Below are 72089 nucleotides of genomic sequence, written 5' to 3'. Positions count from 1 at the left end.
GTTGCAGCTATTTGAGTTGGGTGGCCATACAAATCTCATAAATAAATAAATAGATAAATCTCCCTCTTGTGTATATTGTAGTTTTCTCATCCATCTTCATTATTTCAGTTGAGCTTCTATTTATATGATAGGAGGGTAAGAGCTTCTTTGAGTTGACTACAAGTTCACGAACATGTCCACATAGTTATCATGGCAACAGTACGGGTTTGCCCCTGATATCTTGGATATTTTTAATTTCTAAGTCTTGCCTCCATTCCCCCCACCCCCAAAGACTTCCTGGTATGATCCTGTTTAGCTTTCTCAAGATCATCCAAGGTTGGTAAGATTCTCTTTGCATCAGATGTGATGAATGTTGAGATGCTATAACAGGTGTTTGTCAAAGGATGAAGCCATCTGCTCCATCCTTCACATGTGATCCTCTTTAATATATAAAGGATATCCTAGAATGTGAGATCTGCAGAATCTTAGCATCTCCTGTTCTTATGTTGTAAAGAGATGGAGAGAGGAATGGATTCAGTGTGCCTTGTGCAATTGTCTTGTGCTAGCTAACTGATGTTCTTAATCCTACAACCAGTGCAATTTAAATATAAGTGTCTGGCAATTTAAGAGAAAGAACCTGGGGGACTGGGAGTTCTAGTCCTACCTTAGGCACAAAACCAACTGAGTGACCTTAGGCCAGTCACTCTCTCTCAGCCCTAGGAAGCAGGCAAGAGTAAACCACTTCTGAAAAACCTTGCCAAGAAAACTGCAGGGACTTGTCCAGGCAGTTGCCAGGAGTCAAAGGCACCACAAGGGGAAAAAATTGGTTTGGAGTGCCTAAGTAGGTATTAACAAGTAACCAACCCTGGATGATCTTAGAAGCCAGGAAGTGTTGACCTGGCTTAGTTCTAGGGCTGCAGGCTAGACAGGAAAGTTGAAAAACCTTCCTGGAAGACAAAGGCAAACCCTCTGTATCAGGTCATTTCTGTGACTCATAGCAGGGTGTTGTCTTTGCCTTCTTATCAGTTGCAAAATCTTGCTTGCAAGGGGTGTGTTTGTCTTATCATTCCTTGGCTACTATTTACCATAAGGATTTTCTTAGGTCAGTTGTTTCTCCAATGAAATGGAATAAACCCAATAATCTGAACTGTTGTAAGCTATCAGTGACATTTCTGTGGCATCTACCTAGACAAGCAGGTTTTGCCCTTCCTTAGTTTTACTCTGATTTTGAAAATTACATTAGGTGTTTATTGTGGAGATTATTCAATTCACAAGCAATTTTTGAATGCTTTAAAAATCTTGTTTGCCATTTGAATTTTCTATCAGGTTTTGAGTGCTGGAAAGAAGACCATCCCTAGCTAGTCTGTCCTGTTAAAATTTCCTTATATGACGCCTGGGAGTCCTGCCACATTCTCTGAAGGGGTATACTAAAAGCCCTACATGGCATGGGTCCAGGCTACCTAAGGGACTGTCTCATCCCTATCACATCAATCTGTCCCACCCCGTCATGCAGAGAAGGCATGCTACGGACCCCGTCTGTAAGAGAACTCCATCTGGCGGTGTCCAGGAGGCGGGCCTTCTCGGCAACAGCTCCCGTCCTTTGGAATATCCTTCCCCTGGAAGTGAGATTGGCTCCCTCCCTCCTGGACTTTAGGAAACAACTAAAGACCTGGTTCTGTCATCATGCCTGGGGCGGGAGGGAGAATAGGCATTTTTGGGGATGGCTAGTCTCTTAGAAGGACCCTGGTCTGCTTACGAATTATAGAGAACTTTTAGCCATCGGGTTCCCACCATATTTATTTTTACTATGTATTATTTTATAGTTTTATATTCCTCTTATTTATGTTTTATTGTAGACCGCCCAGAGTCCCTTTTGTGGGAGATGGGCGGTGATAAATTTGATTAATAAATAAATACATACATACATACTTTAGGCCCTCAGGTGTCAGTGCTGAGATACACAACCCAAAATGGATTGGCCACATCCTTGCGAATTCTCATCTCCTCAAGGTAAACCCTGGCAGTCATTCTCTTGTCCTAATCTGTTGTCCATTAGCCAGCTACAGGGGCAGCTGATGATCACAGCCATTTCAACTAAAGATCATACAGCTTGACCCTAAGCCATTGGTTCTTCGTCCTTAGTTTTATTCTTCCCTGTTATTGCATATTCCAGACTGATCGACCTGTCCATCTTGCACCAACAGGTGGCAGATGGCTAAAAAAGGAACCTGGATATAAGGTGTAATCTAGGAAAGCTTAGATCAGTAAGACCTGTATGGGATATGCTGGTGCAACTTACTGTTTTCTGAACCTGCACGATCTTGTGATTATTTTGTTTAACTGTAATTATATTTTGATATCAGGCTGGTGTTCATTCCTCTGAAGAAGGGTCCATGCCTGTACACCCAATTCATGCCTAAATCAGAATTTTCTATTAGCACCTTACTATGGAGATATGCATAATTTGATGGGAGCAGAGGTCATTTGTCCTTTATGTTCAGGGCAGGGATGTCCTCCAAAACATGGAGGGTGGAGAACAGGACAAAGTAGTGGCAAAGTGGGAGAAGATTTAATAAATAATTATTGACTTTTTATCACATTAAAAAAATTATAATGCAACAGCTTTGGGGGAAAGATCGAGGGGCTGCACCCAAAGGTCCATGGGGCCCATCAAGAAAGCAAAGAGTATAAGGCAAACTAGAAACTTGCTGAGCTGTCCTCCTCCCACTAGAAAAACAACATTTTAAATTGGAAAGAAACCTTACTTGCTTTCCGATTAGGAGCATGGATGGTGGCAGAAAAGAGGCTGCCACATGACAAAGGCTGTGAAATGATAGCTGCTTTTCATAACAGGAATTGGGGTACATTATAATCAATTCTTGGCTACCTGCCTCGGCTATCCCAGCAGCTTTTCACCACTGGAAGAATACTTTTCAATGTTCTGTTTTTCATCTGGGGGTTTCTCCAAGGGTGTGGTGTTGTTTGTACGTATTTTATAGCTCCAGACTTTTGGCACACTCTGTCCAACAACTTTGGATTGCTGCACTTCCTCTTTCTCTGTATCTTTTCATCACAGACAGGTTTTTAACTGAACTTGCTTCTCGGCAGTGTCTTCCTGCTCTGCTGCATACTAGGAATTCAAAATAGAGAGGCAGCTGGTGGTTACACGCAATTCACCAGAACGTGGTCCCAGAGTATCCCAAGAAATAGGCAGCATACAGTCTGGGCACCCACATTACTCCAGCTCTTCTGAATGTAAAAGGGGAGATCTAGAGCAGCACTTCAGTAGTAACTGGTGCAATGAGTATAAAACTCTGTTTCCAGTTACAAGGTTCCCTTACAGAATAGATATCAAAGACGAAACCTGGAAATCCTCTAGAAGATTACTTTCCTCAGTAAGAAGAAGACAAGGGAATTTTCATTCTTCCAAATAGCAACTGAATCTCATGTGATAGCCATACATGCAGGGAAAAAGCAGAAGCAAGGATGAAATGGTGCAAACAAGGGAAATGTGCCTGGCGCTCCATTTACAGTTACTGATTGTCCTTCCAGCCAAGGCTTTTATGGTGTGACTTACTGTCTTCACGAGTGGGATCAGAATCGTGGTCTAATTTCTCTTCATAAACTAGAAAAGGAGTTGGGGAGTCTCATACAAATCGATGTTCATTGGAAAATTTACTCGGACTGTGTGTAAAAGGAGAAGCCTTGGCTTTTTTACTCCAAATATAGTTTTATTAGAGTTTATGACTCCTCTTGTGTGAAATTTAAACATAATTTTTTCTGCAAAAGCATAGGGGCAAGTTCATTCATTCATTCATTCATTCATTCAATTTATATAGCTGCCCATCTAATTTTGTGTGACTCTGGGTGGAGTGTAGAGTCTACATTGTGGAGAGTCTCTGCATAGGTAGCTGAAGTACCGTACATATTGTAGCAATACATGCTGTGCACTTTATTTGAAAACAGGGAATCACAGTACAATTTCTTGAGTCCCAGGAAGATATATCTGTTCACAACCCTGCCACCCTTAAGTCCAGAAAGGAACTCCCAGCTAAATAAAAATGAGCCAGAGTACTTGCTTGTCAGAGAACATCAACGACAGAAGACAGCACAGGTGTCAGGGCAGCCACGCTTCAAATAAAACACAGACTCACTTAGAGGGTCTAAGGATTTCTGGCTTTATTGAAACGGAATGCATGCAGAGCGAAAGATGGAAATCCTTATGGGGTGACAGGTTGCCCTGTTTATACTTTGTTGGCAGACATTGTGCTTCTCCACCCTCGAGCCAGGACCAGATGGGTGCTTGAGGCTGTGATGGGTTAGTTGATGGGCGATTGCGCCGATCTTCTTTGTTTCTCTGCCTTCGTCCGGACCAGATGCGTCCCCTGGGGAAACGGGAAGATGTTTCCTCGATCTTTCATTAGGTGTTAAATTCTGTCTAATGGGCGCTCCTATTGTGTGGGATGTGTGAATGTATCCCTGGGAGAATGGTGCGTTGGTTTTTCTGTCTCTCGATGGGTGTCTGAGGTGCTTACCTATTGTATAGTGGATTTCCTTCTAAACGTGGGTGCTTAGAGATACAAGGTGCTGATTGTTTTGCAACCATGTATTTTTCTCGAGGGCTTGAGTGAGTCTTTGTTGCCAGTCTGGTGAAATTGACCTGCGCCTCCCCCCGTTCCCCGGTGGTTGCGCTGAGGTGCGTTTTTTTGACTGGCTGCATGTAGCAGCAGGGCAGCCCAGCTGTGTGTTTGTCCACACAGTCCCCACAATGTTCAGTGCCTGGCCCTCATCTTGAGGGCGTCAGGAAAGGGCATCCGCCAAGAAGTTCTTTTTCCCCGGGATAAACTTAAGTTTGAAGTTGAATCTGCTAAAGAATTGCACCCAGCGTACTTGCTTTGGGCTGAGGCGTTTCGGGGTGCTGAAAGCCTCCAGGTTTTTGTGATCCATCCAGACCTCGAAAGGGCAGGAGGCCCCTTCCAGAAGGTGTCTCCAAGTTTCCAGGGCTGCCTTGACCGCAAACGCCTCCTTCTCCCACACGTGCCATCTCCTTTCTGTTACAGAAAACTTTCGGGAGAGGTACGCGCAGAGCTTCAGCTGATTGTCAAAATTGCGCTGAAGGAGGAGCGCTCCTATAGAAAAGTCTGAGGCGTCTGCTTGCACGACAAAGGGTCTGGTGGGCTCAGGGTGCTGTAACACCCCGTGAAGAGGCTTTTTAGGCGCTCAAAAGCCGTTTGACAATCAGCTGTCCATTTTAACAGCGCCCCCGGGTTTCGTGATTTTCGGTTGTCCCCCAGGCCCTTTGTCCGGAGAAGGTTAGTCAGTGGCAGCACCATTTCCGCTAGCCCCTGGATGAAACCCCTGTAGAAATTCGTGAATCCGAGGAAACTTTGGAGTTGTCTCCTCGTGCGTGGGCGTTCCCATGCTAGAATAGCCTGGATTTTGTTTGGGTCCATTTCTATCCCCCTTGTCGAGATGCGGTAGCCAAGGTAGTCGATTTGCTCCTTGTGAAACTCACACTTGGAGAGCTTGGCGTATAGCTCTGCCTTGCAGAGTTTCGTGAGCACGGATCTTACAAGGAGTTCGTGCTCAGCTTCATTTTCAGAGTAGATTAACACATCATCCAAGTAAACAAGCACCCCCTTATACAAGTGGTCGTGCAAGACCTCATTGATTAGCTGCATGAACACACCTGGTGCCCCAGCCAACCCAAAAGGTAGGACCCGGTATTGAAACGACCCCAGCGTGCATTTGAAAGCTGTCTTCCATTCATCCTCCTTTTTTATTCGAACCCGGAAGTAGGCTTCCCTGAGGTCTAGTTTCGTGAATATTTTGCCCTTTGTGAGGTGGGCTAGGAAGTCTTTTATTATGGGGATGGGATATTTATTTGATATGGATGCGGCATTGAGCCCACGGTAATCTGTGCAGAGTCGGAGGGACCCGTCCTTCTTTTCCCTAAAGAGGACTGGGGCTCCGACTGGCGAGTTAGCCGGTTCGATAAACCCCCGTGCCAAGTTCTTATCAATAAAGTCCCTTAATGTTGCCAACTCCCTCTGAGTCATTGCATAGACTTTCGACTTTGGTAAGGTTGCCCCCGGGATCATGTTGATGGTGCAGTCCGTTTTCCTATGGGGGGCGGAGTTTGTCAGCTTCCTTTTCACCGAAAACGTCGGCAAAGTCTGCATATCTGGCTGGCAGGCCCTCCGGGATTGCTGCCTCCAGGGTTGCTGCCTCCATGTGCATTGAGGTTGTTGTTGCCCTCCCCATAGCAGCGCGGGGAACCCGATCACCTGTGGGTGCTTTGTAATGCCCGTCCAAAAAGGTGATCTCTCTTGTTTTCCAATTTATTTGGGGGTTGTGGTGCACCAGCCACGGGATCCCTAAGATGAGTAGAGGTTGCCCCACCGGTGCCACGATGAAAGGGAGGCTTTCCTCGTGGTCGCCAAGCCTCATCGCGACTTTCTCTGTGTGTTGGGTGACCGGGCCCCCTCCCGCTGCTGATCCATCCAACTGCGTGAACACCAAATGGTGCTGAAGTGGATAGCAGCAGAGGTTAAGCACGGCTACCAGGTCCGGGTGCATGAGGCATTTAGAGCAACCCGAGTCGATTAGTGCCCAAACCTTCTCTGTTTTCCCCCCGTGGGTCAGGGTGACTCTCGCATATAGGGTAGGACAGTTCTCACTCACCCCACAGCCGTCGCGCTCTTTGTTGTTCTCCACCTGCCTTTTGGCGCTCACTACGGCAGGTGGCTGGCGTTTCCCGCCGGTTCTTCGCTTCTGCTATTCTTGTCATCCGTGATGTCATGGAATTCCCTTGTCGAGGTTTCCCCTTTCGTGGCTGGTCGTTTCTTTGGCATTTGGTGGGGTTTGTTTGAGACTTTTCCCGGGCTGTCTCTTGCCTTTGGTCCCGGGCACATTGCTGCTTTGTGGTTCGCCTCTCCACACTTGAAGCACTGTCCCTGGGTGAACCTGCGCTCTCGTTCTTCCCCCCGGGGCCGGGACGCTGGTGTCGCTGGAGCGCCACCGGATCGGGGTCCCCTTGCGGTTGCTGTTGTTTGTAGGGACCTCTGGACATGCCGAAATGTTTCTTGGGCGTTCTCCGCCTTCCCGGCAAGATGAATCCATCCGCGCAGGTTGGTGGGGTCATCCCGGTTTAGTGCCCACCGTAAGATGATCAAATTAAGTCCCTCCTTGAATTTTTCCGTGAGGATGGATTGTGACCAGTCCCGCACTTTGCCTGCGAGCGCTTGGAACTCACTGGACTAATCGGCCATGGAGCGCTGACCTTGCCTGAGTTCTCGTAGTGCTCTTTTTGCCGTCTCCATCTCGAGGGGGTCTCGGAAGTGGGAGTCAAGGGCGTCGAGGAACGCGTCTGCGTACTTGAGTTCTGGGGCATCTGCCTGGCATAGATGTACGTACCAGTCAGCTGCCCTCCCCCTGAGTTTGTTCGTGATGGCGTTGATTTTTCCCTGTTCCGTCCGGAAGCAGGGTCCGTATTCAGCCATATAGTTCTTTGCGTTGATTAGGAAAAACGACAGTGTGGTTGGGTTTCTGTCGAATCTTGCCGCGAGGTCTCTCACTCCCATCGCGGGTGGGCTCCAAGGCACCTCCGGACTCGTGGCTGTTCCCCCTTCCGGTAGAAGGCTGGAGTTCTGACGTGGGGATTCCCTCGACCGGGCTCCTGTTAGTGCCGGCTCCGCCTCCACTCGTCTCCCGCTTCTCTCCAACTGACTCCCTGCAGGGGAGGGAGGGGGAGACCCTCTCCCAGGCGACCCTGTGTGGTATGCTCCCGCGTGGTCAGCATCCTCCTCCCGTGTCGAGTCCTGTCGTTGCAGCCGCCCGGCTTCGGGGCCAAACGGGGTCGAGGACGAGTTCCAGCCACTCCGTTCACGCTCACACCGTTCGCGGTCTTTTCGCTCCAGCACTAGTTCTGCGAGTAGCCGCTCGATCCTTTCCAGGCGCGCTTCCGTGGTTCCGCGGCATGCGTTCTCCGGGGTGCCTCCCGTGGCTTGCTCGCTCCGCCGGTGACCTCTCCCTCTCGCTATGGGTGTGAGCCATTTCCCCCCCGACACACTGACCATCACGGGTAGGGATTCCCCCGTTGCGTCGAGGGTGACCCATCCCGCTGGCGACTCACCGGTGATTCCCCAGGTAACGTTGCGGCTTGGATCTTCTCCCGCCGGGCCTCCGCTGGCTCCTTCCGAGAGGTTGAGGGTGCTGTTACCGGCTCCTGGGTCACTGGTGTGTTGCGCCGAGTGTTGCTTCATCGCTGCGTTGTTCCTTCACAGAAAAGGAGTCTGGAAAGGTGCTAGCGAAAAAAATTGGGGGGGGGGATTCCCGACTTTATGTCAGGGCAGCCATGCTTCAAATAAAACACAGACTCACTTAGAGGGTCTAAGGATTTCTGGCTTTATTGAAACGGAATGCATGCAGAGCGAAAGACGGGAATCCTTATGGGGTGACAGGTTGCCCTGTTTATACTTTGTTGGTGGACATTGTGCTTCTCCACCCTCGAGCCAGGACCAGATGGGTGCTTGAGGCTGTGATGGCTTAGTTGATGGGCGATTGCGCCGATCTTCTTTGTCTCTCTGCCTTCGTCCGGACCAGATGCGTCCCCTGGGGAAATGGGAAGATGTTTCCTCAATCTTTTATTAGGTGTTAAATTCTGTCTGATGGGCGCTCCTATTGTGTGGGATGTGTGAATGTATCCCTGGGAGAATGGTGCATTGGTTTTCCTGTCTCTCGATGGGTGTCTGAGGTGCTTACCTATTGTATAGTGGATTTCCTTCTAAACGTGAGTGCTTAGTGGATGCCCGGGTGATTTAGGGATTATAGTTATCCCTTCCTTTTACCTAATGTGCATGTTCCCCGTTGTGATGTCCATAGGCCTTGCAACAGGGGACATGACAACAGGGCTGCATTACAGATGCACTCCAAGTGTAAGAAGGAAGGGAAGGGAAGGGAAGGGAAGGGAAGGGAAGGGAAGGGAAGGGAAGGGAAGGGAGGATTTTGCCTTAAATTTTAGTTTTGATTCACGTCATCTATATATTTAATGTAGATGATAAATATTTTGGATGACACTAAAAATAATGTCTGTAAACCAAAACAAAATCCTATTCAACTTTATGAAGAAGGAAGAGAAATTAGACCATGACTATGCCTTTGATCAGGAGCTAATGTATGTGTACAGTATATGTATGTTGTATGTGCATTTTCAACTTTCCCCAGCCTTCCACACTGCAGTATGGTGGGACAGCAATTCTCTGCATCCTGACTGAGAATTCTGAGAACTGCCATCTCAATGCATCTGGGCAGAGGAGCCTCGGGTTGGGAAAAAGCTGTGTAATCCAATGCTTGCCTTACCCAGTCCTCTTTCATTTATAAAATCCATGCAGGACAAATAGCCAGATATCTGTCTCCCACAATTGTTGAATCATTACTTTCATTCAGGGTTGCTAATCAGTCTGCATGCTTTCACACCCTGTTGTACCAACATACAGAATAATTCACTAAGCTAACGCTGATGCAAACTTTTGAGTCCTGGCTTTTGTGTGTCTTGATTGATATGACTGTGTATGGCCTTAAAGCTGAGTCAATCAGTATAATGCAGAATGTCATCTCAGCATGAGGGCAAGATAATTTCATTTCATATTTTTGCTTATCTAGGGTTCCCCAACTAAGAAATCTTACAGGATGCAATAGGTCCAGCTGGTTCTAATTCTTTCCCTTTGCTTTACTTTTCTCTGTTGACCCTGAGTGATAAATACTGGTGAATGAGGTTTAGACAGTTATTTCTTTATATGGGGAAATTTGCTGTGATAGGAAACTGAAAATGACTAAAACATAACTCATTCAATTCATTTTTCCTACAGCATCCTTGGAAATAATAATAGTAATAGTAGTAATAATAATTGATTAAACTTGTGTGCCACCAGACTCAACATCTCTGGGCAGCTCACAACAATCAAAGAAAGACAGTCCAATCTTTGTATTAATAAAAATTGGGTGACTGAACATACTACTAATCTGGGAAAGCTCTGTTAGTATTATAATGTTCCCAAGTAATCTTCCACTTTTTGAAATGCAGCCAATGGGGTTTAGAAAAGTTTATAGTCTGAGTAGAATAGTGTATTTCCACCAGAAATTCATACTTCTGGATGGATCGCTGTGGCTGAATCTCCAGATTATAGACATAAAAAGACTTCTCTGGTCAGATTAATGTAATCACTAGATTGTGGTTTCCAAAACGCTGCCTTATACTTACCACTAGTGGCATTTAATATTTTTGAAATGTTTTAGTATGCTTTTAATGATATTTTTTTCTTTTTACATTTTAGTTGTACAGTACCTTGGGAGCATTTATCACAACATGCAAATAATAATACAGCTCTCTCTTGTTCTGTGTGTGTGTGTGTGGTGTGTATATATAATGTTGTTATAGATAGCAGAAAAATGATAAAGATATTAGTAAATAAAGTTGGATAATAAGTTTAGCTGGTATACTGAACACTTAAAAATGCTAATAGTTTCACAATAAGACAAGCAGAGAAAGAATATGATGGTAAAAATCCATATATTCAAAACAGTCAACATTCCATGAGTTTTCCAAATCTCACAAGATTTTGGAACTCTTGCCCCAAACCTTGTAAGACTTCAAGTGGGAATACCAAAGTTTTGTGATCATGGATGCCATTGAATTTAACAAACATCAGTGAAAACGTAGTCCTCAAAAAGGGAAAGGTTGGGAATTGCTGTCATAAAAATGACTTCTACATGGGCCAAATCAGTGTTGCTATTTTTAGATTTAATTCTTGCTATTCTGCTGCTCCAGACCATTGGTTCTCCTATCGCTAGATCAGCATGTGAATGCTGGCAGAGTTAATAGGTTTGTTCTTGGTTAGGCAGGGTTTTTTTGTTCAAGGTCACAATAGTCTTCTCTGTTGCTGGCCCTCAGCAAAATAAGGGCCTTTGTGGTACACAAGTCTACTCCATTCAGAAGCAGGAAAACTGTTGGGACTGCAATTCCTGGAATTCAGAGCAGGCATGGTTTGGCCAATGCATCTGGAAAGCACCAGGTAATGGGTGTGCAAAGAAAACATGGTGTTTTGGGGTTTAAAAGCAGTAATGTTTCCAGATACATTCTGAGTATGAGCCCTTTGGGAACAAGTTAAATGAATGGAGAAAAAGGTATACAGAAAATTCATTTTAGGACTATCATATGGCACTGCTTCCAACATTTTGTAGTGTATAAGGGGCATCTTTGGTTAAGAGCAATTCAGGGCTGATTTTGCCCTTTAAAAAAGATTTATTTTCAGATAGCAAGGTAACTATTGACTTCCAGAGGAACCGATTTCATGTGAATCTGCTTCCAGATTTAGAAACGGTCAAGGTATGGAAGCAAACCTCTGCAGAATATCAACCTCCTCCAAGTTGCTCTGATGAATTTTCACATCAATATCTGTGTGTAGAGACCCGACAAAATATTGACCAGTGGAGATGGGAGGATACAAGATTACAACAATTTATCATACAGAGATACATTGGGTAGAATTTTTGATTTGTAGGAAACATTGATTAAAGTACAAGGCATTCTACCCATCCTCTCTTAGTGGAGCAATGTGGCCCAGCATATTTTTCAAACGTTAATTTCATTTAGTTTCCTTTAAGTTTTTTAAAGCTGGGTGGAAAGAAACCCATGTACTGTGGAGTAGCAGACTGAAATGTGTAAGACAAAGCGGGTTCATCAATCTCTCTCCCTGGCAAGTTCTGATGTCTGCAGGGGGAAAAAAACCATTAACCCATCCCAGTGAAAGTGAATGGTCAGGTAAGATGATACATCCTCTAGTCTAATATTGAGAGAGTTATCTGACACCAACACAAGCCATCCAGCAGATGATTCCACTAATGTCCTTTAGTTGAATAATTAGCAAGCAGTTTCCATAATAAACTAATTAGGCTGCCCAGATTTGGGAAAATGGAATATGACCATTCTATCTAGTATCCAGTCTCCTGTTACGATCCTTTAATTAGCCCAGATTGCTTGTGATTAGCATGGAGTTCCCTAGAAAACATACTTTTTATGAGAATCGGATGTTATGCTTCAGAGTGCCTATTGGCCTGACAGTGCCCTACTTCACTGCAGGTAACCAACTGTAAAATATTTAAAAGTCTGCCTTAGAGTATCTTTGTGAGTTTAGCAAGAGAGCAAGGAGGCCAGAATAATTGACTCTTCCCCCCTTCTTATTATAAACACTTTAGTTTTCTAGGTAAACAAACCCAATGGGAAATAAACAGAACTTCAAGTCAGAAAGCAGAATTGATTTGGGGTTATCCAGTGCATTGCATGAATGTCACATGGATTTGACAGCTGGACAAGGTTTGGGTACAAGTTTGCTCCTTAACATGGAAAAACTGAGAGGGCAGAAATGTTGGTGACACAACTTTTAAGTGCTTGAGACTGACTAGAAGTCCCAGCATGACAGTTGCTCTTCTCCCATAGAGAATGGGAAGAGAAAGAATCCCTAAGATCCCCTTGCTCTTGCAGAAGATGCCTTTGCAGAGCTGGAGGACTCACAATAGTTCTTTAGAGACATAATTAGACTCCATGACCATCTGCAAACATACATATCTCACATCCTCTAAATCAGGAAGGGGCAAAGCATGTCTCAGTACCCCAGCATCCCAATATCAAGTTGTATATTTTGGATACTACCATTTCCACTCTTAATTCCCTCCCCCCAAAACCAAAAATTGAGCCAAAAAACATTGGACCTTTTCCTGGTATAGCCTTCTTGCAGCTCTCCATTGCAATCCCCAATCCAATTGCAATCCCCAATCCAATTCCTGATCTAAATGGACTAATGCTGGGGGAAGGCAGGAGTTGATTTGTGTGTTGGCAGCAAAGAGACAGAGAGACTTAGCTATGAATTAAATGGCTGAGTAGGAGATTAAAGGCTTCCAAGAAACCTTTCCCACTCCATGTCAGACAAACAGATAGACAAAACAGGAGATCTGTAAGCATGGATCAACTGTGACCTAGGAAGGAGGCATTTACAGTTTATTTTATTTTATTTATTTATTTATTTATTTATCACATTTCTTCACCGCCCATCTCGGCAAGCAACTCTGGGTGGTTTACAATCAAATTAAGATAATAAAAGATTAAAATATCATAAAAACAGATTCATTATAAAAATATAAATATAAAATCCAAGATGGTGAAACAACAGCCTCAATAAAATTTCCCAGGGCCTCATCAAGGTGCCAACCACTCCCATGATTGACTATCCCCACTCCCACCCCAAGCAAGGTGGCACAGTGAGGTCTTGCCTTCCTTTCGGAAGACCAGGAGAGTGGTGGCCTGCCTCACCTCTGGGGGTAACTTATTCCATGGGGCAGGGGCCACAGCAGAGAAGGCCCTCTTCCTGGACCCTGCCAATTGACAATCTTTCATGGAAAGGACCTGTAATATGCCCTCTCTGCCTGACTGGGTGGGACAGATCGATGTAATGGTGGTGAGGCAGACCCTCAGGTAACCTGGACCCATGCCATACAGGTCTTTAAAGGTGATGACCAACACCTTGAATTGGACCTGAAAGCAAACTGGCACCCAATGCAGCTCACACAGCAAAGGCGTTATATGTGCCATCTTTGGGGCTTCTAAAACTGTGTGGCTGCATTCTGAACCAGCTGTAGCTTCCGGATGCTCAAGGATAACCCCATGTACAGCACGTTGCAATAGTCTATACAGGAGATGACTAGGGCATGAGTGACTGACCAGAGGGCGTCCTGATCCGGGAAGGGGCCTAGCTGCCGCACAACATGAAGTTGGGCAAAGGCTCCCCTGGCCATGGCTGCCACCTGCTCTTCAAGCAGGAGCTGTGAGTCCAGGAGAAGCCCCAGGTTATGCACCAGGTCTGTCTGGAGCAGTGCAACCCCATACAGAACCAAACATGGTAAATTCCTGGATGCCGAGGAGCCCCCAACCCACAGCCACTCCATCTTACCACCCCTCCAGCCTCCAGGCACCGAGAAAGGGTGCTCACAGTGTCACTTAAGTCACCCGGGATGGAGATGTATAATTGGGTATCATCAGAATATTGATGATACCGAATCCTGTGGCAACGGATGATCTCACCTAGTGGTTTCATGTAGATGTTAAAAAGGAGCAGAGAGAGTACCGAATCCTGTGGCACCCCACAGAGAGGCCGTGGGCAGGATCTCTCATTCCCTATCAACACCAATTGGGACCGGCCCTGGAGGAAGGAGGTGAACCAGCGCAATACTACACTACCCACCCTGCAACTCCCTGAGCCAACCCATAAGGATACCATGGTCAATGGTATTGAAAGCCTCTGAGAGGTCAAGAAGAGCAAGGATGGATGCACTGCCCCCATCCCGCTCCCACCAGAGATCATCCAAAAGTGTGACCAAAGCTGTTTCCATCCCATATCTGGGCCTGAAACCCGACTGAAAAGGGTCCAGATAATCCATTTCATCCAGGATCCCCTGGAGCTGCAATGTCACCACTTTCTCAACCACCTTCCCTAAAAAGGGGAGCTGGGAGACTGGATGAAAATTGTCCAGCACTGTGGGATCCAGTGACGGTTTCTTGAGGATGGGTGCACCAGCGCCCCTTTAAAGGTGCCAGAAACACTCCCTACCCCAAGGATGAATTCATAATTGCCTGGACTCACCCACATGTCACCTCCTGAGCTGCCTTCACCAGCCAGGAGGGGCATGGATTTAATTGACAAGGGGTGGCGTTTACATTCTGGAGAACCCTATCCACTTCCTTGGGCCCAACCAGGTCAAACTGTTCCCAGACAACCGGATAAGTATGCTCCCCAGGCATCTCCACAGGCCATGTTGCATGCTTGGCATCCAACTTGGAACAGATCCAAGCGATTTTATCCTCCAGATGCTCAGGAAACTCCTCTGCATGGCCCTGTAGATGAGTCACTGGACCCACCTTCCCCAGAAGGGATCAGGTGATCTTAAACAGGGCTGTTGGACGGCATTCTGTGCATGCAATAAGAGTGGAGAAATATTGACGTTTCGCTGCTCTTGCCACCACAAGGTAGGCCTTAATAGCAGCTCTAGCTTGTGTTCGGTTGGGTTAGGTCCTTGTCTTTCTCCAGCAGTGCTCTTAATCCTCTTCAGAACCCTCAACTCCTCTGTAAACCATGGGGAGTGTCAGGTTCGATGGGACAAAAGAGGGTGCATAGGCACAAGTGGTGTCAGGGGCCTGTCCAAGGCCCCTGACACCTCCCTATTCCAGGCAGCAGCCAGGGCCTCCACTGGACTGTGAAGCAGATCCTCGGGTATAACCCCCAGCTCCCTCTGAAACCCCATCAGGTCCATCAGTTGCTGGGGGCAGACCAATCAAATGGGTCCTGCCTTCCTGTGGTGGGGGGTGGCATAGGAGAATCTCAAGGTCACCAGGGCGTGATCTGACCATGACAAAGGGGACAGATGTAATACCCCTTTCAGATCACATTGTCACTGCTCTGACAAGAAAACCAAGTCCAGTGTGAGGCCACTGTCTTGAGTCAGGTCCCGAATAATCTGGAACAGGCCCATGGCTGCCATGGTGGCCATGAACTCCCAAGCCACCTCCGAGGCAAACCCCAGGGACAGCAGGTTGAAGTCCCCCAGAACCATGGGTCTGGGGAACTCCACCGCCAATCCTGAGACGGCCTCTAGCTGCTCAGGCAGGGAGGTTGCTACATGGCAGGGAGGCTGGTACAGTAGCAACAATCCCAACTCTTCTCAGGAGCCCAACTTCAGGAACATGGTCCCCCAACTGGCCAATTGTGGAGCAGCACCCCTGAAGGCCACTAGAGATTCCTGGATGACAACAGCCACCCCTCCTCCCCTGCCCTGGGGTCTCAGCTGGTGCCATACCATACACCCAGCTGGGCACATTTCTGAGAGAGCTACCCCCTCTTCAGGGCCCAGCCAGGTCTCAGTAGTACACGCCAGGTCTGCCCCCTCCCTGATGATCAAATCACGTATAAAGGGGGCCTTGCTGTTAACTGACCTGGTATTCAGAAGCAGCAGCCAAAAGCCAGGGCCTCCATGGGTCTGCTGTCCAGGGCCTGGGTCTGAGTGTAGAGGGCCAGAACACGCTACTGGTACCAAATATTGGGGGCATATTCCCCAAAGATGGCCTGCCCTCTGACTCCCGCCATGACACCCCTGCCTTGTCACCACCTGAATAGCGTAACCTGCCCTAAATCCCCAAGAGCTCCTATTTTCATTTTCCCCCAATCCCAGCCCTCCAGGTTCCCTCCAGGTCCCTCCATCCAACCATACATCAACAGACATACTCCAAGTAACCACGGGGTGGTGGTGAGTTCCTCAGCACTTCAGATCTTGCTCTCAGCACTGTGGGAACCCAACCATCACCCCTATATCTACTGCGCCCCCTTCGCCAGCCTCTCTCACTAGCTGGCAGGGGGCACCCACTTGCTTCTCCTCCCCCCTGACTCTCACCCAAGGGGGGAGGATCCCCACACACAAACCTCATCTACTCTTGGGCTCCCTCCCCATCTCTCACACCAGGGAGGGAGTACCCACTGATCACAGTGGAGGGACCCCAGCAGATTTACAGTTGTTAGTTTGAGGGATCTGGACATATGCCAGGGCCTTCTGCAAAAGGGACAAATTCAGTAATGGATCAGAATGAAAGCTGACTACTGTCATTTAACAACAACAAAAATGGCTGCTCGTTAGGATGAATGCCACCAAGAGTATCAATTTCCACTTGAAGCAGAAATAGGAAATGAGCTTGAATTTATTTTTGACAATAATAAATACATAGTAAAAATACATAGCTTGGTATAGTAGTTAAGGCAACAGGCTAGAAACTGGGAGACCATGAGTTCTAGTCCCACCTTAGGCACAAAGCCAGCTGGGTGACCTTGGGCCAGTCACTCTCTCTCAGCCCTAGGAAGGAGCAGCCAACGGCAAACCACTTTTGAAAAACTTTGCCAAGAAAACTGCAGGGACTTATCCAGGCAGTCTCCAGGAGTCAAGACTGACTTGAAGGTGGCTTTTGGTGGAGACATGGCCGACTGAACAGCTGTGTTCATGAATTGACAAAGTGGTGTTTTTGGGGGGCTCGTGCAAGCTTTTTTCTGAAGTCCAGAGCACTTTCATGGACAAAGAAAACACTTGGAATCATCCCATCTGACCTCCAGAATGGCGACTTACAGCCACAGAATTGTAAGCAGCATCTGCGACAATCTGGTAAGAACCGCCAGGAGACCGGGATGTCCCATTTCCAAGCCACGCTAAAGCCATAAAGAGACACTAAGTCAAGCCATCCCATTTGTTAATCACCCAATTTCTATATTTTTTAAAGTTATGTACCCTAAGAGAGGTTTTTTACAGCAAGGAGAAGAGTTCTTTCTTGGTGTTTATTGTTATTTCTGGGATTAATTCTTACCAAAAAAAATATTTTTAAGTTTTGACTTGTTTCCCTTTTAAATACTAAGGAGGATTGAGAATAAATAATCATCTTCTTGCTATTATTTTTGTATTGAATTTGAAGAATTTAATATTTTCCTACATGTTGAATCTGCTGTTCTGAATCTTCAGCTTTCTGTTTCCACTTTCCCTGGGAGCTGCTTATTAGCATACTTTCTCTTGTGTCAACAACTTTTGGAAATTTTCCATTAACTTATTCACTCCTATTCTTGCTAGTCAAGTATCTAGGGGGCACCATAATCTACTGCCTGAAACATGGAGGATTTCAAGGAGACTTTCTCAGAGTTTCATTGTGAGCTTAAACAGTCCTTTAAACAGATTTTTTTCCCATTCCTGTCAAGCTATTTTGCAAGATATTTGGGACACTGCAGAAAATATCAGCCTTAAAATATGTCATCTGGCTGGGGAAGTTGTGGAAGAAGTTGAGGAATTCAACAACAATGATAGAAATATCTCTACTGATAGTGAGATTGAGATTGCTGATAAAGACCATTTTGTGGAACTGAAGGAGTTAAATGAACAGATTGAATTGCAAATTATAAATGGAATTGTCTTTCTGATGGAAAGTTATGGGGAAAAAGAGGTTTTTTTCTATGGGAGGTTTTTTTTGCTGAGAAGTTTGATTTTTTAAAGGGGGCAGTTGGGCTTTTTGGTCTCTGTGAAGAATGCCCTGTATTTATTGGGGAGATAAGTGAATGCATTGGTTTATTATGAAGTGGGGTAAGGATTTGAGAATGTTTATCTGGATTGCTTTTAAGGCTTGTTTGACTTCATACTTTTTTTCAACAATTTGGATTAAGATTAATAAGGTGTAAACAATGAATGCTGGTTTTAGGTTTAAAAGAATTAAGACTGTTATAATTGCAGTATTATTAATTTTAAGAGTAGACAATTTATACATCTTTTAGTTTGATTTTTATTATAGTGGACAGAAATGTATAGAAAGAGTGGTAGGAAGGAAGTAATTAAATAAATGTTGTTGGGGGGGAGTTGATTAAGAGCAATATATATATTTCTTTTTCTTTTAATATAAGGGGAAAGAACAATTGCATTTAGTGACTTTTATAATGTGCTAATAGAATGATTTATAGAAATAATGTGATTTTGGTTTGATATAGAGTAAGGGATTGATTATGGAAATTGCTGTATATTCTTTTTGTTAAAGTCAAAAGTCACTTCTATGTAATTTCTAAATTCTTTTTTCTTGTGTTTTCATACCTTTTAATTTTTTTTCTTTTGTAGTTTTTTTTTGTTTTTTGTAGTTTTTATCTTTGCTTTAAATCTAATAAAATTCTTATATATATAAATATATATATACACACACACACACACACAGAGTACATACATACATACATATATATATATGACTGACTCAGAGGCATTCCCCCCTGCCATATGAGAGGACAAAAGGAAGATGAAAACAAAATTTGAAAGACATCTGGAGAATATTCTATATAAGCATTTCTATGCACTCCTAGAAGCTGCAAGCCCAGATGAGAGAATTAGAAGTAGAATTTAGTATTAGAATTTAGAATAAGAATTAGAATTCTTAGTTTTAAAGGAAAACATCACTATATGGCACATAAGAGAAATCAGTGGGATTTGTTCATCTCTGGATATAAATTATGAAGAAAAAGGAAGGGCAAACTGTGAGTGAATGATAAAACAAGCTCAAAAGGGAATGATTTTAGCAAAGAAATCACTCTTGGTGAGAAAACCCTGAAATCATGCTTTGTTCCCTCTGACCAAAAAGTGTTCTTGAGGTAGAGTATAAAATTAAAGAGTGGCACAAAGCAGAATGTTTTATACCAAGGGGTCACTTCAGTTATCTTCACATAATCTGATGTCATACAAGCAAAGAGATAATAAACAGTTTAGATACCCCAAGTAATGGTGCCCTAGCTCACGAAATCAGCTTAGGGGAGATAAATCTGGGCTAAATGCTAAGTACAGATATGTGCTGGATTGGGTAGAAACTCAGATCCTGAGATGGAGCAGGGCAGTTGAGAAAGCGTTTTCACTGGCCTAAAACAAAGTGGATGGGCCAATATAAGCTCGGGTCTGATCCTCAATGAAACTCTGCTTTTGCAAATAGCAGTACTGTGGCAAATGGATGACTGGAAAGAAAAGGCTTTTTGACAAACCCAGGGGTGGGGAAGTGGGTGGCAAGGGGGCTAGAGAAAGGACACACTGGATTTCAGTTACCAACATAACAGCTTGCAATCAGGCCACCATTAGTCACCTAAACCACAGTATCTTAGGAAATTGAGAAATAATCCTTAGTTTTGTGGCTTGGTTCTCATTATTATCTCTGTCTCTCTCTCTCTCTCTGCCACATTAGCCAACTAGTCCACCCTAGCAATTTATTTATTCTTTATTTTACTTGATCTGTCCTCTCTTTTGTTATCTCTTCCTTCCTTCCTTCCTTCCTTCCTTCCTTCCTTCCTTCCTTCCTTCCTTCCTTCCTTCCTTCCTTCCTTCCTTCCATTCTCCAGCCTTTCTGGTTCTAAAACATACTCATTTATTTATTATCCTACAGTTCTCCTCAAGTGGGGTACTCACCAAATAAAGTCAATCCTTATTTATCCTTCCCAAATAATTATTTAGCAATCATCACACTATTCTGCATCTCAATTTGTCCTTTCTTTACTGTCCTATTTACATTTTAGTCAACTGCCTTGTTTCCCCATATTATTTCCCCAGGACTTGTCACCTTCTATCCCTGCTATTTTTCATCTACTATTAAAGGAATGTGTTTTCAGCAGGCAGTACCAGTCAAATTGACTTTGTGAAATACAAGCAGGGTAGGACCTGCTTAGCACTTGTATGGGTGCCAACCCTTCAAGGTAGTCCAAGTCAGGAAGCTGACTCTACTAGTCTGAATGGAACTGTACATTATTGTTATTACAGTAACAGAATCTTGAAAACTTGACTGTGTTTTGCTTTCCCTCCTCCTTATACCCCAGTGACTTAGGGTGGAGCCAGACTGAGTTCTTCCTAATGTTTTCTTTGTTTCCCAGGCTCAACATATGTTTTTGTAACCGTCTCTGCATAGTTTCTCCAAAGTCTTCTCTGCGGCCTTCTTTAGTGAGACACCTTGTTAGTGCTTGGAAATCTCAGGGCTGTGGGATAGAATGGGAACTCAGATTATCCTGAAAGAAATCAGTGGCAGACCACTTCCATGTTGTTGCCCAGAGCCTTCCATGAACATAAGTATGGAGTCACCAAGAGTCAAACTCAACTCAAGGGCATCTTTACTTTTATTAAAGGCATGTAGGCTAACATTTGTTGCACTGATGTTTCTGTGAAATTTGACACAACTTGCCTCCTAAAACTCTAGTTTGCAAATTCTATTGAAAGACAAACAGAAATTGTCTCTCTTGGCTAAATTATGGAAAAATGTAGTCCACTTCTCCAACCCCTCTCCAGATCCAGGAATCAGGTGAGATCTTACTGTCTGTGAAGTAACTAATGTTGTTAGACTAGTTCCAAACATCCAGATTGGGCTACTGAGCCATCCTAGTCCCTGCAGAACTAATTCTAAGCTGCACTCTAAATCTAGTGTGAGAGACATATGTTCCTGAACCAAGATATGAAAATGGAAAACAGCCAAAGATGTTCAACACAATCACATTAAATTATTAAATAAGAAACTATTAAAACATGACCATAAACAGGAAGTTGGAACAAAAATTAAAGAAGGTCAAATCTCTCTGGAACACCAGAGGAGGGGAGTTCTCAGACATAGAGTAATAAAAGGTCAAGCTGAATATTACCTTGGACTAGAAAATATACTATCAACTTTAAGAAGAGAGACATGTGGTAAATGAGCAGTGCCATGTTAAAAGAAAAAAACTACTTTCTTTAGAACATGAAATGCCCAAATGAGGAAATTATTATTATTTTGTGCCTTTGAGTCAGGTAGATTCCTGGAGACTGCCTGGACAAGTCCCTGCAGGTTTCTTGGCAAGATTTGTGGAAGTGGTTTGCCATTGCCTCTTTCCTAGAGCTGAGAGAGAGAATGACTGGCCCAAAGTCACTAATTTGGCTTTGTGCTTAAAGCAAGACTAGAACTCACAAATTTCCCAATTTCTAGCCTGAGGCCTTAACCACTAAACCAAACTGGCTCTCCAAATAAGGAAAGTAAACTTGCAAATAAGTCTAAGACAGTTTCAACAACCTTTTGAGGAACATATCATTAAAGCCCACCATATCCATTGAGGAATGCATCATTAAAGGCCAACATTTTAAAGAGCATTTCATTAAAGACCAACAAAAAAAAAAAAAAAAAACTGACTGGACTGACAATTGGATAAAGTGTATAAAGAGACTGCACAGACACTGAAAGACCATGGAATACCTTCTGACAAGGGCATTCTCTGACACATCTGGCCATAGGATCCAGTCTGTAGCTTTCCCTCCTCAGTAATAAATACAGTAGGGCACTATAATTCCTTACAAGAACCAGTTTGATGTCGTGGTTAAGGCATCAGGCCAGAAACCAGGAGACCAGGAGTTCTAGTCCCAAACAGACATTGAATAGGTCTGTTCACAATAGGTCATCGAAATGTCTGGCCAAGAATAAACTGTCCTTTCAAATAGAAAAATACCTGACAATGGGTCTGACTCAATACCATAGGATAGCTCTTACTAGAGCAAGATTTGAGCAATTAGATTCTATGGTCAAATACGGACGATTCCAAGTGCCTTACCTTAAGAGGACATGTGTTTGTGGAGCATCCGAAGTAGAAGACATTGCACATGTCCTATTTAACTGCCAACTATATGTCCCAGCAAGGGCTCAGTACCTTCAGACATTAATTGATAAAACCATGTACTGGGACTGTAACAAAAGACTATGTTACTTCCTGCAGGTCACAAATGTATATGTGGTCAATAGAACTGTTAAGTTTATAGTTAGGGCTGTTCAACTGAGAACGCAATTTATAGAACACATTGGGGTGGCATGTAAAGGTGATGAATTCATTTAAACTCACATTGTTTCTGTATTTTATTATGTTTTATTATATCTTGCATTTTTATCTTACAATTTTATCTCTATTTTACCCTACTGTATTTTATTGTATTTTTATCTTACCATAGTATATTTTATCTTATGGTAGTGTATTTTATCTGTTTTATGGTATCATATTTTATATTTTACAACTTATAGTGGCTGATGCCCAACTTCTTGATATGGTTGTTTGACTAATCAATAAAGTTACTCATAGTAGTCCCACCTTGGGCACAAAGCCAGCTGGGTGACCTTGGGCCAGTCACTCTCTCAGCCCTAGAAAGGAGGCAAGGGCAAACCACTCCCCCCAACCCCCCCTCCAAAAAAAACCTTGCCAAGAAAAACTACAGGGACTAGTCCAGCCAGTTGCCAGGGGCCAAGACTGACTTGAAGGCACCAAAAAAAAAATGGCTTGGAGTGCCTAAGTAGGTATTAACAAGTAACCAACCCTGGATGATCTTAGAAGCCAGGAAGTGTTGACCTGGCTTAGTTCTAGGGCTGCAGGCTAGATGGGAAAATTGAAAAACCTTCCTGGAAGACAAAGGCAAACCCTCTCTGTATCAGGTCATTTCTGTGACTCATAGCAGGGTGTTGTCTTTGCCTTCTTATCAGTTGCAAAATCTTGCTTGCAAGGGCTATGGTTTTCATAGGCACTTCTGCTGCTCCAGCCTTCACTACTGACTAATTCTATTGCTATCAAGTTATTGGTCATTCTACCTCTTCTACTTATTGCAGTAAAGAAATATTTCCAGGTTCTTTGTTTACACAAGTCATCAGTTTAATCTGGATTCGTTATATTCGGAATTAACACAAGCATTTTGATTAGTCTCCGAATGTAGATACATTCAGTAAAACTTTTATCTTTGGGGGAAAGACTGAATTTTGTCTTGATTGTTTTTTCATCTTGCATTTTAAAATTGAGAAGTCAGGCAAAGCACCTGCACAGTTGTAATAAAAATATAGATAATTCTACTGGATTTTCACATTTCAATCTACAGCAATGGACTTCAGCAGCTGTATCAGATATATCTCAGTTTTTCAGCCAGATTGGGAAAAACAATCTACCAAAAAGAAAATCAAGGTTGCCTTTTTATAGTTCCAGGTAGTTCAGTTGTAACTAGTGTTACAAGGATTACATCAGAAAGTGGGCCATAGGACAGATAAGGCACATCCCTGTCACTTGGGAAATAGAACCAGTCATAAAACTGGTGCATACAGTATCTTTTTCTTCTTATTGCTTTCAATGGGAAATATAAACAGAGAAAATCAAAAGTGCCCTCAGCTTCCTGATGCTCTTCTCTCTCATTCTGCTCTGTTGGTACAAACCCAGCAGGAACTGGAAGACTGCAGTTCCTCTAGAAGGATTCTTCTATTCTCAGGTATTGAAAGAATTGCAGCCTTTGGAGAAATGAAGAAAAAGGAGAGAAGATGAAGTCACTTTTAAAAAACAAACATTCAACCACAGAACTCTCTGCTTGGAGCAATATGTTCCCTATGCATTAGCCAAGTATTAATCTTCCCCAAAGGAGAACTGTGGAAAAACCTACAAACAACCTCTAAGATTCACTCATATATTATGGCATTGCTTCATCCCTCAAATACTGTTGCTTTTGTATTATTAAGGCATAAACCTTAACAATAAAATATTGGGAAACTGTTATTTGGCAAAGACTCTAGGAATCTCCTTTTTTTTCTCAGAAAAAAGCATGTACTAATTGTGCATCAATACAGAACAATTATAATATGGAGTGATCAAATACGTGTTTTATTTTTTTAAAAAATCATATCCTAACTGGGATTCTCTGACTTAGATTTGCTACTATATTCCTATATTCCAATAGATTAAAAACTCAACACAAGAAAAGGCTGATGGACCAGCAGTTTATATTAAACAGATCAAGGCAGCCCTCTCAGTAAAATTTAGGAAATTCTTAGTTATTTTATTACCATAATGTTGCATTTTAACTGCCAAGAGGAGAGAGAGGAATTTGTGGGATTTTAAAGTCCCCCAATTGATTGACCAGCCTTACATGTGTTAGTCTAGCCTTGATTTGGGAAAGGCACTGTTTTCTGCCCTTCTTCCTGCCACAAATCTCTTGGGCCAGCCCTTTCTCTCACAGGGGTAAATCTACTACCAGTTTCTATATCACACATAAAAGAATTAAGAACATAGCTGGGAAGGAGGAAATGTTAGCTGGAATTTTCTAGAACATTGGTTCATTCCCCCCAAAAAACTGAATATGAGAGATCTGAAACAAGTTTTAAAAAAGCCCAGGGTGAGGGAAACTTTCTGACAAGAACAGTTTGACAGTGGAACAAATAGTCTGGGCAGATGGTGGGTTCCCTTCACTGGAGGTTATCAGGCTGAAGTTGGACATCCATCTCCCATGGAGATTTTAACATTGCAAGGAACAGGAGACTGGATTTCATGGCCCAAAGCAGTGTTTCTCAACCTTGGCAATTTTAAGATGTGTGGACTTCAACTCCCAGAATTCCTCAGCCAGCTGGTAGTTGAAGTCCACACATCTTAAAATTGCCAAGTTTGAAAAACACTGGCCTAAATGGATCGTTTGTACTCTGATCCTTTTTTACTGAGCACAAAGTTAAATTGTGGAATGTACTGCTACCAGATGGTTATAGCTATTACCTTGAAAAAGGAAAAGCCAAAAAAGTCTTCCTTAAATTAAATTTGACCCCTGATGCATTTATTTATTTATATTCGTTTAATAAATTTATATGGCCGCCCATCTCATTGAACATGCCTCTGGATGCCGTACAACCAACAATTAAAACAATGTCACAGCTGTTAATGTAGTTTTCACAGCAGCATCTGGAAATCTGGTTTGCATTTGCTGTCTTCTGAGGAATTTTTTTCATCTTCTCAGGCTAGCTTATAGCCCTGTGATTTCCTAGTGATCTCCCATCCAAGTGCTTACCAGGTTTAATCCTGCTCAGCTAAGGTCAGGAAGTCTTTTTTAAAATGAATGAGAGAAACATACGGAGGATATCCTGCTTATGGCCACTAGTGAAGATAACTAAGATATTTCATAACCAGTATCCTCATGTCCAGTTGCTCAGAAACATGAGTAGGAGGCCTTGCTGGGTGGTTTCTCAAAGACTTTTGGTTGGCTGCTGGGAAATCAGAATGTGGAATAAATTGGCTTTTGGTCTGGAACATCATGGTTCATTTTCTATTTCTTACTTTACCAGGCATTACTCCTACTACTATCAGCAGTGGCATATCATAGTTGCAATCATTCTCTCTGGAGTGCTTGAAAGGCTAGACTCTCTTTCCAGCCCACCTTCTACTGTATCACCTAGGCTTGAGCCACAAGTGAAGAAATCAAGATGGAACTCTAACCGACAGATAGATAGGTAGATAGATGATTGATTGATAGATAGATAAGCCCTGCTACTGAAACACAGTTCATTATTGTTTTTGTTGTTTATTCGTTTAGTCGCTTCCGACTCTTCATGACTTCATGGACCAGCCCACGCCAGAGCTTCCTGTCAGTCGTCAACACCCCCAACTCCCCCAGGGACGGGTCCGTCACCTCTAGAATATCATCCATCCACCTTGCCCTTGGTCGGCCCCTCTTCCTTTTGCCCTCCACTCTCCCTAGCATCAGCATCTTCTCCAGGGTGTCCTGTCTTCTCATTGTGTGGCCAAAGTATTTCAGTTTTGCCTTGAATATCATTCCCTCAAGTGAGCAGTCTGGCTTTATTTCCTGGAGGATGGACTGGTTTGATCTTCTGGCAGTCCAAGGCACTCTCAGAATTTTCCTCCAACACCACAGTTCCAAAGCATCGATCTTTCTTCTCTCTGCCTTCCTTATGGTCCAGCTCTCGCAGCCATATGTTACTACGGGGAACACCATTGCTTTAACTATGCGGGCCTTTGTTGTCAATGTGATGTCTGACATTATTGTATAGTAGCAATAAGGTAATACTGTATATATATGTATGTATGTACATATAATTATTATGTAAAATAATAACAATAATAGACAAAGCTAGACCTTTTGTAAATGCAATCTGAATGCTTAATTTCTACAATTAAATAGCAGCCCTGCAGGATAAGTTATGGAGGTAGTTTGATAAGATCAGGCATGAGCTATTACAGAAGAGAAAAGAGTAATGTTTCCTTCCAATTAATATGCTTCTGATATCCTCCATTCTCCAGTTGGTTTTGGCTCTGAAGAGCCTTCCATTGCCATTGGCCTTTCCCCATACAAATTAAAAATTAAACAGAAACATATGTGGAAGTGCTCCCCCTCCTGGAGAGGAACCGGGACTATTTTTCGAGAACCGAAAATATACGTCATGCTTTCACTTAGATAGCTACATAGAAATGTTGATTTTTGCAGCTCTTTCTCTTTTTATTCAAAGATTTGGGTTAAGAATAGCGAAGTTTTGAGTAATTCTGTCGGATTGGGCTTCAAAAACCCGGACGACTCCTAGATGGCAGCAGTTTGGACTTCCTAAATTCCTTTGCTGCCGTCTAGCGGATGTCCGGATTTTTTCAGATCAGATCTGATACCTAGTCTTGAAACATTGTAATTTTTTATTATTATTATACCGTAATATTTCATGGAATATATTTATTTTTTCCCTGAGGAATATTTATACAGAAAAGAAGCCGGGCAACCATTTGAAGACTACGGGATGAGCGCCCAGCGATAGTTTTAATTAAGGTATACGAATAAACTACGTTTCCCATCATACATATGGAAAGCAAAGTCACTCCGCCTTTTCCGGTCGACTGTGCCGTTAGTTGAAGAATAAACTTTTTTGTCTCTCTAAAGAAAGTACTGTAACTCCCACGTGTTTTTTTTCCAATTTCAAATTAAATGGGGGACTATAGTTCTTTCCAACTGAAGACTTTAGTTTATGAGTGGAAAAGTGAATAATTCGAACCAGTATTTAAATAACTGAGTTTCGGATCCCATAATGCCTTTCGCCAAAATCTCCGCGCATCGAACCCCGCCCCCAGCCTTCTCTTCATTGATTGGCGGTTACTTCGGAAAGTTCGCTCTAGTAGAGCAAAATATGCGCGATTTTATTGGTCGCTGGTGCAATAACTAAAAGACGTCGGGGGCGGGGAGGAAGAAGATCGGCCGTGCGGCTTGGCGGGAAAAAGGGTCAGATTTTCGCGCCAAGTAGAGTTGGAGGAGCGAGCTGGGTTGCTTCTTTATGCGCGGAAGCAAAAGCAGCGGAGGAAGGAACTGGGCTCGATCCAGAGATGGCAGCGCCCGCGCCAGCTACCCTGGATGATGCGGAATTGCGAGAAGCTCAGCGAGACTACTTGGATTTTTTGGATGATGAGGTGAGCAGGGGTCGGAGAGTTTGTGCTTACCCAGGCGACAGTCTTGCTGTTAAGTCATAACAATGGTGTTTATTGGCAAGACCTGGTCGTGGGAGGAATTGAGTAGTAATTCAGAGAAGCATTTTTCTTCAAAATAATGGGTAGAGTCTACGTGAGGAGTTAAACTGGGCTTAGATAACTTCATTTTCTTACGGGAGGGTATAGTCTCCGTTTTAGTCTTTACCTTCCTGATGCCCTCCGATCGGATAAGTTGCATTACAGCTTCTGAGGGAGAACAGGACTAGCACTTAACTAGAGCTGATGAGTTTCAATCTCTCGTTCTGGGTATGTAAGTATGTTCCACAGCCCCAAATAATTTGCTAAGGATGACAATTTAAGCATGTTTTAACCCTTTTTCATGCAATTTCTATTGTCTTTCATAGTAGCTCAGTCCCTTGGAAGGGGGCAGTCAGAAGAGGCTAACCTTGATGGAATGGACAAGAAATACTTGTGCTGTAGGCTAGCATTTAAGTTTATCCATAAAATCACCAGGGGCTGAGCTTCACTGGAAAGAGGCTACCTTTTTTTTTCTTATATGGTTTTAGCTAAAACTCCCATGATCCTTTGCTATTGCCCATGCTAACTAGAACTAATGGGAGTTAAAATCCGAAACGTCTGAAAGGTGCCCGCTCTCATCTGAAACAACAGGATACACAAGGGAAAAGGACAGGAGACCTCTGAATTCCTTAAGGCCAAAACAACCTGAACTGCTATTTATATCCAGTTCAAGACCCTAATGTGGGACCCTAACTGACTAGAATAATGTCAGCTAGAAAGACAAAAAAACTATTCCTTACCTTAAAAAAGAACAAGATCTGGACAGGGATAACTGAAGTAACAGAGAATATACCCTCCTTTTGTTTGTTTGTTTTGCATCAGATGGACACTTCCTGCTTTTCACTGTGAGGGAACAAGCAAACACAGGAATTTTCCATGATTAAGGAGCTTGCAGCTGCTCATGGTTTATTCAGTGGTCTTCTGTAAGTGGAAGTAGAATTGTGACTCTTCTCACTGTCTTCAGTAATACAAGTTGAAGTTGTTGAAAGTTCATTATTACTTATTGTTCCAGACAAGCAGAGAGTCCTTATTTTATTTAGAATTATAAAGGCTGCCTTAAAAAAATCTAAAGAGTTGCTTAGTAGTAGAATGTTTCATTTGTTAGGTAAAATGGGAAAAAGTGTGCAGTTATATTAGAAAGCTCTCCTCTGACCTTTGTGGAATGGGATATTTATTCTTGATAAGTTTTCAGGTTCACTTCTATACGTCGCTTGTATTTTTTTGTACATACCCTGAATTACATTACCTTCCTTTCCAGTGAATGCAGAGACAGTTTTCTCTCTACATTTTTTTTTTGATTGAGTGAACATTTCTGATTTTTGACAGATTAGATGAATTTTTTAAAAATTTTGTATTTAAACCAAATTAAAAACTGTGAGGAAATAACCTTGGCTTCTCATGAGGATATAGTTTTGCACTTATATTAATGGTACAGTTCAAATACTACTTTTGCAAAAGTGAACAGAATACTATGTTAAATTCGTTAGTTTAAACTTGTACTGTAAGTGGATCCTGTATCATTACAATATTACCTTAACAATTCCTTTTCTGTAAAAGCAGTGAGCAGTCAATGACTGTAGGTTTTGAAAACTCAACTTCTTCTTGCTATTATTAGCTGATGTAATATTGTAAAGAAAAAAAATCTTAAAACACCGTCTACTCTGGGATGTATGTTAAACCAGATTAGGAGCTAAACTGATAAACATTACACCCAGCTTCACAGAATTTTGCATATAAAAACAGACATATCTACTGCATTTAAATCTACCAGTATAGAACCATGTTATACAAGTTCTTCATTTGTAGAGCAACAGTAAAGTTATTCAGTTAGAGGATGCATAGTGTTTGAAGCATGCAGGAACACAAATCAAGCACCTGTTTGCCATTCCATAAAACAGCTGCCTCTTTTCATAGGATTGTGTGGCTGCTGTGTGCAGCTGCTGTATGATGCTGGGAAAAAGTATTTGGTTTAAGGAATCACAGACACGTGCTATGCTGCATAGCCCTATTAAAGCAATTTTCAGATGGGCTGCAGAAAAGAAAAGTACTTAGTTATTTTAATAAACTGTCATATTAATTTGGGCATGACTCAATTTCATTAAAATAAATTCGATGCAAAACTTTCAGCATCATGATAGTTATTCTCCATCCAGTTCAACTTGTATCACGGAGGACAATGAGAAGAAACACAATCTAACTTCCACTTACAGAAGAGCATTGAATAAACCATGAGGAGCTGGAAGGTCTCTTGGCCATCAACCATGGAACCAAACAAAATAAATTATTGTCTCACTAAACAGTTATTCACCTTACCTGCCCTTCTTGCAGGAAGATCAGGGAATTTACCAGAGTAAAGTCCGGGACATGATTAGTGACAACGGGTACCGTCTGATTGTGAATATCAATGACCTCAGAAGAAAGAATGAAAAAAGAGCCAGCCGGTAAGAATAAAAATGTTAGCAAAATCCTTGTGCTTTCTTCATTTCCCCATACAGAAAAGGAGCCTGGGGTAGCCTATGTACATCTTCCACATTACGTTTCAGTCAGGAATTTTTCTGGGCCAAAATTGCTTTGGTGGAGCAGAACATTATGTTTTGTGTTTGGAACCACTCTGGACCATTCTCTCTGGGAACTTTCCAAGGGCCTTGTTTGATTCACAGTGATTATGGCCTGCACACACATACACCCCTCTCTCTTTCCCTGATAATTAGGGTATGATCGAATCCTTACAGAATGTTTTTCTAGGTTGTGCTTTTTATTCTGATTTAAGACAATGGCTAGCCCAGCTCTTGTTAAAAAATATTCCCGGTCATACTAAAGAATGTTATGTAAGTTACTTTAAATCTAACATAAATCCTTAAGTCGCTTATTCCATGGCAAAATGTTATTTAATGTTGGAGTTTTGCTGCAAGAAGGTCACTATCACGGGACAGAATGACTATTTGCACAGGTAACTTTGCTTACATATGAAGATTGTTGAATTTTTTGCCATGTATCAGGTCTTATTTATAATACTGGATTTCTGGTCAGTGACTGTAATAGAGTTTTGATTTGAAGAGTCTCCTGGAGATTCTGGCTTTTAAAAATGAGAAGGCAGAAGAGTCCATCACACATTACCTATGAAACATTTAAAAGCCAGAAGTAGGCCATTTGGATTATGTTAACAAATTGGGAGATATAAGCCGCTTCTGTGATGGCAAAATAAAAAGGTGAAGTTGCTCTTCAGGTAAGTTTGACTCCTGGGGTCTATGTTACATACCCAAGTAGTTTTCTTGGCAACAGTATGGAAGTAGTTTTCCCTTGTCATCTTCTGGGACTTTTTTGTATGTAAAAAACTGCCCTAGGATTTGCTGGTGATGTACTAGTCCATGTACTAACAGGGCCAACTCAGTTTTGAATCCAAACAAGATTGGGCAGTTTCTGTCAGTAGGGTATCCTAATTGCCCCATTTCATTGATGTGGGTAGAATAATATGGATCACTAAAAGAGTATCCAGAACTCTTACTATAATTCATGACACCATTCCAAAAACAGCAATAACGATTCCCCAATATATGTTAGTCCACCTGGGCAATAATCTTTACAATCCTTTAGTTGCACAGTTAGGAACATGTTGTAATACAAATACTCTAAAGTACTGGTTGTATTGAAAACGACAAATCCCAGTGGCCAATAATAAAAATACCCTATGCCTTTCTAAAATTAGTGTTGCCATGGCTAGGCTTTCTCTGGTGCTTGTCATTGAGCTAGTGGGGGCCTAATTTCAGATCCTCAACTGTAAGTCATGGTGATAGCGAAAGTCCTAAGTAAGTACAATATAAGAGTTTATGTCCTAACAACCAGGAAACACACTGAGACAAGGAACTGGTCTCTAATGTTTATTGCTAGTACATAACAGGAATCCTAACAAACTGAAGAAGCGTGGGAAACCCAGACATATAACCCCCAAGGGTTAAGGCGGTCCCGATCTGTGTCTCTTTGAATGGCTGACCAATTCCTCAGTGCTACGCATGCGCTTGACAGTCTGGATGGGAGCCCCCTGCTCGCCATCCTTACTCATGACAGTTTAATTTAAAAGTGGTTAGCATGACAGAGACTGATGCAATTTTATTTTGAAAGGAACGCTGGAAATTAACAACTGCCCACATTGTTAATTCTTGATAGGCTGATGAGAATGGTTTTCCTCTTGTTCATCTTTGCTGCAGTTTGCTAAACAGTGCCTTTGAGGAGTTGGTGGCTTTCCAGCGTGCCCTGAAAGACTTTGTTGCTTCTGTGGATGCTACATATTCAAAGCAGTATGAAGATTTTTATATTGGGTTAGAGGGCAGCTTTGGATCTAAACACGTGACACCTCGGACGTTGACATCCCAGTTTCTCAGCTGTATTGTCTGTGTGGAGGGTATTGTTACAAAATGTGAGTGAAACAGTCTGTGCGTTAATGAGAAGTACAAAGCAGCTTTTGATTCAAATGGGTGGAGTATGATAGGTAAATGGTTCTGCTTAAAAAGCACTAAATTCACGTTCATAACTCCTCCAGTTTTAGAAATCTTTGGTGGAGGGACGAAGGAACATAGAAATACCTGCTTTCCTGCTAACAACATGTAATCCAATGCACCCCATGGAAACAGGCTTTTTCTCCAGTGTTTTGTTTCCTGCATTTTGCAAATAAGAGTGAAGTAGACACTTAAGTGAGAGTGTCGTTGTAAAGCTAGAATATTATGTATTCAGGATCATGATGCTGTTCAGAATGTTATTATTCAAGAGCAAGTACTTGTGCTAAATAATTTTTCTGTTTTTCAAGAGCTTGGAGCAGTCTGCAATACATTGAAAAAGATCCTGAGCTGTGATCTTTAAAATCCTACTCTAGGAATAGATTAAAACAAATTTAATGGGATTGAATGTGGAATTGATATAAATAGAACTGGTATGTTACATCAGCTTAAACTCTCAACACTTTGCAATCTAGCATGGGAACACCTGGACCGAGTACTCTTACGTTGGCTAGCCCTTTATTTCCAGACACTTTTTGTTTTTCTCCCTACGTAGGCTCTTTGGTGCGCCCAAAGGTCGTTCGAAGTGTGCATTACTGCCCTGCCACCAAGAAAACCACTGAGCGGCGATACACAGATTTGACTTCCCTGGAAGCTTTCCCATCCTCTGCTGTGTACCCCACCAAGGTGAGCTGTTGGGTTCAGAAGCCTTTCAAAGCTCCTAGAAAAGTGTTCCCTTCTACTATGAAAGAACATTTGAGTGACTTTGGGTCTATGGTATCTCTCAGGCCAGGGTTCTTGCTCAGGAAAAATGGAGCAAGGAATTTATTTGTTCAATTTATATAGCTACCCATTTCAAACCAGTGACTCTGGGCGGCTAACGGTCATAAAAAGAGTTAAAACAGTACAAAAGAAATTAAATACAAATAGCAGCCAAGTGATATTAAAATCCGTTGGGGTTAGCACAACCAAGAAACGGGGCCCTTCACACACTCTGTGTGAACTCAATACCAAGTTATCTTTAGCTCTAGGCGGAAGGGTAAGGTCTAAATCAAATGAATACAAATGTGTTATATTTTTTAAATCTCTAATAACTTTTGCTTTCTAGGCAGAGTGCACATAATTTAAAACATTCAAGCAGTAGAAACATGCTGTCATAAGATGGTACCAATTTCAGTGAAAAAGGGTTTGATCTTTGTTTAAGTGGGGCGAGAGGTTTATGGAAAAGGCTTCCCACACATGAAAATGTGAGGGCATTAGGTGCGTTCTGCCGTGGCCATGATGTTTTATGAATTTTTATTATAATTTTTATGAGTTTTTTTAAATGGATTGGAATGTTTTATTTATTTTCTATCCCGCCTTTATTATTTTTATAAATAACTCAAGGCGGCGAACAGACCTAAGACTCCTTCCTCCTCCTCTTTTCCCCACAACAGCCACCCTGTGAGGTGGGTTGGGCTGAGCGAGAGGGACTGGCCCAAGGCCACCCAGCCGGCTTTCATGCCTAAGGTGGGACTAGAACTCACAGCTTCCTGGTTTCTAGCCAGTTGCCTTAACCACTAGACCAAATTGGCTCCTGCAGCCTAAAATACTCCAATGATTACTGATGGTTTTATTAAGCCTGTAGAATCTAATAGACTTGATTAAAAGTTGCAGAAGGGAAATGCAGAGTCAGAGTTCGGTATGATCAATTTCAAAGAACTAGGTGGAATGGCTTTTGAAAAGAATCTGCCCTAAGTTGTAGGGAGCTCATGCTAAACTTACTATCTCAAGCCTCAGCACAGCTGCCTGATCGGTCCGTGCTAAGAACTCTGCCGCGTGCTCAATAGTCCTGTATAAAATGCATGCCTCAGAGGTGCATTATTATGATACAATAGTTAGATTTTTAGTTTAACTGAAATAACTTGGTGGAATGTTCCACCTAATGGGAAAAGGTGATGCTTATTAAATTGTCTGATAGACCCGTGCTTAGGAAATAGCTGAAGATGTAAGCTAGCTGGTTCATAACGTCATTAAAACTGCTGTTGCCCCCATAATTTGCTTATCTTGTAAAATAGCTTTGCGTGATATACTGTAGAAAGAGTATAGTGTCAGTGGAAATATTTGTGTTATCTCATCTTAGTCCCACGCAAATCCTTTGAAAGAGCTGCTTTGGAGTGCAGCGAAGTGGATCTGACGGACCTCATTTCTAATGATTAAAGCATCTAAGTCGTTTTCTAGGTTTGTGAAGGTTCTTCCTAACTACTCTTAGCTGCCTCCACATCTGGGTGCATGCACAGCGGCTTAGCTTGGATCGGTGAAAACAGCTGGGAGTGGTTTCCAGAAGATGTGGCTACTTTTAACAATTCCAAAAAAGAGAGCTTCATGTCTACTCCCATGTGTAAAGAAGAATAGTATTGCTTGCACTTATTCAAACTTGATTAAGATGGATCATTCCTTCTAAACGATATTAGAAGGATAAAAATATGATATAGTTAAATATTCTTTCGCACCAAATTCAGTGCTCAGTATTTAATGCTATGTTTGCTTACCACTTCAGAATATAAATAATACTGGTGGCACAGCATGTACCAGGGATTCGAGTAATGAAGTATCTGCATAGCATATTTATATGTGGCATATACAGTAAATTCAAATCTCTCTCAGCAAGTAAACCAAGAAACCTCTTAAAAAAAACAGTCAGAAACAAAGTATGTTCTTGTAGGATGAAGAGAACAATCCTCTTGAGACAGAATTTGGCCTGTCAACCTACAAAGATCACCAAACCATCACAATCCAGGAGATGCCAGAGAAAGCACCAGCTGGACAACTTCCTCGCTCTGTAGACATCATTTTAGATGATGACTTGGTGGACAGAGTAAAGCCAGGCGACCGAGTACAGATCATTGGGACTTTCCGTTGTCTGCCAAGCAAGAGGGGTGGCTACACTTCAGGGACGTTTCGGTTAGTAGTATAAGCTGCTTATTGGCTTTTGATGGGCTTAACAAAGCCTTGAGATCCATGTTGCATCAAGCTCTCCCATGAGAAACCCATTTTCCAGAATAATTCCATTGCTTTTGTTTTATTGCCCTTCTAAAAATCTGGCTTTTTAGAATCTGCTTTCCCAGGGATTTACATCCAACCCTTGTATTCATAAAAATAATTTGGTCTGTCAGTGAACATGCCATGTATATCAAATGGTTAATGCTAAAGAAGGCAGAAAGGATAGTCACAGAAATACAGTGATTATTAGAATGAGGTGGAAGCTGTGCTCCTGAGGCATTTTCTTTAATTCTAAATTAAGTTAAACATTAATAATTGTGTTTGGAAGATCGCTATCTCTTGAATAATTGCCTTACCTTTGGCACATCTATATGCTCTTCACCTAGGAATGTCTGTTCGACCTCAGAATCTGCCAGAGGTCCCCCACACAATGCTCAATCTTAAAACTCAGTGCAGTAGAAGTATTAAATACTGTAATTATTTAGCTAACAACATACTACTGGTATTAGTCTTCCCATGAAGCTGCAGGGAAATATTTAAACATAAAACGAAAAGGAGTGATTGTCTTGATTTATTTCTTTCCAGGACCATCCTGATTGCTTGCCAAGTAAAGCAAATGAGCAAGGAGGTTCAGCCTGAATATTCATCTAGAGATGTTAGCAAGATTAAAAAATTTAGCAAACACCACTCAAAGGTAAACTGGATGCTGGCATTAGAATCATGTACACATTGTGTTCATAGAAATTCAGGTCTGGCATGGTTAGTGTGTTGTTTCGCCTTAAACTACAAATATGATTAATTTGGAAAATACTTGAAAATTATGGATGTTTGTATACTTTTATTTATTTAAAACAAAGCTAAAGTTTTGGAAGATAATATAATATGGACAAAGTGGACAAAAAATTACTGAGGTCATACAATTAGTGCTCAGTATAACATTAATAAAGGTTGACTATGCTAGGCAAATAATAATTTATTATATTTATATGCCGCCTGATTCCCAATGACTCAAAGTGCATTGAGTTATATGATATGGAAAAGTATAAATCTATACTGTATGATTTATAAGTAAGAAGGAAAAAAGGGAAAAAAAGCTAAAAATAGTATAGATAAGTATTTGATTTCTGACTTCCCCCTTCTTTGTAGTCCAACCAATTTTCAGTATTTATAAACATAAACTTTAGAAACTGTACTCTGAGTGTTTGTATTTGCCTTGCTGGGTGACATGCAGTATATATGGGGGCCATCCTTGCTTAAATTTAGTTATACTTCTATTATGCACAGATACCTGGTTCTCTTTGGATTGAATAAATCTTTCACTTTGTATTCTTCTAGTCTTAGTGTCCCCCTCCCCGGCCCTTTAAAAACTTTATACCACTGAAATAGTTTACATATTGTAGCAAGATGACCTGAGTGTGATGTTAAACTGTGAGATGAACATAGCCTCCTACCTCTACGTTTCAGTGATATAGCAAACTGTTAAGCGTAATGAGAAAGGAATTTGTCCTTCTATCCAAAGTTTACATTATTTGATCTAGCATGTAATATTTTAGTTTTTCGCTAAGTTAAAAACTTTCTGTGTAGTAATAGGCTAACCCCCCTTTTCCGCAAACAGTTTTTTTGAATTTACTCATACGTGGATATTCTAGTTCAATTTTGTCCCATCGGTTTCCTGCACCTAGGATGTTTTTGAGCAGCTTTCAAGATCTCTGGCTCCGAGCATCCACGGGCACGAGTACGTCAAGAAGGCAATTCTGTGTATGCTCTTGGGAGGAGTGGAAAAGGTGTTGGAGAATGGAAGCCGACTCAGAGGGGACATTAATATCCTACTGATCGGTATGTCCTGGAGGCCTTGTATTTCAAATGTTCAGGAAATGCCGCTCATATCCTGTACCAGGAGAGCATAGCTGGCAATTTGCATTTGATAAACAGCCTGCATTTCTCTTGTTTTCAGGTGACCCTTCTGTTGCGAAATCTCAGTTGCTACGTTATGTGTTGTGTACAGCTCCTCGGGCCATTCCCACTACTGGCAGGGGTTCTTCTGGAGTAGGTTTGACTGCTGCAGTCACAACAGATCAGGAAACTGGTGAGAACTTAGAAGCAAATGATGTGCAAAGAGAACAGTCGTTACAGTCGGGGAAAAAGCAGCTGACAGCGCCTCTGCAGCCAAGAAGATCGACTGACTGACTGACTGATTGATTCAGTTTATGCCTGCCACTGTTGAGGAGATTCCTTATGTCTGTTTTGGAAACTTGCATGGCAGTGACTGAAGAGCTTGAGGTGTAAATGAGACAATGGCCTAGGAGTACAGTATTATGCTAAGGAACTAAGTCTCTGGCTAGGGTGAAGTGGGCTATATTCACAGTATTTGCAATGGGCAGGCAAGACACTTCCCTCTTACTCATCTTTTGGACTGTTGCTGGCACGATGATTAGAATATTATTTAACATAACTGGGTGGATATTCAAATCCTTCATAATTACATGTGCTGTATTTTATACATGAAATAACTCAAAAGCCTGTTACACCTGGCTGACTTTGTCTGGGCTGAAAGCTAGGTAGGGTCAGTCCTAGTTAGGATTTGGATGGAAAACTACCAGGAACTCCAGGGCTTTAGGTCAGACTGGAAAATAAAACTCACCTCAGTAGGAGGCAATAGCAAGCCACCTCCATTTTGTTGCAAAGAAAACAACAGAATGACCAGGGATTGTCACCTTTTTAAGGCACCTACCTCCAATTGTGTGATGGTCCAGGACCTTCTCATAACACCTGAAATTTTGCTAGAATTGGTTAATATTGAAAGCAATGAAATCTTTTTAAAAAATGATCTTTTAAATTAAAAAAAATCATTTTACTTTGGAAGGACTGTGGGTGCTGTTTTGAGGAGTGATTGATATCTTTGCACACACAGAGTGTTGTCAATTTTTGAGTTAGATTACCTTGGCTTTTCTGTAGGAGATGGAATAATATTGCTACTTTTTCTTACAGAGAATGGAGCAGCAGTAGAAACACGGTGCTTAACATAGATTGAGAATTTTAGTATTCCAGCTCCTGACTTAGAAATGCATGAGTGCATTCCGTTCAACCTATATATGCTTTCTCTCCCTTGCTTTGTTTCCCCATCCTCAGGAGAACGTTGCTTGGAAGCCGGTGCCATGGTCTTGGCTGACCGTGGAGTAGTGTGCATTGATGAATTTGATAAGATGTCTGATATTGATCGTACTGCTATCCATGAAGTGATGGAGCAAGGCCGTGTCACTATTGCCAAAGCAGGCATTCAGGCCCAGCTCAATGCCCGTTGTAGTGTTCTAGCAGCTGCGAATCCGGTCTATGGAAGGGTAAGTGTGGAAGGGATCTTGTTCAGATAAGCTAGGTGGCAACACAGGGAGCAAGGCAAACTTTTCTGCTTCTACTTTTATGTTTTTATTTGGTGCCATAATGGTTTAGTTGCCCATCTTATCTAAAAATTGAGGACATTTTTAAGCAAGGATGATTTTTCAGCTGGTCATATGTCTCCGTCCCTGCTTTTGTGGAACACAGCAATACTTCATTGAATCTCCAGGCAGAGTTAGTCTATATGTTACTGTTTCCCTGCACCTGGAACTGGAAATGTAGTTCAGATTTACGATGATTGGCATCCTACTGGAGTATTGTCTGCCCGTTTTTTAATACTGTTTTTCTTGTTTTGCTTGTACATACTGCATTGTTACTGAACAGTTATTTTCTATTCTCAGCTCTACAAATCACATAGTTTGATAAGTAAATTAGTCTGTGTAATGTAACAAACTGAAAAAAAGGTAAACTACACAGCATATACAAAAATCATTTCCTATGTAGCATGCAGGAGTGGACAAAGGAAATGCGATAAACTTGAATTATGTGACTGTTTTGCAAAAGAACAAACTTTGATTGACCTTCCCTTACATCTTCTGTGCTCAGAACAATGGCACAATATTGAAGCAGCACAAGATTTGAATGTCTGTGTCTGTGTGTGTGTTTGTAGAGGTAATGGTGAATCTCCTCAACATTCCAGCAGGGCTATTTCTCCTGTTTAGCGATAAGAGCTGCTAACTCACTAACCTTTCCTTGCGTTTTTGCAGTATGACCAATACAAAACTCCCATGGAGAATATTGGCCTCCAGGATTCTTTGCTGTCCCGATTTGATTTGCTCTTCATTGTTTTGGATCAAATGGATCCAGAACAAGATCGGGAAATCTCAGATCATGTCTTGCGAATGCATCGTTACAGAGCAGCTGGTGAACAGGATGGAGATGGTGAGTCTCTCACCCCTATATCCTTCCCTGAAATTTGTTGACGTATTCTTTATGACGATTAGTATTTTTTTCTCTTCATAGATATTTAAGAAATGGGAGAGATCAGAGTATTCTCTATGCCGCAATGGACAAAGTATTCTCTAATGTATTGATTAAATTGATGTATCCTAGACAACTCTCTAAGACATTTTTCCCTTATTTTTCTAGCCATGCCTTTAGGTAGTACAGTTGAATTACTAGCAACTGAGGACCCTTCCTTTACCGAGCAGGAGGATCAGGAGCTGCAAGTGTATGAAAGACACGATGACCTGCTGCATGGACCTAAGAGGCGGAAGTAAGTATTTCCTTCACTCACTGTCTTGTCAAATAGAGCATGGACACAAAGAATAGAGATTCTGAGTTCAGGAGCTGCTTTACAGTTATATCTTATAATTCCACTCTCAGGGTAATAAGACTGGTACCCAAGGAGCATAATTGTAGTAGCCACATTCTCTTAGACCAAGGGACGTTCAACCTGTTGGTTTCAAATTCATCTTTAGCTCTGCTTCTCAGTATATGCCCTCAGCATGATGTTTCAATTTAACTGCAAATCAGTGATTCCCAGTCAAGAATCCCCATTTGCGGCAATTAAACTCCTATTATCCTCTAATTAGTGGAAGTTTATGGATTTTGTTTGATCAAACTCAGAGAGAAGATTGTAAGCATGGAGTTCATGAGGAAGTACATTCATTTTGCCAAGATGCTGAAGCCAGTCTTGACTGAGGAAGCAGCAGCCCTCATAGCCCAGGAATATTCTTCTCTTCGCAGTCAGGATCAGATCAGCCCTGACAATGCCAGGGTGAGTCACAAGCTCTCTTTTTTCCTAATGGGAGGGACAGCTGGATAATTGTGAGACGAGAAGGAGGCCTGGACTGGGTTAATGTTGTGCTGGACCTGCAAAGTTGACAGAAGCATACAAGTTAAATTATTATTAGTTATTATTATTATTATTATTGATAAAATTGAATGTTGTATTAGTATTTATTGGTAGAATATGATGGCTGGTTTCTGCTGAACTATGAAGGTTAGTGAATGGGAATAGCAACAGTTTTTTTCAATTTAATTTAATTTAATTTGCTAAGCTATTGAGATATGTTCTTCTTTAATGCCATGGAAGAAGAGGTGGCATCTCAAGAATACTTAAATATCTGCAACAACTCAAACATTGCCTTGACTATGACAGCAGTTTACACATGTAAGCTTACTGCTTTGAGAATTGTAATTCTGTCTAGAATTTTTTTTTTTTTTTTAGCTTTTTGCTCCCTGGCAAATGCCTGATTAAATTTTGAGAGGAAATCTCCTTCCATGTGGAAAAAGGGAAGCAAAAATGCTGCTGATTTCATGATCTATGCACTGGAAAGGCCTATAAAATAGGTCTTCTAGCATGGTGTTAAGTACAAGGCCAGGATTTTTGGGCCATGCTCCCATTTTTATACACAGTAGTCTCCTTGAATTCCCATCTAGTCTAATACCTGTAAGAATGGTGGAGTCTGTAGTCCATGAACAGAATCCAGTCCTAAAGGATTGTTGTACTGCACCAAACATGCTTGTGTCTATAAAGGTGGACAACACTTTTTAATATTTATCATCTTCTGCTTATCCCTCAAAAGTTTTAAGACTTTACCTGCTCTTTTCAGACTTCCCCTATCACAGCCCGAGCTCTAGAGACATTGATCCGGCTCTCAACTGCACATGCTAAAGCCAGGATGAGTAAAATAATTGAGAAGCAGGATGCCAATGCTGCTGTAGAGCTGGTGCAATTTGCTTATTTCAAAAAGGTGAGTAGACAAGAGTTGTAAGAAAAATTTAAATTGAAGTTGGGCAGACACTTACTAGCCATTGGTTTGCATCTTTGAATGTACTAGTTTCATTCAGTATTCAGCTGATGTTACTGAAGTATTCAAACAATCTGATAAGCTAGCTTGGTGTAGTAGTTTAAGGCACCAGGCTAGAAACCGAAAGAAAGTTCTAGTCCCACCTTAGGCCTGAAGTTAGCTGAGCCTGAAGATAGCTGGGAACTTTGGGCCAGTCACTCTCTTTCAGGCCCAGGAAGAAAGCAATGACAAACCACTTCTGAAAATGTTCCCAAGAAAACTGCAAGGACTTGTCCTGGAAGTTGTCAAGAGTCAAGATTGCCTTGGAAGCACACATAAACACAAAAATGTCCTGCATGGAAACTAGCAGGTTTTTTTCCTCTCCCCAAATTTATGGTATCTTCACTTGTCATGTATGATACTTCAACATACATCAGCGATCAGTAGATAAAATTACTGAAGCAAAAGGATATGAGCAGAAGAGATGGCATGAGCTGTCCCACACAACATGTACAGGAATGGATGCCAATGTAGGTCATTGGTTTCATTCTTAGTCATTGCCAGCAGCTAAGACTTGCAGAGACTATAGAAGCTACACCCATAATGAATGACTAATTACTTCTCTGTTGTGTGTCTGGAGTGCTTATGAAAGAGATGGAGGTTGAACTATAGAAGTAAATCACTTAGTGCACCATTCTATCCTGGTGCTTAGCTTGGCTTAGGGAATTATATGAAATTACGGTATAATAATTCTCCCTTTGTAGGTGGGCATCTGTATCAGTCTGGAAGCACTTTACGTTTCCAGTAATTGTTTGCTTGAGGCTTTTCTTTGTAGCATTAATCCTATCATGGGAGATGCCATGCTTTTATGGCAGTTATGTCCCTTGAAACTAAAATACTGGATGGTTTTATTTCTTTGGAGGCTGAAATTAGTATCTAAACCTATCAGGAATTCCCATCCCTGGGGGAAGTAACCTTCAGTTCCTGGCTTCTTTTGGGGAACTCAGACTGTCCTTGGCTTTTGAGCAACAACTGATTGGCCCAGTTATGGATTCTTTGGTTTCTCTACTTTCAAAGGTTCTGGAAAAAGAAAAGAAGCGGAAAAAGCAGGCTGAAGATGATCCAGAAGAAGAAACAGATGGCGAAATGTCCCAAGAAAGTGAAAAAAGACAGAAAAAGAGGTAGATAAGAAAAGTGGTATTAGGGGAACTAACAAGATTTTAATATAAAGCCTTGATGGCAGAGATGGCAAACACACTGTTCCGGTTAACGTGGAACTGAATAATTGGCCTTTTTCATCTGCCTGTCCAGCCGGGATAAACTTGAGGAGTTGTTTCCCAGAAGCTGCATGCTTCTAAGCTTGGAATCTGGTGATGCTGTTGAGACCCGTTTTGTCTTGCATACACTGACCTGTTCGGGTTTGCACACTAACACCAAATACTATTGAACTATATGGCACTTGAGAATCCTACGATTAGCAACTATTTCCAGCTACCAAAACATGTGGAGACTTCATTGCCTTTTTACTAATGGATGGTGGTGTTCCAAAAGGCCACCAGAATGGCCTCTGTAGAAGAAATAGGGTGTATTTTCTTCAGCCCAGAGGAATAATACTTAGCAGGAAAGCTTTAAAATTTTGGGTTTTCCCCCAGATGTTGGGTTAAGACAATAGATGAGCCCATCATCTGGGAGACAGAGTGTATGATTGGTGAGCCCTGGCTTCATATTGTAGATACGTTGGCTTCTGGATTTTGCCTTTTGTTGATATTGTCTGGTACTTACTACAATATTTTCGGAGAGTTTTGTATTTGGTGTATGTTGCTCTGAGTCGCAATTATGGAAGTCGAATGGCTATGTAAATCTTCTAGATGAATAATTTTGAAGACTATTAATTAAAACTTCTGCTATTAACTTAATGTCCTTCTGCAGAAGGAAGACACATTCCAGCGACCAGTCACTCACAGAAGGAGAAACGTATGATCCTTATGACTTCAGTGACACAGAAGCAGAAATGCCTGAATGTAAGCCATTTCTCTCAGACTGATAAATGAATGGGTTCAGGCAAACTAAGACAGTTCTGCTATGAGTTTTAATGCACAGTGCAGTCCTCCTGGAATTTGGAAAGGATTCATTTATATTTGAATGTCTTCATCTGTTCAAGCACATCTGTCAAGAGACTTGACAAATTAGCTATCTCCATTCTTTCTGATGTTTTAGTGTTTCTAGGTTTTAACCAGTACAGGTAGTCCTTGTTTAACTACCACAATTAGGACCAGCAACTTGGTCGTTAAGAGAAGCAGTTGCTAAGTGAAACCACACTGTACTTACAATCCTACTTCAGCTTTCCTTTGCTTTACAGACCTGTGAAGGTCGTACACGTGAGGATTGGTCACAGTTACTTTTTCATCACTGTTGTAACTGCAAATGGTCACTAAACAGGGCAGTTGCTAAACAAGGACCATCTGTATCTTGTATGATGGTATCTGTCCAGCTTGTTCTTTGCCAGCCTTCCTTTCTAATATCTCCAACCCTTACTAGAATAACTGATTTTTTTTCCTAAAGAATTAGAGTGCATCACACCACCAAACTGAAACAGTTTTAGCTTGGCAATCTTAGATTCCAGTGATGTATCTGGTTTGATGCAGTCTAAACTCTCCTTGTTCATTATTTTTGTTGTCCAGAGAAAGTGTAGTAGCTTCTTCCAAGCCCTTAATTCAAATATATAGTAGAATACCAAGCCAGCTTCATATCTGGCAAGTCAACCTTTATTGCAGCCTTCCCCATGAGATTTTCTAGATTCTGAAAGATTAGTTTCCTGAAACCAGAGGAGGAATTTTCAGTCTGGTCCATTTTGAAATTTATTCAGAAGCCAGTTGCATCATGATCAAGACAAAGAGAAATAATCCTATGCATTTCTTAGCAATACATTCTTCTGTGATCAGTGGGTCTTATTCCAAGGTAAATTGGTATGGTACTGCTCCCAAGTGCATGGAGCCTATGAGTACTTTAAAATGTTAAATAGCTATAAGGAAGTGGACCTGGCAAGCTTAAGAATGCCAGACTTGATAAATGCTTGTTATTTTATCTTCTCACCAATTTTACTAGGTGTATCCTGGTGCTATTTTTGTGTTTTCTGCTTAAAAATAAACTGAACATGACATCATACTCTGATTTGTTTAACAGTGTTGTATGGAACAATATAGAATTCATGCTGTGTTTGTGAAGCTCCCTAAGCTATAACCTATACTTTACAAGTAACAAAGGATATGTTCGTGCCTCATGTAAGCTGCAGACTACATTATGATTTTGTATGTCTGAATCTGTTCAGTAAGTGAAAGTCAAATATGTTTGGCTCAAGCTCCGCTTTAGCAATAACTTAATAACCTTGTTTTAATATCTTTCCCAGTAGTCCACACTGTCTGCTTCTTTTACAGATTCTCTAAATCAGGGAAGGCCAGATATTTATTAATTTCATTTTCCTGCTTTTGTATTTTCTAGTTCAGGCACACACGCCCAAGGTTCCTGAAGCTTCAGGCACCGATGAGGTTGCCTCAAAGTTGTCTGAGTCCAGGTAGGAAACATGCAAAGACTCTTACATGACAGAGTTTAATGAAATTGGGGTTTGGGATATGAAATAGTGATGTGCAAAACTCATTTAATCCAAACAACCTATTTTTGACCCTGAAACACGATTTCAGGTTCAGAATAATCATTCTGACCAAGCTCAGAAGAGTGGTTCTGACCGTTCGAGAAGTATTCAACATTGAACAGCCCCGTTTTCCTGCACTCCAGCCAGGGCATCCAGATGTAGATACCTCCTTCCTCCTTGCTCTCAGGACAGGACTTTGTGACTGTAGGAGTCCTTGTGAGGGGGGAAGAAGCCTCCTTCAGTTGCAGCCCTGCTTTGCTTTGGAAAACATTCATGTCTGCTGGCTCAGCCAGCCATCTACATGGCCAGGATTCTGGTTAGATTAGGTGGACCTTCCATTTTGTTCTTCTGCTTTTTCCTTTAGTTTATGTTTTCTTTATCAGACCTTAGGAGGGAGTTCTGTATCATTCAGCTGGATGCCATAAAGATATGTCTGGATCTAACCATCATGCCTAAGGTGAGCTTTTCACCATGGCCAGGAAGTAATCCTCCTTTCTTTCTGCCCCAAACTTAAAATCCAGCTAAAGAATAAATGATACATACTAGATAGCAGATCTCAAGATCAGCAGTACAGTGTGGCTGGAAAAAAAGGCAAATGCAAATTTAGATTGCATTGGCAGAAGTGCTGTGACCAAATCCAGGGAAACACCTTTTCAGACTAAGGAATTGTATTAAAATACATAAGCTTTTGTGAACCATAGCTCACTTCATCAGATGCATGGAGTGGCTACCCTAAACTAACATGGCTGTCCTACAAATCCTGAGAAGTTATTTTGTCACTTCATTCTGTGTTGGTCAGAATTCACCTTGAGTATTGGGTCTAGTTCTGAGCACCAAACTTCAAGAAACATTCAAATTCAATGAAATTGGATCGGGGACTAGAAAGTGAGAACTGTGAGGAGAAATTGAAGGATCTGGGAATGTTTAGCCTTAAGGAGATTAATGGAGGATATGATGGTGCTCTTCACATATCCAAACGGATGTCAAAAGAGAAAGTCAAGGCTTGTCTATTGTTCTGGTATGCAAAATCTATAATAATGCATTTAAGTTACAAGAAGGCAGATTCCAACTGAATGCTAGAAAAAAAACCTGTCAGAAAGGTGGTGAGTACCTTCACTGTCTGCGGTGGCTTAATTTGTATTCCTGAATGGAGCAAGGGGTTGATGACTTAATGGCCCCTTCCAACCCTTACGCTGCTTTGATTCCAGGAGGCTCAATCTGTGGCATCTACAGCTAAAGGAATCATGAGATATTGTGTGAAATCCTCAAGAAAAGCTGTCAGAGTAGAAAATTCTGGACCCTTCTCTGCAGCTTCCTATTTGTCTTTATACTGTAGATGACAAAAGTGTATTTTGTTTAAAGTGGAATGGTTTTTGGTATGCACCTGACTATATAGAAGTCAGCAAAGAGACACTATCAAGGACTGTGCAGAACTCTGGGAGGGGGGAATTTTGGAGTACATGGGGGAGCATGGATATAGAGCCTGTCTGCGGCTCTCTGAAGCATGTCTTCTCCCAGGACTATGCAGCTACCTTTCACGCTGCAGTGTGATCCCAGGCAAAGATGCAGTTGCTTTAAAGAGTTACAGGCAGGGGGTATAATTGCACCTCTGTGCGCTCCAAAGCCCTTACTTGGAATTGAAAGGATTGCACTGACTAATCCTCCCTTTTTTCCCTACCACATTCATTCTGTCTCTGTCTTCTTCTCTCATTCACTCACTGTAGCAGCAGGGTTTTCCTTCAAAACATCCTTACTTTGTTCTTGTACTTGCATAGGCTTAAAGCATTCAAGGCAGCCCTCCTGGAGGTATTCAGAGTTGCTCATGCACAGTCGGTGAGTCTGAAGAGCCTGCTGGAGTCCATCAACCAGAACAACCCAACTCCTTTTTCATCAGCTGAAGTCAAAGCAGCACTGGAACAGATGCAAGAAGACAACCAGATCATGATGTCCGACGACATAATTTTTCTGATCTAGAGTAACTCGTGGGGAGGAGAAGACGATGAAGTTTCTTTGGCTGCTTGGTGTGGATAGAACCTCTTTCCAGCAACATCAGTGGAATTTGTCCATAAATCTTGGCTTGGCTTCAGAGAAATCTGAATTCAGTTTGGAGCAATCTATGTGGGGGGGGCGGGGGGGAAAGGCTTGACTTTTTTCAGTGATCAGTCTGGTTTTTTCCTGCTTCATGTTTTTTTTTTAATTCAAAGTACATATGCAGAATTCCCCTAGTTAAAATATCTGCACTATAGAGCAGCTTTCTTCAGTGTAAGCACATTCCTGATGTGTGGATTTAAGGCTCCCAAGCTCTCCATACAACTGAGAAATTTGGGGATTCTTATCTCTGCATCTGGAAGGCACCCAGGTTGGGGAGATAGCTGTCGACTTGTGATAGTGCAGTGATGCCGTTCAAAGCATTCAGCCTTGCCACATCAATTCACCAGTGAATTCAATGCACCTTTCATTTTCTGCTAAGGATTTTTGTAAATTCCAATGTAATAAAAAGGAGGCCATCTGTGAAGATGTCATTGCAGTCGTTAAGATTAGAAAGAGTTGAGTGCCCATGTGTACCATATTTCCTCTTTTATATATAACAAGCTCTGCTACTTTGGACTGTAATTTTAAATTTTAGGTAAATAATTTTGATGGTGTATATAATGTGAAAATAACTTTTTCTACCAGAAAGAGCTTTGACAACTGGGGAAAGTAGCACCAGTATTCTGAAAGCAGGCCTGTTCTTATGTGCGTCTGGTTTACTTCTGTATCTAGATGTCTTCCTCCTAATGCAAGCAAGAGAAGCTGGGTGGAGTGCAAAGTAACATTGATAAGGGGCAAATAAGAAAACAATAGGCTGGATCATTCTCTCAGCTTTTTTTATCCTCAAAAGTCTAACATATAGAATTAGCAAGACATTTATACAAATATTAAAAGCCATTCTTTTTATTGATGGTAAGATTGCAAAAGCTTTGCTTTTTAATGTTGTATACATTGCATATTACAATACAGAATAAAACTGAGTCCATTTCTAAATAAATTGCTTGAACTTATATCAGATCTTCCATGAATTCTGTTTGTGCAGTAGAAAACATTACTAAAATATGACTTACGTCTGCAATTTCAATACTTAAGATATTATCTGAAAAGATTATTCATTTAGTTTCAGTGAACTTAAATAATTGGTTAAAAAAAGCTTGTGCTATCCTTTTCTAAAATCAAATTACCAAATACCTCTTTTTTTACATTCACTTGCTGAATTTTATTTCATTTCTGTATTGTCTGTTTTTTACAACTTAGATTCCTTCTGAAACCTTCATAAGAGCTAGTAAATTTTTTCATTTATTACTTTTTTTCCTCATTATGAATAGATTTCTTTACCCCATTGTATATGTACTTGTCTTCTTTTTCTTTTAATCTTCCAATCTTTTATCCCTGACTCCTTTTATTTTTACCTTCTTTTTGAAAGGACTTTAGCGGTTAGATGTATTTCTTTTATTAGGGAAAAAATAATGGGGTTTTCATTGTGTCTTTGGACTGCTAGCTGGTGTTCATGGATGCGCTCTGCTAGTCTTCTGCCTGTCGGTCCTACATAGAGGCTGCTACAGTCCTTGCACTGTATGTTGTAGATGTCTCCTGTTTTTTTCTTCTTGGGCTGCTGGGTCTTTTGGTTTGCTTAAGATGTTCTGGAGGGCTTTGGTTGGTTTGTGTGCTATGGTGATGCCGTGTGGTTGTAACAGGTAGTTTCCGAGATGTTTCTGATGTATGGCAGTGTTACCCTTTTCATAGCTTCTGTTGGTTGGGTTGTAGTGGGTTGTGTGGTAAGGCACTTTTTGATGAAGTTGAGCAGGTATCCATTTTGCTGGAAGAAATTAATTCTATTCTGTTTTACTTACTTAACATTTTATTTTACCTTGGTGGGCAATTTTCACTCTCTTTACTGCTCCCTTGATAACAAGAACATAATGTCAACAACCTGAGCATCTTAGAATTTAACTCAAACCCTCAAGAGAAGAAGATGGAATGGGGAAAAGAACAAATCATGATGGAATAAGTCCGGCTGTCAGGCACAAACCCTCAGAACTCAAATTACGTAAGGAACGCTGTCAGTAAATAAAGGGTCATGTCTCATTTTGACTAGATAATCAGACGTAAGGATTTCATTAGAGTGAAGATGGCCCAACAGACTGGCAAGCCTTGCCTTGTTGGCTGAGCATTTATGCCCAATGAAAGGGTTGAGGACAGAAAACTCAAAAACACCCATTAATGTGTGTCCCTGGTAACATTGTCCAAATAAGAGCTGCTTGCCAGGGATGCCAGGGATTTTGGTTTAGATTACAGTGTGAATCCAGCTGCTCTTTACTCAGTTTACACAGTTGAGCAAATCATGACTTAGCATAATGTGTGGGTGCCATACAAACCAGGACAAAATACAAATCCTGAAAATAATAATTATACTGAATACATAAAGGCTGACAATAACAAACCTCAGCAAGAAGAGAACATTTCCATATTCCCTATACATTTGGATTTCCAAACTGCAAATCCCTTTTAAAATACTGATGCTCCTAGTTCTACAAGAACTTGTTTTGAGCACTTTCTCCCTATTTGTTTGTTTCACATAGTAATACGTAATAAATAAGCTAAAGGCAGGAGTTACTAATCTGGAAATAAATGCTTAGAGCTATAGGTTAAAGACATAGGGTTATATTTCTAAAGCTTGCTTTTTCATTAGCATAAACTTTTGCTTGCTTCTTCCTTCCCACTTGCCTGCTTTCATTTTTAGACAGTCTGTTTCTAAGCTGATAGCTTTCGAAGATACAAATCTGAACCGAAACATTATCATATGCAAAAATTCACCTTATGAAAATAATCTCAAAAGATCCTGCTTTTGTGCTTATCGTGTACAGTCAGCTAAGTCTGTTGTGTGTGGGTTGCAGTTTTATCTTCTGGCTTCTTTTTTTGCCAGTAGAACCAGGCTGTTGCATCCTAAATGCAAGATTAGAGACTGCATCTGCTGCAGGTTTTCTGACACGCACATTTCAGTTGCTGCTGCTACCAGGATTGATCAGAGGAAAGTCGGGAAGGCCACCGGACTGTCCCTTAATCTCAGACAATTTTTTAAAATAATTTTTTTTAAAGTTTAAAAATACAAAGATAAAAATCTAATGCAAACTAAGAAAAATATAATAAGATAAATAAATGGGCAGAGAAAGAAAAAGGGGGAGGGGAAAATATAAACAAAAAAGGAAAAAATATATAAAGAAATGGCCTTCCTCTTCATCAAGACAAGTACAAACAATTTCAGTAACTTAACTGAAAACTTCTAACATTTCAACCAACGATTTCTTCCTATCTCACCTTTTATCTGTAACAAATAATAAAGCCGCATCATTCAATCTTAATCAGCAAAAGTCCATTAAAAATAACAATATATATACATAAACATATACATATACTAACTTTAAACAAATAAATCAATTTCATATTCCTTTACTTTACACAGTAGCTTTTCCCACTAGTTAATTTCTTATCATTTTCTCTTCATCTCCTCAGAGACTCTTTCGCAAGTTTAACACTTCCCTTCAATTTTAACACCATAGCTTATCACTTTCTCTAAAAATACAACAAAAAAATCTCTTCTTCCAATATCTTATCTATAAACAAATCTTTAAAGCCTGGTCAATCAATCCTGTCAAAAAAAGCATTAAAAGCTACTAAAAAAAACCCCATCATATATGTTTTAACCTTGATTGAATAAGTCAAGTTTATATTCCTTCTTTTTACTTCAAAAAATCTTGATGTTTATTCTTTTTAAGTAACATCCTATAGGGCCCTCAGACAAATTCTAATTGTTTTATTTAAAACATTCAAATGATGCCTTGCTCCCCTCCCCCTTTGGCGCATTGCTTTGTTCTGATGTGTCTTTATTTTTATTCTGGCTAGGAGGCTTCAGATCTGGAAAATGACTGGGGTCTCTGAAAGACCCTCACTGCTAACTCTATTCCCATTTGCAGCACTTCACAGTTGCCTAAGCATATGAGCATTAGATGGTGAGCTGTTCCAGGCATTTTGAAGCTAGACATTTTGGTCTATCTGGACAGCAGCTACTCCCGAGACTGGACATCCCGAGCAAGTACTTTCCATTCTAATATGTGGTAATAACTCAGAGGATGCAGGTAGATACCAGCTGGAGTCATCTAATACGCTAACCCATAATGTGGCTTGGATGTTTCACATGATAGGTGTTAGTTAATAGGACACCCATAGTCCTAGGGCAATCTTCTCTAGCATGGTACCTTCCAAATGTGCTTGAACACATTAGCATGCAAGCTACGAATTCTGGGAGCTGTAATCAAACATACCAGGAGAACTCACTCAACTTGGATTTGATTAAGAAACTTACTTACCTCAGGAGGTATTTTATTACTCTTCAGATGTCCACATCATTAGAATAAAACTCAGAGTGGTGGGATCACCAGCGTCAAAACTGAACACCAAGCTTAGCAAACCATGAGACTCCAGCTGATCCCACACCTTGATTCTGTTTCTCACACATACATGATCACAGAGAAGCCAGAGAACTTCATTGCTAGAAGGCGCTTCTTCTCCGAGGGGCTCTTGGGGTACCAATCAGCACACCCTTCTCTTAAACCAAATAACATCCTTAACTGAACCAGGCATATTCAAGCCTTAACCATATTTTGCTGCCATTAACTTTTCTTTTTTCTTTTATCCGTTCAGTCATGTCTGATTGAATCACACTTTTATAATCACACTTTTAGGTTCCAGAGACAATGCTCTGGAACTTTTTGGAGCTGCCTCCTTCATCAGCCTGTGTAGCAGTGGACATGGTTTTGTTTCCTTACTCAGATCCTTTTGATTACCATAGAGACATCCCTGTAGGAGCTACTTTTCTGCTAATTTTGTATCAGGTCTGTTAGGTCCCAACCAAACAATTTATGATAGATCATCGTGATATTGGATTTCAACGAATTCCATAGTTAACTCAATGTTATCATAAGGAGTTCCTTTCATCAGTCCTGAATCTCCTTATATTGGGTTCCCTGGATGAACTTGAACTCTCACATAGTGAAAAAGGAAGAAAACCTCTCTATCCACATTTTCCATGCCCTGATTTTATAAATCGTCAGCACGTCTTCTTACACTTCTCTTACTCCAAGCTAAAAGACCCAAGAACTATTTACATTGGCACTTGCAGTTTCAATTCTCTTTCTAATAATTTCAGCATGAGCTCTGCTATTTTTACAGCAGCACAAACTGACTTGACATTATTTTCTTTGAACTCTCCACTGTAACTGCACAATCCTTTTCTGATCACACTGCCAGTTCAGATTCCCACTATCCATATGTGAAATCTGGATTTTTTGGATGGCCATGAGCATAATTTTTACTTCCTTACCCTGAGCTGCATTTGCCATTTTAAGGCCCATTTATTCAGTTCAGAAATATTTTATTTTTTATTTACTTATTTTTATATCCTGCCTTTATTATTTTTTATAAATAACTCAAGGCGGCGAACATACCTAATCCTCCTCCCTCCTCCTATTTTCCCCACAACAACAGCAACCCTGTGAGGTGGGTTGGGCTGAGAGAGAGGGCCTGGCCCAAGGTCACCCAGCCGACTTTCGTGCCTGAGGCGGGACTAGGACTCGGCCTCCTGGGTTCTAGCCTGTTGCCTTAACCAGTAGACCAAACTGGCTTTTGGAACTCTTTATGATTCCTTTTCGATTTTGCTGCCTTGAACAGTTTGATACTATCAACAAACATGGTCACCTCTTCTCCCCTTTACTCCAGGTCCTTCAAAAACAAGCTAAAAGGCACTAGCTGCAACAAGAATCTTTGGGGGATTTCACTTTGCATGTCACTCCAACATGAAAATTGTCCATTTAGTTCATTCTGACTCTCAAAGGGGGACATCTGAAAAATCCAATGGTTCCAGGGGTTATCAGGGATTACATTACTGCAGTCTAAGTATGACTAGAGCAAGATCAACATGGCAATGTTTTGATCTGGGTGGCAACCACCATTCATGCACATCAATCACTAGCTGAGGCTTCATATTTTAAGAGGTAGCCTAGCATGTTGTCACTTTCTGACAAATCCCATTGAAACTGAAAGCACCATTAAAATGATGCAACTGGGTACGTGTGCAAAGTGCAAGGAAACCAAACAAAATGACATTTTTGCAAAGAAACAGGAATCCTTTTTTTATTAAATATTACGGAGACGTGCAAAATGGCCTGTCCCCCTATGAGATTACAAAAGACTTATATTGATTACGCATTGCATCAATTGCCGTTTGAAAAAGAATTTCTCATTTCTAAATCTTTGCACCAGCTAAAATAATTTGATCAGAAGTTTTACAACAACAACAATAATAAATGATATAGGAATAATATATCTTATATACGTTTTCTCACATTTCTTAATTGGCCTTTGCTTTGGAAAGCATTCCAATTGTAAATATATTTGTAACATGCTAACAGGGCTGCAACTGGGGGGGGGGGGGCAAGCGGGGCATGTGCCCTGGGTGCTGTGCTGGGGGGGGCGCCAAAATGAGTGCTGGGGGGTGTGTGCCAAAATTGGCGCAGAATCCATGTTTACCCCAGGTGACACAGACCCTAGTTGCGGGCCTGCATGCTAACTCCATTCGCACTGAGGTCTCAGAATGAAATGTACAAAACCCATCCAGGCATGATTCTAGGCTTCAGGCTGGGAAGCCACCTTAAACCATACCTTTATTTCCAAAGAAACAAAATATTGGCAGTGTGATAGCTGCTTTAAATCAGCTTCTTTCTCTCTGCTTAAGAAGTGACAGGTTTTCCTGGTGTTTCTCGAGGGTTAACCTCAAGGCCAGAGTCTTAGCTCAACAACTGAAACTATGGCTTAACTGTGCATTTCAAAGACAGTTAATACAGTATTTCATGTTGTGCTGTTCATGGTCAACAAAAAAGATAATTAACAAGTAACTCAAAACAGTTTATATGCAAGAAATCCATAGGACTGTTAGTCAATTACTGTTGAGTAACATGGTTTACCCAGCAATTCTCTAGCCTGATGCCCTTCAGAATTCTCAGCTATGAGGAATCTATGAGCCGTATCTCAAGCAAATCTGCAGGGGATTAGTTTGGGGAACTGAAATTATAGATGGATGGGTTTTCTTAATCTGTACATTGGACAAATCAACTGCACTGTATTTTTAGTGAGAATTCTTACATTTGTTCAGTAACTGAAACTATATTATCACAAGTATCTGAGGAGACACCTTCCTTCAAATATTTTCTTCTTCCGTGCAAGGACTGATTTTATAACACCGTGGTTGTATATGCAGGGTTTAAAGATGATCCTGACAATATATGCAAATTCTTTCCCTTTTGAATAATATTATGCAAAGTATTACTTTATTGCTCTCTATTCTTCACCATCAGCATGAATATGCATCCTCAGGGCCTACATTTTGTTATGTTGTTCTCATTATTAAGGTGCCCAGATGCAATTTACCATTTCAGTCAGATTTCCAGATCACCCAGACCCATTTTATTTACAGTTGCTACTATCCAATTACTGTGACTTTATTTCTCTTAACATGGTTAAGTTTTGTTTTCCTGTTAGTAAAAATACACCATACTTGGACCACACCATTTTTACAATTATTGGGTTTTACTGTGTTTTTTACCTGCTGTCTCACAATTTGTTTTCTTTTTGTTTTTTGAGCAGGTCAATGACTGTAATTAATTAATATCACTGCTGCTATGCTCTCAGGTAACTAAGTACACAAATCAGTAAAAGTGATTTGTGAATTTTTTTTTTTTTTTGAATTGTATGGCATAACAGTTTAGTGTTCATGCTGCTTTTTTCTTGCTGGGAAAACCTTGTGAGGTCCAGCAGCCAGACACGCAGACTATTTACCCGTGACAAGTCATGTTGCCCAGGGTGCACCACGAGGAGGTTGGTCTACATTGCACCGAGTTGGGCTGAGAGAGAGGGACTAGCCCAAGGTCACCCAGCCAGCTTTAATGTCTAAGGTGGGATTAGAACTCACAGACTCCTGGTTTCTAGCCCAGAACCTTAACCACTAGGTCAAACTGGCTCACATTTATTATTTGTGAAATAACCCAGACAAACAAACACACATGACAAATGGAAAGAACAGCAGCCCAAACAAAAAGTAAAAAGTGCTCTAAATTAAATATGCTAAAACTAATCATTTTTACAAGCTGCTGAAATTATGTTCTGCTTGGTATTTAAACTGTAGTAAGTAGGGTGCCAAGCAGGTCACCTCATTTCTGACGGAAATAAGCAAAACCATAAAGAGCATAACTGGGATTCATATGAAAAAGGAAACATGAATAATATAATTTTAGTGGTAACTGCAGCACTTGTACAGAGCCAGTCTTGCTGGGCTGTTACTCGATTTCCCCCACTGTACACCCACATTAGGTCTGACCTCCCTCTCCCCCACATTTGCAATGAATCAAACTGACATCAGCAATAGGATGGAAATGATTTGTTCTGCGGGATGGTTTGTCTGAACTTGCTCTTAATCACAGCCCAGGAAAAGTGTGATGGAAAGTTTCACAGGCAACCCAACTGGGCTACCTGTCACGATACTTTCCATTTGATACACTACCTGCTATTACAACAAATTGATGACACTTGCCATTTCTTTACCTCCGTCATTCAGTTAGAAAAATGAAAATAGGTCAGTCTGTCATTTTATTCCCTTCCTGATTATTATGGTTATTTAGCTTAAGTAAACACTTACTATGAGAGCCAGTTTGGTGTAGTGGTTAAGTTACCAGTCTAGAAACTGGGAGACTGTGAGTTCTAGTCCTGCCTGAGGCACAAAGCCAGCTGGGTGACCTTGGGCCAGTCATTCTCTCTCAGCCCTAGGAAGCAGGCAATGGCAAACCACTTCTGAAAAACCTTGCTAAGAAAACTGCAGGGACTTGTCCAGGCAGTCTCCAAGAATCAGACACGATTGAACAGGTTAAAAACAAAAAAACAAAAAAACCACTTACTACACCAAAAGTCTTTATGGGCAGAGAAAAAAATGATTTATCCCCAACAGCATTCCCAAACAGCCATTTGGAGAAAATTTACTACCCAAAACCTGTAATAAGGTAAAGTCTCCTTCAATCCCTAGGGATTTCATGGAAACAGCAACAAAGTTTTCTTGGCAACAGTATGATAGTGGTTTACCATTGACTTCTTCTGGGATTTTCTGTTTTGACTTCCCAGTGTAACCTATGGTCCTAGATCTCTCCCATCCAAGCATTAACCAGCTTTCAAGCCCAGACAAGGTAATCAGATGCTGCTACCTGATGAGGTATCTGGCCTTATTTGTATATATGTGAGAGACTAGTTATGCACAGAAAATTACTTCTGAGAAGAAAATGAGTGAGATCCCCTTTCTGTTACCACTGAAATATTACTTCTCCTTCAGCACTGACATTTTGATGGCTACATACACATAATGGGGAATGATTCAGTTCCTTGGCAGAATAGCACACATTCCTTTCTCAATTGCAGCCACCCTCCATGTTTTATACCAGCAGTTACTAATTTTTTTAGATTTTTGTTTGTTGTTTATTCGTTTAGTCGTTTCCGACTCTTCGTGACTTCATGGACCAGCCCACGCCAGAGCTTCCTGTCGGTCGTCAACACCCCCAGCTCCCCCAGGGACGAGTCCGTCACCTCTAGAATATCATCCATCCATCTTGCCCTTGGTTGGCCCCTCTTCCTTTTGCCTTCCACTCTCCCTACCATCAGCATCTTCTCCAGGGTGTCCTGTCTTCTCATTATGTGGCCAAAGTATTTCAGTTTTGCCTTTAATATCATTCCCTCAAGTGAGCAGTCTGGCTTTATTTCCTGGAGGATGGACTGGTTGGATCTTCTTGCAGTCCAAGGCACTCTCAGAATTTTCCTCCAACACCACAGTTCAAAAGCATCGATCTTCCTTCGCTCAGCCTTCCTTATGGTCCAGCTCTCGCAGCCATATGTTACTACAGGGAACACCATTGCTTTAACTATGCGGGCCTTTGTTGTCAGTGTGATGTCTCTGCTCTTAACTATTTTATCGAGATTTGTCATTGCTCTTCTTCCAAGGATTAAGCGTCTTCTGATTTCCTGACTGCAGTCAGCATCTGCAGTAATCTTTGCACCTAGGAATACAAAGTCTTTCACTGCTTCTACATTTTCTCCCTCTATTTGCCAGTTATCAATCAAGCTGGTTGCCATAATCTTGGTTTTTTTGAGGTTTAGCTGCAAACCAGCTTTTGCACTTTCTTCTTTCACCTTCATCATAAGGCTCCTCAGTTCCTCTTCGCTTTCAGCCATCAAAGTGGTATCATCTGCATATCTGAGATTGTTAATGTTTCTTCCAGAGATTTTAACTCCAGCCTTGGATTCCTCAAGGCCAGCTTGTCGCATGATGTGTTCTGCATACAAGTTGAATAGGTAGGGTGAGAGTATACAGCCCTGCCGTACTCCTTTCCCAATCTTAAATCAGTCTGTTGTTCCGTGGTCTGTTCTTACTGTTGCTACTTGGTCGTTATACAGATTCTTCAGGAGGCATACAAGATGACTTGGTATCCCCATACCACTAAGAACTTGCCACAATTTGTTATGGTCCACACAGTCAAAGGCTTTAGAATAGTCAATAAAACAGAAATAGATGTTTTTCTGAAACTCCCTGGCTTTTTCCATTATCCAGCGGATATTGGCAATTTGGTCTCTAGTTCCTCTGCCTTTTCTAAACCCAGCTTGTACATCTGGCAATTCTCGCTCCATGAACTGCTGAAGTCTACCTTGCAGGATCTTGAGCATTACCTTACTGGCATGTGAAATGAGTGCCACTGTTCGATAGTTTGAACATTCTTTAGTGTTTCCCTTTTTTGGTATGGGGATATAAGTTGATTTTTTCCAGTCTGATGGCCATTCTTGTGTTTTCCAAATTTGCTGGCATATAGCATGCATTACCTTGACAGCATCACCTCGCAAGATTTTGAACAGTTCAGCTGGGATGCCGTCGTCTCCTGTTGCCTTGTTATTAGCAATGCTTCTTAAGGCCCACTCAACCTCACTCTTCAGGATGTCTGGCTCTAGCTCACCGACCACACAGTCAAAGCTATCCCCGATATTGTTATCCTTCCTATACAGGTTTTCTGTATATTCTTGCCACCTTTTCTTGATCTCTTCTTCTTCTGTTAGGTCCTTGCCATCTTTGTTTTTGATCATACCCATTTTTGCCTGGAATTTACCTCCAATGTTTCTAATTTTCTGGAAGAGGTCTCTTGTCCTTCCTATTCTATTGTCTTCTTCCACTTCCGCGCATTGCTTGTTTAAAAATAATTCCTTATCTCTTCTGGCTAACCTCTGGAATTTTGCATTGAATTGGGCATATCTCCCCCTATCACTGTTGCCTTTTGCTTTCCTTCTTTCTTGGGCTACTTCTAGTGTCTCAGCAGACAGCCATTTTGCCTTCTTGGTTTTCTCTTTCTTTGGGATGTATTTTGTTGCCGCCTCCTGAACAATGCTGCCAACTTCTGTCCAGAGTTCTTCCGGGACCCTATCTACTAAGTCCAGTCCCTTAAATCTATTCTTCACCTCCACTGCATATTCCTTAGGAATATTAGTGAGCTCATATCTAGCTGATCTGTGGGTCTTCCCTAATCTCTTTAGTCTGATCCTAAATTGTGCAAGAAGAAGTTCGTGATCTGAACTACAGTCAGCTCCAGGCCTTGTTTTTACTGACTGTACAGATGTCTGCCACCTTTGGCTGCAAAGGATGTAATCAATCTGATTTCGGTGTTGTCCATCTGGTGAAGTCCATGTATAAAGCCGTCTCTTAGGTTGTTGGAAGAGAGTGTTTGTTATGCAGAGTGAATTGTCTTGGCAAAATTCTATCAGCCTGTGTCCTGCTTCGTTTTGTTCTCCCAGGCCATACTTACCTGTAATTCGAGGTGTCATTTGACTGCCCACCTTAGCATTCCAGTCTCCTGTGATGAAAATAACATCTCTTTTAGGCGTGTTGTCCAGTAGGTGCTGCAGATCCTCATAGAACTGCTCTACTTCAGCTTCTTCAGCATTTGTGGTTGGGGCGTATATTTGGATCACTGTGATGTTAGATGGCTTGCCCTGAATTCGAATTGAGATCATTCTGTCGTTTTTTGGGTTGTATCCAAGCACTGCTTTAGCCACTTTACTATTAATTATGAAGGCTACTCCATTTCTTCTGTGGTCCTCTTGTCCGCAGTAGTAGATCTGGTGGTCATTTGATGTGAAGTGGCCCATTCCAGTCCATTTCAGTTCACTGATGCCCAGAATGTCTATCTTTAATCTTGACATCTCACCAATAACCACATCCAATTTGCCCTGGCTCATAGATCTTACATTCCAGGTTCCGATGGTGTGTTGATCCTTAGAACATTGGATTCGCCGTTCACCACCAGCACCGTCGGCCGCTAGCCGTCCTTCCGGCTTTGAGCTAGCTGCGTCATCACGTCTGGGGCTAGTTGAGCTCATCCTCTGTTCCTCCCCAGTAGCATTTTGACCATCTTCCGACCTGGGGGTCTCATCTTCCGATGGTATACCGACATATCTCTGGTTGTACTGATCCATTTAGTTTTCACGGCAAGAATACTGGGGTGGGTTGCCATTACCTTCCCCAGGGATCGCATTTAGTCTGACCTGTCTGTCATGACCTTCCCGTCTTGGGTGGCCCTTCACGGTTTAGCTCATGGCATCATTGAGGTGCTCAAGCTCCAGCACCACGACAAGGTAACGATCCTTTGCTGAAGATTTTTAAAATCCTTTATTATTTTTATAAATAACTTAAGGCAGTGAACGTACCTAATAATTCCTTCCTCCTCCTATTTTCCCCACAACAGCAACAGCCCTGTGAGGCAAGTTGGGCTAAGAGAGAGGGACTGGCCCAAGGTCACCCAGCCAGCTTTCGTGCCTCAGGCGGGACTAGAATTTACAGTCTCCTGGTTTCTAGGCCAAACTGGCTCTCCTCTTTGTGCAGACCACTACATCATTTTGAAAGCTTTTGCACATCACCACATAAGCCAAAGTAAGCAATGTCACATAAGCAGGTATCATGGATGTTTCCTGTCTATCCATTTCATCTGTCCAGTCCATAATTTTCATCAACGTTAGCATTCCTTCTGGTTGCATCATTTCCATGTGTTGCTTGGTTTGGAAAAAGGGTATAAATTGGTAAATTAAAAATGACTTTCCACACAGTTTCCTTCCACTTCTTATTCTACTTTTTGATTTTTCTACCTTTAAATTACTCAGACTTACTGTGCTACTTATGTGCTAAGGAGTTGGCATAATTACTAACATATTTTTCTCTTTTATGGTACAGCATAGATTATTGCTTCTCCGTATGAGCACATGAATAAATCTATCTGCCTTTTGAACTTGAATGCTTATCAAGTTAATTGTGTGTGTGACTGAGATTTAATCTAACTGTTTCTCTTTTTTTAATAATAATTTGTATTAAAGTTTAAAAATGTAAAGATAAAAAACTAACACAAACTAAGAAAAATATAAAAAGTAAAAAAAATTGAAAAGTGCAGAGAAAAAAAGGGAAAGGAAAGAAAAAATACATAAGAAAAAAAGAGAAAAAAGAAATATAAAGAAATGACTTCCCCCTTCATCAAAACAAGTACAAACAATTTCATCTTCTCTAACATTTCAACCAAAGATCTCTTCTTCCTGTATCTCATCTCTTATCTATAAACAAATTATAAAGTTATTCAATAATCAGCAAGTCCATTAAGAGTTACCAGAAATAACAACATATATATCTTAACCTTAGTCAAATAAATAAGTTTCATATTCTTTTACTTTACTTTTTAACACAGTAACACATAATTTTCTCTGAAGATACAACAAAATTTTTTCTTCTTCCCATTCCTTACCTCTTATCTATAAACAAATACTTAAAGCCTCATCATTTGAACTTAGTAAAAAAAATCCATTAAGAGCTACCAGAAACAGCAACATATTAAAACCTTAATCTTTAATCCCTTCATATAGTATCCCACAAGTTAATTTCTTGTCTTTTTCTCCTCTCAGAAACTTCTTCTCAAGTTTAACATGTACCAGAAATAAACACATCTATATTTTAACCAAAAAAAACCCAAAACCTTTTCTTCCTATATTTTATCTATAAACAAATATTTAAAGCTTAATCATTCAGTCCTGGTCAAGAAAAACCCATTAAGAGCTACTAGAAAGAACATCATATATATTTTTCAACCCTGATTGAATCATGGGTTTAAACCCATTTTTATGGTAGCAGACAAACTTAAGAGAAATTTCTGAGTGCATAGTTGCTAAATACACTTGAATTCTTCCAAAGTTAAAATACTTTTCTCCATTCTGTATTGGTGGGTCTCTTCTCCTTTAATTATAATCTTTAGCTCTTTCTGGTTGCCTCTGGTGTCCAGCCTTCAAAGTCTCCTCTTATCATATTTTTCTCTAATCCACAACATTTTCCCATGGGAGGGTTTCTTACACTTAGATTCAAAATCTTCATATATTTTAATATGATTTTAAACAACCCACAGGAAGGATTCTTATAATTAAATTCAAAATCTTATTTCCAATCCATCTGGTCCCTTAGTCCATTTAAAACTTTCTAAATGTAACATTCTAATCACCCTTTACTGTTTATTTCAGAATAATTTTTAAAAAGTTCTGAAGTTTTAAGTTCATATAACTTCTTTCGCAAAGGATTGAAGGAGAATCACCCGGTGTGATGAAACTTGTCGTTCTGAAGGTTCTTGATATCCAAAAAGCAGTTAACAAACCATTTCCCGAAGTGATTCAGAAAGCACGTGGGCAAACCCAGTGTCCACCTGAAGGCTCCAAACTGTGGCTTGGGCAAAGGTGACTTTCCCTCAGCTCCCAGAGCTCTACACCCACTGGAGACTGCTGTTTTATGGTCTCTTCACAGGAAGCATCCATATGGAATGCTTATGGGCAATCCCAGGTCCTCCCCTTCATCCAGGGAGGAATTTCAAGGTGCCGATCTGTTCACTGGCTCCTTGTTTCTCCATGGTCGTCAGCTGTGCAAAAAGTGAAGCCTTCAGTCTGTCATTGCTTCCCCGGAAGTCCTAACAGTTTCTCAAATCGAAAAGTAAATGTAGCAGTTCATCAAATTAATGAAAAAATAGTACATAAATCTGCTTTATGCGTGCTACACCTCAGTAAAAAGTTCTCTCAATTTACATTTGACTATACAGGAGAACACATGCAATTTTGTATATGTGTGGTTAATAGGGGGTGCCTGGCAATTCTAACAGTTGACTAGAAGAATTCAGTTGCTCTTTGAAATTATTCATAATACCTACTGAATCCAGATGTCCATGCCATCTTTACTTCCAAAAAATTTTTAGTTGGAGGTAGGAAAATATTTTCACAGCTATCTATCTCTGTTATTGTTGCCCATAAAACTCAGGCTTCCAAGCTGATGTGGAGTCCCTGAATTTGAGAGAGAAACACCCAATACCTTTGCAAAGTGGCTTTTTTGCCCCCCGCCCGCCCGCCCCCGACAATATGAACCACAGGTACTTCAGGCAAAATGAAAGGCATTTTATTAAGAGGGATCAAGTCTTTATATAGGGTACAGAAACCAATGATACGTACATTCAATATATGTGATACATCAGAAAGCAACAAATCAAACAATAAAAACATTGATTAGACATGAGAAAAGACAGACACCCTTAAAATATGTTGCATCTCCTCCTTTCCCACCTGTTTGTTTCTTTAACACTTGCAACACTCAAGGACAGAATACAGCCTTACTGTTTAACAGTCCCTGAAAGGGCTAGTTTTTGCACATCAGAAGAAATGGCTTTGGCTCAGAGGAAAAACACTGTTTCCTAAACTTCAAAAGGAAGCATGGATGCCATGCTAAAATGCTAATATCACCTTTATTTAGAGGAAGAACAAATGGAAGAAGTACAATTTTGCAATATGCAGTGGCCCCAGACAAAGATGACGTTTATTTTACGGTGAATTGTAGACGGGTTAATGATGGAGTTTATACAAGTGACAGGTATGTGTTGTGGTCTCTTAATACATAGATCATGAATGTGCAGTGCTTTCTAAATGGCTTTTTTAAAGAATAGGCTATAATCACAGAATATATGGCTCACTGCTCATCACACTCCTCAAAGCTGATCAGGCAAACTTACAAAATATGCCATTATCCTGCATAACATCTATATTTTATTCAAACAAATCATTCGGTCTAAAACTTCTATATCCAAAAACCTTGTGGATTCCCCTTGATATCCCCTTGTTTGTATGAGACATAGCCCTGGAAGGAAATCGTGTTTTTTTTTTTTTTTAAAGCCAGCCACAAAGCCCCAAAACCACAAGTGGAAATCTATCACTTCATTGCAATGGGAAAAAAAAAATCTGAGATTCCGGAGACAATATAAAAAGAGATGCTACTGCACTTGTGGACAGGATTTGAGCTACTAAGCAGAGCATCAAGCAAGTCAAGGTCATAACAACAAGAAGGGTAGTTACAGTATGACATCCCAAAGATTGACCTTACTGGTGAGTGCACTATTTATTGCTGTAGAAAACTGTTAATTTCCTTCTGTCTCTTTACCTCCAGATATCTAACACTTAATCTGCACACATGGTCTGTCTTCGTAGTTTCTTTAAATAATTCTTCCATGTGCAAGTTACAGTTATTATGTCCTTTTCTCATGGACCAAAATCTTCCAATCTATTTGATAACAAAAATGGAAAGAGCCTAGTTCTTTCTATATAACTATACTTATCTCAGATCCTCTGAGGATGAAGGATAAACTGAAGGATGATTCTTTCTTTCTCTCTTATTTATTTGGTTTATATCCCACCTTTCATTCAGGGGCTCAAGGTGGTATACATCCTGTAGTGTTCCTACTCCTAATTTTTCCCCAACAACAATCCTATGAGGGAGGTTGGGATGAGATAGAAAGAGACAGACTGGCCCAAAATTACCCCATGAGCCTCCATGGCTGTTGGTGGTTTGCAATCTGAATTTCTACACTCTTAGTTGTACACTTTAATCACAGCACCACACTGGCTGTCTTAAACAATTCTCAATACCCTCTAAAGACAATTATTTTCATGAAAAGAATCAATACAGTTCAGCATTTCATTTAATCCTGAGCCCTGGTCCCCCTCATTTTGGAAATTAACCACTGCTTCCCATCAACTAATTAAATATTTGAACTCTAAACTCTAATATTAAAATAATGCAAGCTACTAGGGATGGACCTTTTTTTGCACAAGAGATGGCACTTTGTGCTTACCTATGTCTGATACATCCAGGAATTCTTTTACAGATCAGGCTGCTGGTACTGGTGCTTGCAGTGGGGAATTTAGCCCATGGAGGAAACAGTAATAAAAACAAGATGGAAGGCAGTGCAAGAATGACTGACGACAACTGCCCAACTCAGCCAGAAATCCAAGAGAATGCCAAGTTCCCAGAGACAGTGAAGGTGCACATACATCTTCCTCATGGAGAACCAGTCAACAGGATGCTTCATGATGTCAAAAACAGATCTCTTTCTCCATGGGATTACAGGTACAATTCACCTTCTTACTGTTAAACTATATTGACTATGATATCGTATGGAAGTGACAATCCCATAATGTTTTTTGAGTGCTTCAAAAGTCTAGGACGCAAGAACTGCTAAAGTTGCAAGGTCTTATGTGGTTGGCAAATGTAAATGCTATACACATTTTCTGAAACAATAGACAGGATGATTGATACTTGTATAGGCAAATGTCACTTGAATTTTTCATCAGTCCATTAGATCCTTGATGATCACACTTATTGTTCTGCAAAAATATAATACGGCTTTGTGAACACAACTTTTAGTCAATTGGCCAGTTCAAGTCTTTGCACTCATATTCATGACAATATAAATAATCTAGGAGAATTTTCTTTATTGTTCCTTTCTTAAATCTACTATCTGAGATGAGAATAACCTTTCTTCAGAATAGGCCCACATAAGGAATTGACTCATTGACAAATTCTGGACTAGCATAGTGATAATGCTAAGCAACAACTTCAAGCTCTTTCTTGTAAGGTGAAATCTCTTTTTCTTGTCAACAAACGGATACTATGAAAATAGAGGAAACTGTTTTGCTATCACGTGAATCACATCTTTCTTTGTCTTTTGTGTGTTAACTTACAGTGTTAAGGAAGATCCTAACAGATTCCCATACATAATTTCTGAAGCCAGCTGCCGCTATACCGTTTGCCTGGATTCCACAGGGAATGGTCTAAACTATGCTATGAACTCTGTTCCTATTCAGCAGGAGATCTTAGTTCTCAGACGCAAGCATATTGGTTGCAAGCAAACCTATTGGCTGGAGAAACAGGTGGTCACTGTTGGCTGCACCTGTGCCTTTCCTGCTTCCAAAGCGTACCAGAAGAAGATTTTTTAACGTAGCTGAAAAATGACCAAGGGTGTCACGTGATTCACCATCGGCTGAAACAATCAGGATAATACAACATTTGCTTGGCTAATTGGAAAGGAACTGCTAGCTTTGAATTTCACAGAAATATGGCCACCTTTAGAATTAGGGAAGATTTTATTCAGATCTGTTATAGTGTTTCAAAATATTTAAATGTTCTGGGAGCATACTGAATGGAAGAATGGTCACTTTCTTTAATTGGTGTGGGGGGGGAGGTTTTCAGATGTCTACCATCCAGCCACTAAGACAGAAAAAAAAGTCTCCATTGAAAGCCCCGCTTCTCTTCAGCTTCAAAAAGAATGTCTTGCTCTGTCCTAATTTGGTATCATTCGTAGCCTGTTTTTTATTTGTCTTGTTGATCTACATGGATCTCCTGAAAGGTGCAATGCTTATGATATTTGAAACTCAAGGAGGAGCAAAGAGGAATATACTTTTGTCTCTATTTATAAGATGTATTTATAACACCATATTTATGCATTTGCAGAAGTATTATTGGATAACACTTTGTAGTTTATTGGTATTTATTCAGTAATTTATGTAACAAATAAAAAGGTTGAAATATTTAATTGTCCACATAGTCATTTTTTCCTCAAGTATCCATTTCGTTTCCTTAGACATGAAGATTATTGTGACACAACTATTTAACATTTAGAAAAGCTGCTCTGAGTCCCTGGGATAGAATGCTAAACCAGGAGCAGCCATATATCTTAATATGGATGAGAATGTTTGTCCTCCATCCACCATGATCTTTTTGAAGGGAAATGTAAATGACTTTGGCCACCTGGGAGCATTTGCCAGACCAAGAATGAACCCCTTCAGGTGCTTGTTTCCTTCTTCCCTCCCACCATGACAATCCCCATCAGGCCAAACAAAATTTATTTATTTGTTTGTTTGTTTATTTATTTATTTATTCGATTTCTATAACCGCCCATCTCAACAAGTGACTCTGGGCGGCTGTCAAAATGTCAAAAGTGATATAGCATCCATTTCTTTTTAAAAAATAAAGAAATAAAGGAAACCACACCACATTATAATCAACCAGTTCCAGAATATATCCAAGTATGGAACTATTTGCAGGCACCTGCTCAATGTCTGTTAGGCAAAAAGGAGCTACTGCAAAGTGGGAGGGATTAGTCAGAGAGCAGAGCTCAGTCTCAGATATGCCTTGAAGGTGTCTTGGCAAACTCTGTCCTAGAAGCAAAGGGTCATTCCTTCCCAAAACTCAGCTGGGCTGGCTGCTGTTGGTGATCTTGATCATTCTAAATTTCTGCTCATACAGGGTAATAGATTCAACTTCCACGCTGGCTCAGTTTCCTAAGGATCCTATGCCTTACCCTGCTGTTTCTAATGGGCACAGCTAATAGTGCCTGACCCCTGTTTCAGGATAGCTGAGTATCTGCTTCACTGGCAGCATCTCACTTTGGATCTGACAGTGTCTATGGTCAGTTCAGTCCCTAATCTAGTGCATCTCCACACTCGGTTTGCTTTTCTATCACCAATAGAATATTTGGCAAATTGGTGAGACTATTGTTTTCAGTAAATCTGCATATGCTGTACAGAAATTCTGGGTCTGGTGTAATAAAATAGAAAAATGAAGACCTCTGAAAGTTTTAGCAATATTTTTTGCAAAGGTGCTATCCACTGAATTATTGGAAAGAGGCTTCTGCAATAATCTCACTTTGTACTCCTTCTTATTTGCTCCTGTGGTTTGGGATTGGAGGCAATGTTTTAGAGTGCTTCTGATCCTTCTTCAGTGGGCTGTTTCAATCCTGTGGGGCAATGAGATATCAGCCAGCCTGCTGGTCCTGATATGTGAGGTGCCATAGGAGTTAGTCCTCTCTCCCCTGTTCTTTAATATCTATATTTAAAAAAAAAAAAAAAAACCATTGGGGAAGGTCATCTGACATTTTGGGGTGAGGGATCACCAGTATGCTGATGATATCCAACATTATATCATCATCGTCATCCCAGACTGGAGGGATGATGCTGCAAACATTCTAGCCCATGTGAGATGGAGCTGCTGTTTACACATCAGGATTCTCTACTGACACCTGTGTTACCTCTGGATGAGCAAACACTCGCTGTAAAGATGCAGATTCATGATTTTGGGATCCTTCTAGATTCCTGGCTCCTTCTTGAAGAATAGATAGAAGCTGCAGCTAGAGGAGTCTTTGTATAGCTTTGAATGGTGGGCCAACTGCAGCCTTATCTGGTGCAGGAGGACCTGGCTACAATAATTCACACTCTCATTGTACTGGCCAGTTAGACTACTGCAACTCGCTTAACATGGGGCTACCCCTAAAATTACTCAAAAACTACAATTGGTTCAGAATACAACAGCCTGCATACTGGGGCTGGGAGCACATAACACTGGTCCTGCAAGCCCTGCACTGATTGCCAGTTGGTTTCCAGGTACAATTGAAGGTGCTGGTGTTGACCTATCAAGCTGTTATGGCTTGGCACCTGGGTACCTGCAGGACTGCCTGTTCCAGCCAGAATTGGCCTGACCCATTAGATCTTCTGGGGGAAACTACTTATGGTCTCACACTTTGAGAGATGAGAGGGCCAAGGCTAGATGGTGCTGCTTCTCTGTGGCAGCATTGGTAGTTTGGAGTAGCCTCCTTAGTGGGGAACATGCTGGCCCCTTCCTTCATAGCTTTTAGACAGATGTTAAGAACAGAGCTATTTCCGTGAGTGTTCCAATGATGCTATATACTGCCTATCTTTTATTGTTTTATTTGTGTTTTCAACTATTTGTTGTTCATGCTGTTGTTTCAGGTGAAAGAATGTTATGATTGTAAGTTGCTTCATTTTAGCCCCAGCCCCTTTCCAAGTTAAGGAGAATGACTGGTGGCAGTTTTTCCTGTGAGCTGGTGATATTTGGTGGGAGGGCAAATGAAAGAGTTATTTGACACTTACTTGATCTTCTACCTCTCCTACAGTACATGTCTGCCCAAGCACTGTGGTTGAAATGCTTAGTGAGCCTGTCCTACATTTAACACCCCTGAAAACCCCTTTTGGGTATAGGAGGGAGCAGGACGGCCACTGACACAAAGATCTGTTTGGGTGACTCTTCATCTCTGCTCATAACTAGGCATGGGAAAAACCTCGTTAGTGGGGCCATGAGATAGCACCAAACTTCCCTGCCATACCCAGTTATTTGCATTATTTTTCTTCCTCTGTGCAAGCTACAGTGAATTTCACTCCAGAATTCCTAAGAGAGGTCTACTCTGCCCTATCTCATCAGTACTTGCAAAGCTCCACATGGCTCTTCAGTGTTGTTCCAGCAAGCCACCTTCACAGCAAGTTCCAATTGTTGCCGTTGTCCATACCCTTAGTGGTGAGGACGTATGTGGTACATTGGGTACATTTTGATAATCTCTCTTCTAATCTCTCTTAAAAAAAACAAGCCTCTTGCCCCTGAAGAGGGGCCATATGGAATTCACAGTAATTGCCAAGGTGGGTATATGAGAGTGATTTATGTTCAAATGGCTAGGATTACTATTAAGATTCTTATTACATACACATGGCCTTTAAACCCTGGCAAAAATCCAACCAAAATTTCACTTCATTTCACTATGGAGAAATCTTATTACAAGGGACTGAACTACTTAATGTGAGCAGTATGCCCACTCATGCCTTTTACTCTCTCTAACAGCAAGGAAGGAAGGTTTTCTGATTGTCTTCAGCTTTGATTGATGGATTGATTATGTGCCATTGAGTTCTTGTCAGGTGTTAGAGACTGCATAAATTTTCTCTAGGAAGATCTGTTCCCAGCCTGGTCCTTTAGGTCTTCCAATGATGCACCTATCACCACTGTAACTGAGTCCCTCTACCTTGCTGTTGGTCATCCTCTTCTCTTTCCTTCCACCTTTCCAGCATTAAAGACTTTTCAGAGTGCTTGTCATGAGTGAGGATGGCAAGCCGGGGGATCCCATCCAGGCTGTAAAGCGCATGCGTAGTACTGAGGAATTAGGTGGCCATTCAAAGAGACACAGATCGGGCCCGCCTTAGCCTTTGGTGTTTATATGTTTGGGTTTTCCCACGCTTCTTCAGTTTGTTAGGATTCTCTGTTACGCAGCAGTAATAAAACACTAGAGACCTATTCCTTGTCTCAGCGTGGTTCCTGGCTGTTAGGACAGTGCTAGGTCTTTGCATAATATGTCTGAAGTATGATAATTTGAGTCTGATTGTTTGTGCCTTGAGTAAGAACTCTGGGTTGATTTATTTGATGGTCCATTTGTTTGTTTTCTTGGCTGTCCAAGGTATTCTCAGGAGCCTTCTTTAACATCAAAGTTCAAAAGCACAAATACTGTTTCTATCCTGCTTTTTCAAACTCCAGCTTTACTTCGTATTAATATGAATGCATAATATTGTGTTCCAAACATATGTGACTTCTCTATTTTCACTCTTTGACTGTGAGAACTTTCACATTGCCCACACCCCTTCTCCAGTCCCTGCAAACCATTTGGAAGCTGAGCGTGTGGCTACTTTTACTCCAACCTCAATATGTTGAAAGGATGATGAGATCACCATGAGCTATCAGTACTCCCATCAGTTCTCCAACAGGAAAGTGTGAATCCTCATTCATTCAGTGCTCCACTCCTTGGACTTATTTATTTGCTAGTTTTATATCCTGCCTTTCCTTCAAGGCAGCAGGCAGAGCAATTCCTCCTCCAATTTTTCTCCACTGTAACAATCATGTGAGGTAGCTTGGCCTGAGAAAATGTGACTGGGCCTAAGCTACTTTGTCTCAGGGCTCCAGGATAGCAATGATCTCCTCACCCCCACTTCAAGCCAAAAAAGACATTTAAAAAAATGTTAGCAGCCCGCATCCACAATGCATGTGACAGGAAATTGTGCATAGGATGTTTTCTGCAAAACAGAGAAAGAAAGAAAGACAATCTGCCTGGACACAATTACTTTGTGTTCTATGTGAGCCTCTACAGATGAAACAACAGCCAATCTATGATATTGTGCCAGTATGTTTTCCCAAAATCTGTAATCATGGTTGTGGTTAGCTGGAGTGGAAGAGAAAGGAAGATAAGGGCATATTTCAGACTTCATGATTTGGATGCTGTTATGCTAAGCCTCTATGGGGGGGAGTTGGGGGTAGGTGAAAAATAGAGTTAACTGCCCAGAGTACCTCCGGTGGGAGGAGATGGGCGGGAACAAAATCAATCAATCAATCAATCAATCAATCAATCAATCAATCACTTCATTCCAGGAAGAGGAAGTTGCCACCACTGTTCAGCCATAGTATTGCAACCAACAATCAACCAGCCAACCCACCCACCCTCCCACCCACTCTTCAAGTGAGCCAGTGTTGTGGGGTTCAGCAGGTCAGCTTCAAACTGGCTCAGAATTATCCTATGGAGGTGCTCCATGATTGCTTGTGAGCATGGTTGCAGAACTGTCAGGATCATCTCAGTGCTGGAGATAACATCTTCTCTTAAGATGTTAAGGATCTTCTCTTAAGGATCACAAAGAGGGATTCAGGAAAATCTGTCAGAGAAGTAGTTTTGGTGAGAAAGAATGAGAAAAGAACATTTTGGGAAGAGGGGAGGGGGAAATAGAAAAAAGAAAACACTTTATTAATAGCATTAATTTTTTATAAATAAATACATGAGAAATATAGCTGCTTTCATTAGTTTTCTTCAAGTACCTATATGCCTTACTCCTCATGAGTAAGGTTGCAGCTGGATCAAACCAAATGCTCTAGAAATATTTCCTAGATATTTCTAGATACATTTCTAGACATTCGTATTTTTGCTGGGATCTAGGCTTCAGCAGATGCCCAACAATCCTGCTTGGGAACATTTTATCTGCTATTATGATAAACTTTACAGAAATGTATTATATTGGTGATTTGGCAGGAGTGCTCTGATTTTATTAAAATTTAGGCCTTGCTTATATGTTCAAATGTTGCAAGGATCTCCTACAGAGAGAGAGAGAGAGATTTTCAGGAATTCTAACAAGGGATCAGATAATCCTGATACAAGGTCATCTTTACACCAGCACCATTAAAATATGCAAAGATGAATTAAAAAACACAGAACCTGATTTCCCCTTAGATTTCTGAACACAGCAGCCAATGGGAAATCTTCTATCAGAAGAAGGTGGTTTCCTTTTGGCCGTTTGCAGATATCCTCAGTCAATGTGGGGCCACCTTTTCTAGCAAGACCTTTGTCATGTGAAAGCTAATCCTCATGCTTCCTTGTTTCATACCTCCTTATGGAGCATTGTGTTTCTCATTATTTTAAATAGAACACTAGTCAATGAAAGAGATTGCTTGTTGTCTGGGATTTTCTGATACTTTCAAGCTCAAATACACAAAATGAAATAGAACAAATAAAGCTGAAAACATGAACATCCTTCTCATTGTATAGTATTATGCAACCTCCTCAAATGCTCC

General features: G+C 41.1%; 2 protein-coding genes across 2 annotated transcripts; both read left to right on the top strand.

Moving 5' to 3' along the window:
• Positions 1 to 27603: 27603 nt before the first annotated feature.
• On the top strand, positions 27604 to 47284 carry MCM3 (minichromosome maintenance complex component 3). Its single transcript, XM_063317076.1, has 17 exons — positions 27604 to 27809; positions 30234 to 30346; positions 32111 to 32319; positions 32952 to 33082; positions 35100 to 35338; positions 35963 to 36071; positions 37060 to 37213; positions 37332 to 37463; positions 38507 to 38715; positions 39478 to 39652; positions 39860 to 39986; positions 40340 to 40490; positions 41329 to 41469; positions 42583 to 42686; positions 43435 to 43526; positions 45004 to 45076; positions 46930 to 47284. The coding sequence occupies exons 1-17, from the start codon at positions 27726 to 27728 to the stop codon at positions 47126 to 47128; spliced, it is 2442 nt and encodes an 813-aa protein (XP_063173146.1). The 5' UTR covers positions 27604 to 27725; the 3' UTR covers positions 47129 to 47284.
• A 17198-nt stretch (positions 47285 to 64482) lies between these two features.
• Positions 64483 to 65644, top strand: LOC134495754 (interleukin-17F-like). The gene is made up of 2 exons (XM_063301435.1): positions 64483 to 64775; positions 65392 to 65644. The coding sequence occupies exons 1-2, from the start codon at positions 64483 to 64485 to the stop codon at positions 65642 to 65644; spliced, it is 546 nt and encodes a 181-aa protein (XP_063157505.1).
• Positions 65645 to 72089: the final 6445 nt, after the last annotated feature.

Source organism: Candoia aspera, chromosome 1 (assembly GCF_035149785.1).
Source record: "Candoia aspera isolate rCanAsp1 chromosome 1, rCanAsp1.hap2, whole genome shotgun sequence".
Classification (NCBI taxonomy): Eukaryota; Metazoa; Chordata; class Lepidosauria; order Squamata; family Boidae; genus Candoia; species Candoia aspera.
The sequence above is the reverse complement of the archived record's forward strand: the minus strand, read 5'-3'. Positions and strand labels throughout refer to the sequence as shown.

Excerpts from the sequence above, each read along its gene's own strand:
- MCM3 (XM_063317076.1), top strand. The coding sequence starts at position 27,726 with ATGGCAGCGCCCGCGCCAGCTACCCTGGATGATGCGGAATTGCGAGAA. Across the intron at positions 42,687-43,434 it reads GAAAAAAGACAGAAAAAGAG|AAGGAAGACACATTCCAGCG; the intron begins GTAGATAAGAAA and ends GTCCTTCTGCAG. Across the intron at positions 43,527-45,003 it reads AGAAGCAGAAATGCCTGAAT|TTCAGGCACACACGCCCAAG; the intron begins GTAAGCCATTTC and ends TGTATTTTCTAG.
- LOC134495754 (XM_063301435.1), top strand. The coding sequence starts at position 64,483 with ATGGCACTTTGTGCTTACCTATGTCTGATACATCCAGGAATTCTTTTA. Across the intron at positions 64,776-65,391 it reads CTTTCTCCATGGGATTACAG|TGTTAAGGAAGATCCTAACA; the intron begins GTACAATTCACC and ends GTTAACTTACAG.